The sequence below is a fragment of the Triturus cristatus genome, chromosome 12, assembly GCF_964204655.1.
Source record: "Triturus cristatus chromosome 12, aTriCri1.1, whole genome shotgun sequence".
Lineage (NCBI taxonomy): Eukaryota > Metazoa > Chordata > Amphibia > Caudata > Salamandridae > Triturus > Triturus cristatus.
The window spans coordinates 499,738,605-499,810,693 of record NC_140595.1 but is presented as its reverse complement, the minus strand read 5'-3'; the positions used below and the strand labels follow the sequence as shown (position 1 = coordinate 499,810,693).

Below are 72,089 nucleotides of genomic sequence, written 5' to 3'. Positions count from 1 at the left end.
GTGTGGGAGAGATCACCCAGGGCACTGCAGTCTACTTCATACTGGCACGGTGTGCGCTGCAACAGAGACACTGTGTGTGGGTGGGAGAGATCACCCAGGGCACTGCTGTCTACTTCATACTGGCACGGTGTGCGCTACAACAGAGACACTGTGTGTGGGTGGGAGAGATCACCCAGGGCACTGCTGTCTACTTCATACTGGCACGGTGTGCGCTACAACAGAGACACTGTGTGTGGGTGGGAGAGATCACCCAGGGCACTGCTGTCTACTTCATACTGGCACGGTGTGCGCTGCAACAGAGACACTGACTGTGTGTGGGTGGGAGAGATCACCCAGGGCACTGCTACCTACTTCATACTGGCACGGTGTGCGCTACAACAGAGACACTGTGTGTGGGTGGGAGAGATCACCCAGGGCACTGCTGTCTACTTTATACTGGCACGGTGTGCGCTGCAACAGAGACACTGACTGTGTGTGCGTGGGAGAGATCACCCAGGGCACTGCTGTCTGCCTCAGACTGGCACAATTGGAGCTGCTTCACAGACAATTAGTGCTTGTGTGCAGAGAGATCACTCAGGGCCCTGCTGCCTGCCTCAGACTGGCACAGTGCGAGCTCCTGGATAGGCACTAGGTGTGTGTGCTGCAGAGATCACACAGGCCACATATTCCTCCATCAGAGTTGCACAGAATGAGCTTCTACAGAGGCACTGAGTGTGTGAGTGCCGGAGAGACCGTCCTGGCACTGCTACCATCCTGGAACTGGCACAGTATGTGGGCTGCTTTAGAGATGCCGGGTGTCTGTTCGGAAGACCTCACCTGGTGCCCTGCTGCCGTCCTCTGACTGGCACTGTGTGAGGCTGATTCAGAAAGACACCGCGAGTGTGTGGAAGAGATAGACTGCCAAAGGCATATGAGTGTAAGGGGCGATGCCCCACTTTTCAAGGAAGAGGAGAGGAGAAGTGTGTGCAAATATGACCAGCTCAGAAAGGCTTAAGATCGGTAGTGCTTTTTATTGCATGTAAGCCTGCGCCAGCGTGGTTGCCCAGCAGTGGGGCATGTACCTTTCTGAGACTGGCAGTGCCTGGCTGCATCAGATGGCTCTTGGGTAGTGTCTTGTCCTTGTGTGACTGGGTAAGAAACGCTGGTGGTGAGGGAACATGTCTGCTTTCCTCAGACTGGCAGTGCCAGGATGCATTAGACTGACTCTTGGATTCTGTGTGGCAGGTAAGTGACTGTGTAAGATACACTGTCTGTGACACTGGTAGTGCCCGGCTGCATCAGAGGGGCTCTCGGATTCTGTGTGGCAGGTATGTGACTGTGTAAGATACACTGTGACACTGGCAGTGCCCGGCTGCATCAGAGGGGCTCTCGGATTCTGTGTGGCAGGTATGTGACTGCGTAAGATACACTGCCTGGGACAGTGGCAGTGCCCGGCTGCATTAGACTGACTCTTGGATTCTGTGTGGCAGGTATGTGACTGTGTAAGATACACTGTCTGTGACACTGGCAGTGCCCGGCTGCATAAGAGGGGCTCTCGGATTCTGTGTGGCAGGTATGTGACTGTGTAAGATACACTGTGACACTGGCAGTGCCCGGCTGCATCAGAGGGGCTCTCGGATTCTGTGTGGCAGGTATGTGACTGTGTAAGATACACTGCCTGGGACAGTGGCAGTGCCCGGCTGCATTAGACTGACTCTTGGATTCTGTGTGGCAGGTATGTGACTGTGTAAGATACACTGTCTGTGACACTGGCAGTGCCCGGCTGCATAAGAGGGGCTCTCGGATTCTGTGTGGCAGGTATGTGACTGTGTAAGATACACTGTGACACTGGCAGTGCCCGGCTGCATCAGAGGGGCTCTCGGATTCTGTGTGGCAGGTATGTGACTGTGTAAGATACACTGCCTGGGACAGTGGCAGTGCCCGGCTGCATTAGACTGACTCTTGGATTCTGTGTGGCAGGTATGTGACTGTGTAAGATACACTGCCTGGGACAGTGCCTGGCAGGTTTGTGACTGTGTGAAATACGCTGGCGGGGCACACTTATGCCTTTTTCAGACTGGCAGTGCCCGGCTGCATCAGAGGGGCTCGTGAACAGTGTCTGGCCGGTGTAGGAAGCTCTACCCACGGCACTAATGCCTTTCTCTGACTGACAGTGCGTTCGGCTGCCTGGGGGTGGGGTCGTTGGGCGACAGTATGAGACCTACCCAGGGGCACCGCTGCCTTTCTCAGGTAGGCGCAGTGGCAAGACTGTCTTTGAAAAGCGCCGAGATAAGTGTAGAGGTCGTTTTAGAGTCTGTTAAACGGCTATCACCGTCCTCATCAGGACACCTCTGCTAAAAAGCTGGCACTAAACGTATCCTCTCGTGCGGCGCCCCTTCCCAACCCGATCCAACAGAGAACAGCCGCAGGACGTTTGCACCTAAGCGCGGTGGTGATTTAACAAATAAATAAATAAAAGATGTAGTCTCTGTACTGAAGTAAAGATGCAAAAATAAAAATCCAGGGTGAATGCTCCTAAATCTCAGGGCATGTACTGAAGACTCGAAAAAGAGGCCCAGTACAGAAAGAAGTGCAATGAGACATTAAAAAAAAGATACTGCTTTAAACACGGCAGCCGAATCTAGAGCCGGAAGAACAAGACGAATCACTCCCTGGTAAGAGAACAGGACTCATTTTATGAGTTTGCGCTAAAATTGGAGGTCTCCTGTCTCTGTGCATGCAACACTTCAGGTGTTCATAACTGAGAACCAAACCCCTTCCCCCTTAACACCCCCCCTGAAAGGTGAGTGTCTTCTCTGCAGGGTTTATCACACTGCACTCTGGCGACGTGAGGCACAAATTGGATTTATCGTATTGTGTACAGATGTCAAAAAGATTGCTCATTGGATGTGGATCTCTGGGGGTGTCAGACCGCCCCCTGCCCGCCCCCTCACCTCCACCCCACCGCTCCCCGCAGAGGGAGTCTGCTGGGTGTTTGTTGACTACACTGATCAGGATGCCGCCCTCTGGTGAGGTGTGGGACAGATTGATTGCAGTTTGCACTGTTGACGATTAAAAGGTTTGGGGCCTGGGTGTGGATCTGTAGGTGCTGCCCCCCCCCATCCCCCCCTCCACGCCCCCAGCTCCCCTTCAACCAACAACTGCCTTCTTCCTGCCCTGGTGAGAGTGGTTTTATGCGGGGTGCTTGTTGGTTACTAAACATAGGCTGCACTGCGCCACTGCACTCTGGACAGATGGGGGAAGATTTACAAGCCCCTTGCGCCACGTTTGCGTCACTTCCCTACGTTAAAAGTGACGCAAAAGTGGCGCAAGAGGCTTGTAAATCTGCCCCATGGTGTTTCTTGCGTTTTGCGCAGTTAGAGACGAAAGTGGACTTTTCCTAGATGTTGATTTCGGAGTGCCAGGCCCTCAATGCCCCCTCCTGCCACGAATACAGGGTGTTTATTGTCTACCTGTCCGAGTACTGCACTCCGCAGAAGTGAGGGGCGGGTGACATTTCTTGCGTTGTGCAGGGAAATGAATGTTCACTGAATGTTGGCATCTGTGTGCCAGGCCTCTCCACGGCCCCTTCCCTTCCGCTCCCAGATAAATGTGATTGCAGGATGTTTGTGTTGTCTACATATCGCTGCACTGCACTCTAGAGAAGTTAGGGCGGATGCCATGTTCACAGTGTGCACAGTTAAAGTCACGAGTGAATGTTCACTGAATGTTGGAATCTGATTCCTAGGTTCTCAACGCCTCCCCTCCCCCCCCCCCCCATAAATTAATGTGTTTGCATGTTGTGTGTTGTCTACTTGATTGCAGGCTGTGTGTGTTGCTGCGCTGCACCCTGGAGAAGTTAGAACAAGATCAGATGGCATTTTTCGCCTTGTGCACAGTGAAAGACGGAAATGAATGTTCACTGAATTTTGGTATCTGAGTGCCAGGCCTCCACGGCCCCTTCCCTCCCTCCCCCAGATGAAAATGGTTGCGGTGTTTATTGCCTGTATATCGCTGCACTGCACTCTGGAGAAGTTAGGATAGAGGGCATTTCTCGCATTGTGCACAGTTAAACACATAAGTGAACGTTCACTGAATGGTGGTATCTGAGTCCTAGGCCCTCAGTGCCCCTCCCCCCATGAATGCGATTGCATGGTGTGTGCTGTCCGCTTATTCTGCGCTACAAAAGGGGGTGGCGATGGACGGAGCATCAGAACCAATCAAACACTCACACCCAGTCAACAGATCTGGGTTTGATCCATCACCGTTCTTTAGCCCACTCTGCCACCCCAGTTCAGACATGGCCATATGCAAATCAGTCTGACCCTGTGCCTCATGGGAACAGTCCAGCCCGAACTGCCAAGCCATGCCTTCCCTGGACCGGAAACAAGCTTCCTAGGACCGGTTTCTGGCATTTCAGCCGTCTTCAGCCAGGCTTGCTTGAATCCAGTGGCAAAGTGAGCAAGGGACTCACGTCTGAGCATACCCTGCCAACTTATGGCGAACAAAGCGGTACAAAAGGGGGTGGCGATGGACGGAGCATCAGAACCAATCAAACACTCACACCCAGTCAACAGATCTGGGTTTGATCCATCACCGTTCTTTAGCCCACTCTGCCACCCCAGTTCAGACATGGCCATATGCAAATCAGTCTGACCCTGTGCCTCATGGGAACAGTCCAGCCCGAACTGCCAAGCCATGCCTTCCCTGGACCGGAAACAAGCTTCCTAGGACCGGTTTCTGGCATTTCAGCCGTCTTCAGCCAGGCTTGCTTGAATCCAGTGGCAAAGTGAGCAAGGGACTCACGTCTGAGCATACCCTGCCAACTTATGGCGAACAAAGCGGTACAAAAGGGGGTGGCGATGGACGGAGCATCAGAACCAATCAAACACTCACACCCAGTCAACAGATCTGGGTTTGATCCATCACCGTTCTTTAGCCCACTCTGCCACCCCAGTTCAGACATGGCCATATGCAAATCAGTCTGACCCTGTGCCTCATGGGAACAGTCCAGCCCGAACTGCCAAGCCATGCCTTCCCTGGACCGGAAACAAGCTTCCTAGGACCGGTTTCTGGCATTTCAGCCGTCTTCAGCCAGGCTTGCTTGAATCCAGTGGCAAAGTGAGCAAGGGACTCACGTCTGAGCATACCCTGCCAACTTATGGCGAACAAAGCGGTACAAAAGGGGGTGGCGATGGACGGAGCATCAGAACCAATCAAACACTCACACCCAGTCAACAGATCTGGGTTTGATCCATCACCGTTCTTTAGCCCACTCTGCCACCCCAGTTCAGACATGGCCATATGCAAATCAGTCTGACCCTGTGCCTCATGGGAACAGTCCAGCCCGAACTGCCAAGCCATGCCTTCCCTGGACCGGAAACAAGCTTCCTAGGACCGGTTTCTGGCATTTCAGCCGTCTTCAGCCAGGCTTGCTTGAATCCAGTGGCAAAGTGAGCAAGGGACTCACGTCTGAGCATACCCTGCCAACTTATGGCGAACAAAGCGGTACAAAAGGGGGTGGCGATGGACGGAGCATCAGAACCAATCAAACACTCACACCCAGTCAACAGATCTGGGTTTGATCCATCACCGTTCTTTAGCCCACTCTGCCACCCCAGTTCAGACATGGCCATATGCAAATCAGTCTGACCCTGTGCCTCATGGGAACAGTCCAGCCCGAACTGCCAAGCCATGCCTTCCCTGGACCGGAAACAAGCTTCCTAGGACCGGTTTCTGGCATTTCAGCCGTCTTCAGCCAGGCTTGCTTGAATCCAGTGGCAAAGTGAGCAAGGGACTCACGTCTGAGCATACCCTGCCAACTTATGGCGAACAAAGCAGTACAAAAGGGGGTGGCGATGGACGGAGCATCAGAACCAATCAAACACTCACACCCAGTCAACAGATCTGGGTTTGATCCATCACCGTTCTTTAGCCCACTCTGCCACCCCAGTTCAGACATGGCCATATGCAAATCAGTCTGACCCTGTGCCTCATGGGAACAGTCCAGCCCGAACTGCCAAGCCATGCCTTCCCTGGACCGGAAACAAGCTTCCTAGGACCGGTTTCTGGCATTTCAGCCGTCTTCAGCCAGGCTTGCTTGAATCCAGTGGCAAAGTGAGCAAGGGACTCACGTCTGAGCATACCCTGCCAACTTATGGCGAACAAAGCGGTACAAAAGGGGGTGGCGATGGACGGAGCATTGTTCGCCATAAGTTGGCAGGGTATGCTCAGACGTGAGTCCCTTGCTCACTTTGCCACTGGATTCAAGCAAGCCTGGCTGAAGACGGCTGAAATGCCAGAAACCGGTCCTAGGAAGCTTGTTTCCGGTCCAGGGAAGGCATGGCTTGGCAGTTCGGGCTGGACTGTTCCCATGAGTCAGAGGGTCAGACTGATTTGCATATGGCCATGTCTGATCTGGGGTGGCAGAGTGGGCTAAAGAACGGTGATGGATCAAACTCAGATCTATTGACTGGGTGTGAGTGTTTGATTGGTTCTGATGCTCCGTCCATCACCACCCCCTTTTGTACCGCTTTGTTCGCCATAAGTTGGCAGGGTATGCTCAGACGTGAGTCCCTTGCTCACTTTGCCACTGGATTCAAGCAAGCCTGGCTGAAGACGGCTGAAATGCCAGAAACCGGTCCTAGGAAGCTTGTTTCCGGTCCAGGGAAGGCATGGCTTGGCAGTTCGGGCTGGACTGTTCCCATGAGTCAGAGGGTCAGACTGATTTGCATATGGCCATGTCTGATCTGGGGTGGCAGAGTGGGCTAAAGAACGGTGATGGATCAAACTCAGATCTATTGACTGGGTGTGAGTGTTTGATTGGTTCTGATGCTCCGTCCATCACCACCCCCTTTTGTACCGCTTTGTTCGCCATAAGTTGGCAGGGTATGCTCAGACGTGAGTCCCTTGCTCACTTTGCCACTGGATTCAAGCAAGCCTGGCTGAAGACGGCTGAAATGCCAGAAACCGGTCCTAGGAAGCTTGTTTCCGGTCCAGGGAAGGCATGGCTTGGCAGTTCGGGCTGGACTGTTCCCATGAGTCAGAGGGTCAGACTGATTTGCATATGGCCATGTCTGATCTGGGGTGGCAGAGTGGGCTAAAGAACGGTGATGGATCAAACTCAGATCTATTGACTGGGTGTGAGTGTTTGATTGGTTCTGATGCTCCGTCCATCACCACCCCCTTTTGTACCGCTTTGTTCGCCATAAGTTGGCAGGGTATGCTCAGACGTGAGTCCCTTGCTCACTTTGCCACTGGATTCAAGCAAGCCTGGCTGAAGACGGCTGAAATGCCAGAAACCGGTCCTAGGAAGCTTGTTTCCGGTCCAGGGAAGGCATGGCTTGGCAGTTCGGGCTGGACTGTTCCCATGAGTCAGAGGGTCAGACTGATTTGCATATGGCCATGTCTGATCTGGGGTGGCAGAGTGGGCTAAAGAACGGTGATGGATCAAACTCAGATCTATTGACTGGGTGTGAGTGTTTGATTGGTTCTGATGCTCCGTCCATCACCACCCCCTTTTGTACCGCTTTGTTCGCCATAAGTTGGCAGGGTATGCTCAGACGTGAGTCCCTTGCTCACTTTGCCACTGGATTCAAGCAAGCCTGGCTGAAGACGGCTGAAATGCCAGAAACCGGTCCTAGGAAGCTTGTTTCCGGTCCAGGGAAGGCATGGCTTGGCAGTTCGGGCTGGACTGTTCCCATGAGTCAGAGGGTCAGACTGATTTGCATATGGCCATGTCTGATCTGGGGTGGCAGAGTGGGCTAAAGAACGGTGATGGATCAAACTCAGATCTATTGACTGGGTGTGAGTGTTTGATTGGTTCTGATGCTCCGTCCATCACCACCCCCTTTTGTACCGCTTTGTTCGCCATAAGTTGGCAGGGTATGCTCAGACGTGAGTCCCTTGCTCACTTTGCCACTGGATTCAAGCAAGCCTGGCTGAAGACGGCTGAAATGCCAGAAACCGGTCCTAGGAAGCTTGTTTCCGGTCCAGGGAAGGCATGGCTTGGCAGTTCGGGCTGGACTGTTCCCATGAGTCAGAGGGTCAGACTGATTTGCATATGGCCATGTCTGATCTGGGGTGGCAGAGTGGGCTAAAGAACGGTGATGGATCAAACTCAGATCTATTGACTGGGTGTGAGTGTTTGATTGGTTCTGATGCTCCGTCCATCACCACCCCCTTTTGTACCGCTTATTCTGCGCAGCACTCTGGAGAAGCGAAGGGCAAACACTTTTTTCGCATTACCTACAATCAACGGTAAAGTGACTACTCACTAGATCACGATCTCTGCCTGTCAGACCCCCTGCACCCCGACTCTTTCCCACCTAGAGGGGATGTCTGCAGGGTGTCTGCTGCTCGCTCCTAGGGCTGCACTAACTGCGCTCGCTCGAAGTGAGGGGGAGAATTCATTCCCCGCAGTGTGTACAGATGAAGAAAGAGTGGCTGCTCACTAGGTGGGTATCGCTGGGCGCCAGACTACCCCCCCCCCCCCACCTATGCCCACCGTCCCCACAACAGGCTTGAGCATAATTGTCTGTAGGACGTTTGTTGACTCCCAGGCAATGCAGGCTGCCCATGTGACGGACAGTTTGCTTTATTCGTATAGTAAGTGGACGGTGAAAGTGTTTGGTCGCTGACCGGGCAGCCCTGGGTGCCAGCCTCCCCCTTCCCCCACTGATTCTTAGACATAGCGCTGCACTGCACTCTGTGGAAGTGAGGGACAGATTGTGTTTTCGCATTACAGTGGATAATAAACGTGCCTGGTCCATGGCTGTGCAGTCCTGGGTGCCAGACTCCCCCTTCCTCCACTGATTCTTAGACATAGCGCTGCACTGCACTCTGTGGAAGTGAGGGACAGATTGTGTTTTCGCATTACAGTGGACAATAAACGTGCCTGGTCCATGCCTGGCCAGTCCTGGGTGCCAGCCTCCCCCTTCCCCCACTGATTCCTAGACATAGCGCTGCACTGCACTCTGAGGAAGTGAGGGACAGATTGTGTTTTCGCATTACAGTGGACAATAAACGTGCCTGGTCCATGGCTGGGCAGTCCTGGGTGCCAGACTCCCCCTTCCTCCACTGATTCCTAGACATAGCGCTGCACTGCACTCTGTGGAAGTGAGGGACAGATTGTGTTTTCGCATTACAGTGGACAATAAACGTGCCTGGTCCATGCCTGGCCAGTCCTGGGTGCCAGACTCCCCCTTCCTCCACTGATTCCTAGACATAGCGCTGCACTGCACTCTGAGGAAGTGAGGGACAGATTGTGTTTTCGCATTACAGTGGACAATAAACGTGCCTGGTCCATGGCTGGGCAGTCCTGGGTGCCAGACTCCCCCTTCCTCCACTGAGTCCTAGACATAGCGCTGCACTGCACTCTGTGGAAGTGAGGGACAGATTGTGTTTTCGCATTACAGTGGACAATAAACGTGCCTGGTCCATGCCTGGCCAGTCCTGGGTGCCAGACTCCCCCTTCCTCCACTGATTCCTAGACATAGCGCTGCACTGCACTCTGAGGAAGTGAGGGACAGATTGTGTTTTCGCATTACAGTGGACAATAAACGTGCCTGGTCCATGGCTGGGCAGTCCTGGGTGCCAGACTCCCCCTTCCTCCACTGATTCCTAGACATAGCGCTGCACTGCACTCTGTGGAAGTGAGGGACAGATTGTGTTTTCGCATTACAGTGGACAATAAACGTGCCTGGTCCATGCCTGGCCAGTCCTGGGTGCCAGCCTCCCCCTTCCCCCACTGATTCCTAGACATAGCGCTGCACTGCACTCTGAGGAAGTGAGGGACAGATTGTGTTTTCGCATTACAGTGGACAATAAACGTGCCTGATCCATGCCTGGGCAGCCCTGGGTGCCAGACTCCCCCTTCCCACATTGATTGCTAGACATAGCGCTGCACTGCACTCAGTGGAAGTGAGGGACAGATTGTGTTTTCGCATTACAGTGGACAATAAACGTGCCTGGTCCATGCCTGGCCAGTCCTGGGTGCCAGACTCCCCCTTCCTCCACTGATTCCTAGACATAGCGCTGCACTGCACTCTGTGGAAGTGAGGGACATTTTGTGTTTTCTCATTACATTGGACAATAAACGTGCCTGGTCCATGGCTAGGCAGTCCTGGGTGCCAGACTCCCCCTTCCTCCACAGATTCCTAGACATAGCGCTGCACTGCACTCTGTGGAAGTCAGGGACAGATTGTGTTTTCGCATTACAGTGGACAATAAACGTGCCTGGTCCATGGCTGGGCAGTCCTGGGTGCCAGCCTCCCCCTGCCCCCACTGATTCCTAGACATAGCGCTGCACTGCACTCTGTGGAAGTGAGGGACAGATTGCATTTGCCGTCCCCAGGTGCCCGGGGTGGCAGTAAATCTCCTGATAATCACGCAGCAGCTCCCATCAATAAGCTCTAAACAGCACATCTCTGAGCACAAACATGGGCGCGCGCAGGTCACGCGAGAGGCAGCGCACGGCCGTAGCGCCAATCAAGTTACACCTCGGCCGGTAGTGACATCGGTCATCTTTTCACCGGAACTGCCCTCGGGTGTTTTGAGGAGAAATCCCGTCACTCCGGCCCTGTCCCTGCCTCCCTCCCCCAACTTCGCCTCCAGCATCTTCCCGCCTCGTTTATGATTCAATTACGAGGCCAAAAGCGGTGTTTGTGGCCAGTGATCAATTATCTTCTGTCGGTAATAATAGGGAGGAATTAAATTCGGGCCCTCCTTTCAAAGTATCGATCTTCGGGGGAAATAAATCAAAAAAGGGGCTGATGTCGTGGTCCAGCAGAGGGGCCATTCTCCTCCACGAAATGGGCGGTTTAATGCAGATATCGAATAACTAAATCCAGACCTCTGGCATAGTGGCTCATACTGTAGATGAGGGGAATCTGTAAACAGATATAAATATGTGAGGGTCAGTTTATGTACTTAATTGTTTACATCAAGTCACACACACACTTATAAACGCATAGAGGTTAATTATGAGTGCACATTTGGGAAACAACAACTGTGAAATCACATTCACAAACTTATATACAAGCGTATATACATCTATATATGTATGTACACGTATACTGGTAACTATAGATTACATCAATTATGCACTGGCAAACACACGCAGGCTAATCTTACATATATTAAATATACATTATTTATATGTGCATATACATTCATGCACACCGATTGATGCAATGACATGCCCTCACACGCACATATTTGGTAACCCTATATATGTGCATATACGAAAATATGCATAGCTTGATTGATAAAGATAATATAAATTATGAAATGACAGGCACATATTGATATATTGAAGAAAGAAACGCAGGAAGGAAATAAAGAGAAAGAAAGAAAGAAAGAAAGAAAGAAAGAAAGAAAGAAAGAAAGAAAGAAAGAAAGAAAGAAAGAAAGAAAGAAAGAAAGAAAGAAAGAAAGAAAGAAAGATGGATGGATGGAGCTTGGGAATATGGAATATGAGAGAGTCTATCAGAAACTGAAAAAAATACTTAATTGCATATGACACTTTTTCAACCCAAGCCTCGAGAAACTAATTCATTGCAGTGCTTATTGTAAACATGCCTTATGTAGTGTTGATAAACGCCTCCTTTGCTTGGTTCAATATTTCGTCCACTCGTGCCCCTATAGATATCACATTGCCCGTACCATAGAAGTTGCAAAAACGACGTAACGGTGAAAAGCTCTGTAATTTTTTTTAACCAGTTATTAAATATGTTCTCTAAAACAGTATCTTCTTCGATAAATAACACGCGCAGATACAGTTCTAAGTGGCACATTGCACTCGCACAACATCTGCAGGGGTGGAAGCCTCGAAGCTACCATTAATTGTGTATTTTTCTTCCATCCTTGTCACAAATGTGAAGTGCTCGGGGCTTTGCTTTAACAGCCGCGTGAGTTAATCAGACTAATCATATTTAAAAAATCTCGGCTGTGGGGTGTTCCTGGTGTTTGACAAAAGCACACTTTAAGCCCCTCCAGCCGGCCCTCCCCTGCGCCCGCTGCGCAGCCTTGCCAGGGTGCTAGGACCTGTGTGCACGGGAGCGCGCTTAAAATAAAGCGCTCTATGCAACAGTGGTGTGCGTATGCGCTACACGTCACAAGAATTCGCGGGTTCTACCCCGGCACTTCATGGATGTGGGCAGTGTGGGACAGTCTGCAGCTTTGTGCTACTGTCTAGTTTTGTACTCTGGAGAACAGGAACTGATGGGTAGGTACCTACTGCTGGGAGGACTTGCCCGAGCCTTTCCGCGATTTGTACCTCAGGGAAGGTGTGTACCCCGAGGCAGCGTTGGCCCCGATACACGTGTATGGTCTTGGGCACTTTTAAACTCCCAGACAGTTTTGACACCGGAGACGCGTGACTCGTGGCAGCTTTGCCATTGTCCTTGAAGCCCCAGGACAGCATTGAACCCCCTTTCTCCTCACTCGCATCAGCAGCGTGGGGCCTCCTCTGCTGCTCGTCCTCCTACGCGCCCTTGTACCACTCTCCTGTTGGCACACTGGACGGCTGCCAACTCTAAGCATCTTTAGTCCCGCTGCCCCAGGGCAGCTTTGCCCTTCTTTGCTATTTGGACACCACACAGCTTCACCCACCAAGGCAGCTATGCCCCCTCCCCCCACCCTTGAACCATGGGCCACTTAGAACCCTGTGCAGTTTTAGACCCCACGGAAACTCTGCACCCGCGGGCCGGGCGGCACTGCTGCGCAGACCTTTATGCTTCCAACCCTCTCCTGTGAGTGAGTGCGCCCCCTGGAGGAGACTGACAGGAAAGAGACTCTTGCCCATAACCTCTGACCTACGAATATTCCCAAACCCACCAGGGCGCCTTGGATCCCCCCTCAATCACCCTGCTTCATCCACCTCACGGTGTCTGCACTCAGGTATATATGGCAGTTCGTACTCAAAGCTGAGAAGGTGAAGAAACACACGTGAGAACAATATATCCGGTCACTGTCCGATTACAGAGAGAGGGGGAAGGGCGCCACCTCTCACTCCTATCACTGACAACCTCTGGGTAACTGATCGATGCTTCGTCATCGACAGCACTGACGGACTCTATTCAATGCCGGCAAGCACGCGCCCCCTTCCACCCCCCTCCCAGGCAGTCATCAATTCAGAAACTGCATTTGCGAGACATCCCGGGCAGGAAGGGACACGGCATTCAGCGAGTTCACTCTGAAAATTCTCCACTATCGTATCCACAAAACGTCAACTAAATCGAAGTTAACCTTTAACAAATGCATCGAGGAAGTCGATGCTTGCATAAGCATAGCTGATGATGGGGGTCAGAATATGCAACAAGTGAAGAGAACTGTGCACAATTGTAGAATGAAGCTGTGGATTACACACTCACTGAACGCCTCGTCAGGGGTAGCAAGAGCTATACAAATACAATTACAATATGTGTGTGTTTATATCCTGCACACAAAAGCAAGTGTATAGAAATATGTTTTTAACCTACACAGTAATACAATGTTTTAATGTCCAGGTGTGCACCTATACAATTCTTCTAATAAACTAAGAACATGTCCCTGCATGGTTTAGTAGACACATATTGAGCCCCCCACACACACAAACTGCTAACTAATATTATACACAAAATCGTGATAATTGAGACTGATGTATAAATGTAAGGTAATAATATGGCAAAGCTACAGGCCCTTGCCTGGGCTTTGTAGCTTTATGCCTCAATGTGTGTTTGTGTGTGTGTATATATATATATAATACATATATATGTATGTTTGTATATATATAAATATGCGTGTGTGTATATATGTAAATATATGTGTGTATGTAGATATATATATATAGTTTTGTAACACACACACACATATATATATATGTGTGTGTTACAGAACTCAGTTGTGGGTGCTGGTGATACTCTTGCTCAGTTCTTGTTCCACACACGCCCAAGGCAGCATGGCGCGTCTGCGTGCGGAAAAAGGGTCCCTTCAGGTCTGCAGATCGCGTTTCTTCCTAACTGGTCGCGCCGCACCTTCACGGCGTGTTCCTAACGAGAGAGAAGACCACAATGTTCCCGACCCCTCCCTCAACACTTGAATTGACATCGGCTCTGACTGGTTCGCCCTACACTTCCCGGGTTGTATTCCCACGGAGGGAGGAATGAACGTTTAATGCCCAAAGTACACAAGGAACGGGTCCTAGTCAGATGCAGTGTGCGCCATCTCTGCATCAAATCTACAAAGCAAATATGTCCTAATCCGGCGACAGAATTAGGGCTGTGGGAATTGCAAATATAAAATATGTTGTTCCTTTTTCTTTTTAAATATATTATTTGACATTATGTATATATTTTAGGTGACAGATGATTAGTTACATGTAAGAGTATATTTTTCTAAATGATGGTTTGCATACGCGTGTATAGACGGGATAAAATATGCATAATTCGAGATACAGCAACACCCATTTGATAAGAATTTAGTGCCCTATTTTTAAAATGCCACTTTTCGCTTGTTTTTCGTATTATTTCAAAGACAATTTTGGAGAGGTTCCCCAGTTTTGAAGTCACTATTAAAATAGAGGAACGAGCTAGTAAGCGCCAAAAGTCCTCGCAGAGGATAGAAAAGCACTTTATAAATGCCAATACGACATTTTAAAAAGATACATCCGAGGTGCAACAGAGTTGGCATAGGGAAGAGTGAGAAAGAAACATGGCGGGAGTTTGGCGTCCCCTGTGGCGTGGGGCAAAGTCGCCTTGACGATGGCACCCCTTCCCCTCCCCCCGGAAGCCGGCTGACCCACCTGCTTATCCTTGAGCCCCCGCCCGACTTCTGCGCCACCTGTTCTCAGCATCACCCGCCCCTCCCACGACTCTCCCCGGGAGCTCCCTGTGGCGCCCAAGCCGGACTCCCTGCACCCTAGAAGCAACCTCCCGCACCTAAAGTCGTTCTCGTGCGAAATTCCCACCCCCCACACTCTGGTAATCTGAGGACATTTCAGGGTCCCTCCGTGCTGCTGATTAGCAGCACAGCAAGCCCACCTGCTACCACCAGAGATATGCCCCTGCCCCCGCAAGGCAGCCCGACGGGTGATGACAGGGAAATCACCGCCTCTGCCCCTCAGAGGACAAAAGCCTCGCGCCCCTTCTTGGTAACTTCATTTGCGACGTCCGTTCAGCTTCAGCCTCCTAAGCAGACCCCTCACTCTTCCCAGCCACAAAAAAAACGTGTTCTGCTCCTCACCCTCCCAGAGCCACGATGCTCTCTTCCTGGTACTTCGCAGCACTTTCTGCACTATTTTGCCAAGATCCACGTCGAGGCACGCGTTCCTGCTTCTGACCTGCGCACCTCCCCCGCATTAGCTCTCCCTGACCCTCTCGCACTGTAAACCCCCCAGTCCCCAGTCCCCCAGTTTCTCTTACTCGTTGGCCAATGACTAATGCTGCAAAGAAGCAGCGCCGCGTGGCTGAGCACTAAACGCATTTGGCTTCAGACTCGATATTTCTGTGTTTTCAGTTTCATCGCAGGGGGAACAGATGCAATAGTCATAGAGTTACCCCGCTGGACGCATAATAAATCTGAACATTAACGCATTCCTGCCGCGGGCTTTTCTGCTATTGCAATACTTTAAACAGGCGAGATGGTGTTTCTGATAATCAAAGATATGTTGACGAGAACGTTACATAGAACTTCATATACAATGAGGAAGATGCCTGGTGGTATAAACCCGGGTTAAAGACGCGTACTGGTGTCCCCCTGAGACGTGGGAAGCCCTGAGACAACACCCACGGCTCCTTCAATGATGTGCCCCACCACAGACGAAGAACTACTTCACCTAGGTTATTGTTAACTAACTTGCAACCGCCCCCTCAACAGACTCAGACACACACACACCACTTTTTCCCTCCTCGTGTGTTTTTGCCAGTGCTTGTTGATGTTGGTCAGCGCAGTTTCTACTCTCTCCCCCCAAAGCAATCAATCAATCATTCAAAGATTAATAAAGTGGGGTAAATCACCCGTAAGGGTCTTAAGGCGCTAGGTTCAGGAGGACACATCCGACTTCAGCCCTCTTTCCGGTACTCATCAGACAGGGCATGGGTAGTTGCACGCCTGGTGCTCGACAGGTGGGCTCAGTAAGAGCAGTAGTGCACCGTGCCACTCTCGACACTAAAGCACCACGAAAGTTCCATACCACGGCCAGGACCGCATGGACCTCATATAAAGAGCAATTCTCCCGTCACACAGGTGCTTAAGAATTCAGAAGTTGGGAAACATCTCTCAGCTGAGCAGCCGGTGTGGCTGCACACCTAACTGCCCTTCTTTTCCCCTCGGGGTCCTTCAGCGCACTTCACCACCCACTCCCTCCCTCCCTCCAAGCCCCACTCCAGGTCTCAGGGTCCCTCGCTGCGTCCACGGCCCGCGGGAAGCAGATTCCGATAGTAAACAGCAGCGAGCGTGAGAGCTAGCGGGCCACTGCGTGCAGGGAGACCCCGCCCATCAAGCGCTGATAGGACTGTGCACCTCGGACTGACAGTCGTCGACGGCCAATCGGCGTCTTGATGGATGTGAGCGAGAGCCGGGCGGCGAGGAGCGCTGGCCCTTTGCCAATGGGCTGGGGGCGCCCCCTCCGCCCCCGCCCGCTCTCTATGATTAATCGCAATGCATTATTGATAATCATAATTATCGCAGGACACATGCGCGCGGGGCGGCGAGGAGGAGGGGGCCTCGCCGCTTGCCGTACGCCGGACTTGTGTGGCTCTTCTCTCCTGCCATGGTCCGGGCTCTGCGCCGCCTGTGATTCCCCCGGCTGCAGATGAGAGGAGCGGCAGGCGGCAGCATGTCCCGCAGGAAGCAGGCGAAGCCACAGCACCTTCAGTCCGGAGCCCCGCTGCCCTGCTCGGGACCAGGCGCCCCCGATGAGTGTGCGGGAAGGGGGAGCAGGGGGTCCCTCCGAGGAGCTGCCCCGACAGCGAGGGAAGGGGCTCTGGGACAGTCACAGAGCTGCCAGGGTGAGTTAGAAAGAGACAACTTCGCAGGCAAACTTACCGAGCAGCAGCGGCTCTGCTCCTGCACAGCGCACGGCAGGGGCAGGAGGGAGCCGAGACTCCGTGAAGTGCAGTTTCGAGGCGCACTGAGTGGCGGAGAGGCACCCCAGGCGCTATAGCATGTACACATCACCCGGCTCCCACTGTACACCTCGCCGTGTGCTCGTAGAGGAGCAGCGCCCTGGTGCCATCAGTTCAACGCCTGCCACTCATAGCCACCCCTCAGTCTGACAGACCCCACTCTGCCCCGGATCTGACTAACTTTCATAGCCCTCTGTGTTTGACATTAGTCCCCGACCCACTCCTCTGTACACCAAACTCCAAGGGGTCCGGTGAACCCCGGATCCGAACTTTGCCCAATAACTGGACGTCCGTGGTTTTGAAGTTTGCCATTTGGTATTTATGTCACCACTAAAACACCTAGAGTTGTCCACTGACATGTTGTCTGTCCCACCCCGCCTCAAAGCACTTGGAGACACTCCTGTAAAATAAGTTATTCCAGTATCAAAGAGGAACTGCTTCGGCAGCTGGTGGTAACTTCTTGTTTTATTTTCTCTCGTTACCTGGTTGGGGAGGGGGGGGGGGGGGCGGGTTTCTTTTTGTACCGAGTGTTCAGTGCAGGTAGTTTAAGTTTTTGTGTTCTTTTGTGTCTAATGCCCAAGTCTGCCTTTTCCCCTGTTGGTGTTTTCAGTCAGCTGAGTTTAAGCCGGTTTTTGTATCTTGCTGAGTATGTTCAATCAGGCTATAGTCCCTGTGCATTGCATCGTCAGGGTAGTTCTTAGCTTTTCAAGTTTCCCGTCCTGGAACATGACTTATATGTTTTAAAAACTTTGGCAGATGAGACTGATTTTTCAAAACGTGACCGCACTGCCTCTAGCTTTATTTTATTCAGAATATCTGCCACTGGAGCTTTGTTTCTAGGGACCGCTTGAATGAACTTTTATTTTACGAACTGTCCTAACTTTTCTAATGCTGACCGAAGACAGAGCGATCGCAGGAGAGAGGTCTTTTTTAGGGGGTTGATCTGTCCCTGGAGGTCGTGTTGAGAATAGTAAAAGCCGGTGGAGCATCCCTCGCAGACTCACTCTTTGTAGTTCAGAACTAGGGGGGCTATGAAGTAATATCACTCATCGCACCCGGGACGGCAGTGAGTGCTGCAGTCCTGTGAAACGAGCCGCACCGAGGAGACGGGGTTGCAAAGTGAGAACTAGTTCTAGACCTGGGTAGAGTGCTACCCGTTCCGGTAAAAGCGCTTCCGGGCCTCTCTGGGATATGAGGCGCTATACAAATGCTACTCTCCTACGGGGACGAGGAGCACCCTATCCGTCTCGGTGCTCCTCCGGTGTAGGTCCAGCAGACACTTTCCTTAACACTGCCTTTCAAAATGAGCATCCTTTCGGGTAGGAAAGCGTGGGCTTCTAGGCACTTTAATTCTGGACAGTTCCATCTGTGCGTGCGGTGCTATAACAGAGAGGGAAAGTGAGACAAAAAGAGTCCCCCTTCTTTTATCATTTGACATTTAATAAGAATGCCCTTAGTGTAATTAGGAATACAAAACATGGTGTAATTAGAGCCCATCATATAACAAGCACAGGCCTTATCCGCCGAGTCAGGGTGTGTTATTACTTTAGGATGTGATGTCGAGAAAGGAATCATGCCTAGTAGGCTAAAAGTGAAGGTTTTTTTAATGTGCATAAAGCTCAGTGGTCGCTGCATGGTGCGCATGTGATGCTTCTAAGCACTTTCGGGCTGGCTTGTCGCTCTCTCTGCTCCCCCTCCCCTCTAAGCCTCCGTTGTTCCTCGGGGCTGGTTCCCGGATCCTGGGGGCTGACGCGCCAGCTTCCGATCTGAGTCATGTGGACGAGGAGCCTCCAGCCCTCCCTGTCGTCAGCTGCAGATCCCCCCCAGAACCCAGGCTCCGCAGCTCGGGCGCGGGTTATTCATTAAGCCCGCTCCCGAAGGCAGCGCTCTGGGACCGGGACGAAGGTAGGTCCTGGGGGTGGGTCCTGCGGCCTGGGCTCCGAGAAGCCTCTGTGTCCAGTTTCTATTTGCGTCTCGGCCCCTCCCCGCCCCCTCCCTCAGACACACGCTTCTCCCCTCAGCCACTGTAACTTCCAGGAAGTTTGAGAGAAGTTTGCACCTAGGCACGCTCAGATGATGTAGTCTGCCTGCTCCCCCGAAGAACCGAGAAGCCGCTGCCTCTCACCGCAGAGCCTTGCATGTCTATGTAAGTTTCAAGGGCTTTGATTCTCGCTTTCGTAGTAGTATTTGAGAACATGAGGACAATGGGGGGTGGGGGGAATGGTGGTACAGGAGACATCTGTGCGTCCCTTGTCTGTCCCCTCTGTCAAGGACATTTTGGGAGTTAGGGATTAAAATTTGCAGTTTGACACGCACGTTTTATCATGAATGCTGCGAAGAATTCCAACCAAATTAGGGCTCGCTTGGGACTTGGGTATCGGTAGAAAACCATAGAACCCATCAGACCGTCAGTGGGTGGGAGGGGGGGTCTTCTAGAACTTGCTTTTGCGTTACTTGCTTCGCTAAGAGTTCATCTCTTTACTTTCTAGTGCAAATCGGGAATCGAATCCCCCAAAAGTGGGAGGGGGGGGTTGGGGGTGGGGGCGTAGAGGAAGACCACCGGCTCTCAATATAAAGATATATATTTTGAGACTTCTTTCTGTTCCATCTGGGACGGCGTGGGCATTCTGTCTAGTCAATTCAAAACTTTTGATTGGTGGGAACGGGTCAAATTTACGATATTATGGTGGTGCTGTCCTTGTGAAAAAAACGACTTTTCTCTGCGCTGTTTTATTTAGTGTTGTTGTGTATACTGGGAAAGCAGCAAAAACAAGCGGTGTCGAGTATTTTATGGCCGCGAACAGCAAAGATACAATTTCGACAGATAAAAAAGTTCTCCGCGAACTTTTCATGTGTTGCGTAAAATAAACTGAAAAAAGGTAGTAGCGATCATGGAGAGGGGTGGTTCTTTCTTTTCTATTCTTGCCCCAGTGGTAAATTATGAGACGCCTTTTCCTATAAGTACTGGCTTTAACCTGGGATCATTAAGTACGTTCGAACAATGCGATAATACTAAATAGCCCGTGGCTATATTCTTGTGCAATGCTTCGGATGAAATTTGTAAACCCAAAGCGCACTGGATCAAAGGCGCGGTGTGTTATCTATACCTTGTGGGTATGTTATCACATCATTGCTACTGTCGCGACATGTCACTGTGTCATGCATGTGATGCATTTGCAGGGAACTTGCTGCATGCCCAGGGGAGATTCATTCGTGTCTCGAGAGAACGTGCTTTTTACTACCCATTGACATTTCTTTATTTACATTAAATTAATTTAAATTGATGTAAATGTAGTGGCTTAATTGTTCAGAAATACTATAAAGGTATGGATTGCATATACTTAGTGACCCTTCTTAAATTTGATACAATTATATATCATAATTTAATGTTCTATATGTCTACGGTGTTCTGAAATTCTATTTCGTAAATAAAATGAAAGACGTATGTGCACTAAGGTGCTGTGAGACTAGTGGAGGTCTGCGGTTCCCTCAAGTTTCTTTTTTATAGATCGTTCGAACTCTTTTAGTGTCAGTTTTTGAAACTTTGAGATTCTGGCCGCATTTGAACATCACATTTATAGAGCTCCGATTATTTAAAGTGCATTTCCGTCGTTGTCCCCTCTTCGGTTCAAACCTGCCTTTGCCCCTCACCTCGAGGTAACATTAACGAGTTGAACACTTCTAGTCCGGAACAAATGTTTTCTGACCTGTCACGGTTGAGGTGGGAAATGTTGCCATCACATTATAATGGAGTGTGGACCCTCACGTGAAATACCCGAGCCCTGGATAGTCGAGGCCTGTCACAGCTGCGACCTCTTGACTGCACAGTATGTCACGACCATGGCCGAGTATGTCGCCGACATCCGTTTCTAAATTAGGCCAGCACAGAATGTTTTTCCTTCCTCTAGTCTAAGATATAGACAAATAAGTCACTAGCCACCCGAGAGGTGTGGGCGACGGCCTCTGTGATTTGTCACGTTTGTTTTGCACGTGGGGCCGGCTGCTGGCCACAAACATGTCTATTTAGGCCCAGGATATCAGCAGAAAAATAGCACTGATGGCTCAGATAATTTTATAAGCAACATGTGGCAGGATGGGGACTTACTGCTTGGGTAGCCGTCGGCTGCTTGTCCTTTTACCATATAAACTGTCTGTTGCATTTTGGCTTGTATGTGCGCGAGGAAAGCTTCATGTACTAGGAGTGTCTGGATGTTTTACTAACTCCGATAGATGCACTTTGACCCGAAAGCATATGAACGTTCCTAAAAGCTGAATGCAGGCCTTCACATCCTAGGACCGCTGCGCACTGCTAGCCTTTAATGTGCACAAACATTTGCAAGGCCCAAAGATGTACTTGGGAGCGCGCGCCGGCTCCTCGGAAGGTCGCTGTCACTGAATAGCGAGGCTGCAGTTTCTGATTTTACCCCCTGACTCTCTCGACACTACCTCGACACTTTCGGTCTCATTACCTCACTCTTTCGAAGGTTCTTTTTTATCCCTGCTTCAACCCTTTGTCACTATTTACTTTCTTGCCCGAATCTGCCTTTGTCTCCCTGGCTCTGCGTCAAAGTAAGATGATGGAAAGTTAACCCTGCTCCCCAAAATGAGGGTCGGTGCTCACTATCGTCATAAATGTAACCCTGGCAAAGATGATCCCCCCCCCCCCCCCGCATCCGGGGTCCCGCTGCCCAGGTTACATCGGTAGAATATTCCGAGAATCGAGTTTAGCACAGCGCGGAGAATAAACGGCGATTAGAGGCTTCTTACACACAACGTAAGAGGATGAGCTGTAAATATAATCCACTTTATTAATGTGGCTGGCAAGCCGCGGGCTCTGGGAGCGGCGGCACAACATGGCACGGTCCCGCTCTCCAAACACACCGGGGCCCACCGGTCACGTGGCAGGGAAACCCTAACTGTTCAGCTGTCTTAACCTCCGCCGGGCTCTCTGCTGCCCAAGGTGCCAGAGGTCAATTCACACCAGTCCCGGCGGTGTCATGGCAGTGACCCCTGCCTGCGTGTGGGGCGCTGTGCGTCTCTCAGCACATATTTCCCGCTGTTTGACTGCTTGTCCACACCAGGCCCTGCGGTGTGTGTCATGGCAGTGACCCCTGTCAGTAGTGTGGCGGCCTATCTGTGTGTGTCTGGGGGGGGGGGGGGGGGCTGGTGTGCCTCACACCACTTTCTCAGCACCGTTTGAACGTTTGTCCACACTAGGCCCTGCGGGGTATGTCATGTGTAATGAATGACCCATGCCTGAAGTGTGGCGGCCTATCTGTGTGTGCCTGTGGGGGGGGGGGGCTGGTGTGCCTCATACCACCTTCTCAGCACCGTTTGAACGTTTGTCCACACCAGGCCCTGCAGTGTGTGTCATGGAAGTGACCCCTGCCTGCACTGCGGTGGCCTGTGTGTGGGGCGCTGCGTGTCTCTCGGCACATACTGTCCACTGTTTGACTGCTTGTCCACAACAGGCCCTGCGGCATGTGTCATGGCAGATACACCTGTCTGAAGTGTGGCGGGTGGGCTGGTGTGCCTCACAGCACCTTCTCAGCACCGTTTGAATGCCTGTCCTCACCAGGCCCTGTGGTGTGTGTCATGGCAGTGACCCCTGTCTAAAGTGCGGCGGCCCATGTGTGTGTGGGACGCTGGTGTGCCACTGTTTGACTGCTTGTCCACACATGGCCCTGCTGTGCCATTGGGGTGACCCTTGCCTGAAGTGGCCTATCTGGTGTGCCGCTGTTTGACTGCCTGTCCACACAAAGCCCTGCCTGTGTGTCATAGCATGGAAGGGCTTTAGCCATGGCTTCTCTCCGTGCGTCTCATGGAGGGACGTGTTTGTCTCCGCATGTGTCTCAATGTGTGCCTGCTTGTCACTGCACTCACACTCCTTCCCCTACTTTCGACATGACGTCCCTGCAGATAAACCTGCAGGTTACTTACTACATCCCGACCCTGCCATCCGCCCTGCAGGCTGGGTGTCAGGGCCCAGGGCCTGTACAGGCACCCTGCAGGCCTGTCCACCCTCCCCGTCACCGCCCCTTCACTGCCCCGTGCTCTGCAGCACATGGCAGAGACTTGAATACGTGCTGGAAGGGTAGTTTCACAGCCAGCGCCCTCTGCTGGTTATTGCCCTGCACCCAACAACTCTTTCCACTTCAGCCCCCCCCCCCCCACCATGTTCTTATCACAGCTCGACCCCTGCCTGTCTGGAGACCGGTACGACGGACTCTACCATCTTATACACACTTCTCCCACCCCTGTCCTTCTGTACGTGAGACACTCCTGAAGAAGAGGCTGTTGTGTAGGGTTGTGCAGGGACACAGCTGGGCCCCGGCCGCATCACAAGTGTTTGCGTGTGTGTGGGAGGGGGGTGGTATATCTGTGTGGATGGGCACTTGAAAAGGAGCTTGTCTGAAGCTCGGTGGGCGGGGGTCAAGTAGCCGGGTGTCTTCGCCCCCCCCCCACTGCCGGGTTGCACATAGCACACTAATGTGGAATGAGCTTCTCCACGGTGCAGGCCGTGACTTCTGCGAGTACCTATGGTTGTGTGGGCGTTAATGTGTGTATACAGTAAAACGTGCGCCTTGCGGACCCCTTCACCTCTGAAGTGAAGGCTGACAGGTACTTCCATACTTCGAGCAGGGATCACACAAAGCAGTTTGAATGTGTGGGAAAGAGACATCACTCGCATCTTCTGTCCCTTGAAGAGGGACTGACCGGTACCTCTCATATCTCAACAACTGGCCCCGTCGTCCACACTGCAGTTCTGGGTTTGGTGTAATTTCGGATTCTAGAGTAGCTCTTCACCTTCTGTGAGTTAACTCTCCCTCCTACGTCACACGCCCCCCCCCCCCACACCAGGAGGGACTGACAGACCCCAGTAGCTCAGCCCCTTCCCACCACACGGTGGCCTTTGTGTATTTTAGTTTTTCATGTTTTTAAAATGTAAGGTTTTAAGGAGTTTGTCTATTATATGTTTTTAAGCTAGTTCTGTTCCTTCTCTTCCTTAACTCCCCCCACCACCACTGCTCGGCCTCGTTTTATTTGAGTGTTTTTTAAGGTATCTCCTTTTACTTAAATCTCCCTCCATGGCCGCCACCCCCTCACCCCCTCGAGGGGACTGGCACAGGTACTCCCCACAGCTCGGCCCCTGCCCTTCACGGGGCCCGGATCTGGTTTCTTGTCCGGGTGCCAATGTTTTCCTAGTCAGAGGCTGCGGCCGCCCTAGGAGGCTTGTAGCCTTTCCGTGTCAGTGGACCCGCGGGCACCGGGAAACTGTTGCAGCTGAGCCCGCTCAGCCCCGTCCAGTGTCACCTCTCCCCCCCTCCCGGCCAGGGAAGACATCTTGGGAGCAGAGGCCGCCCGGGGCTACATTAAAGAGGGGAGACGTCACCACTTCTTCTCCCGCCTCCCTACACATGAAAATGCCACAGATTAATTTCAAGTTTTGCAGACCGAGGGCCGCATTTAAACACCGCACGCTGAACACCTCAAGGCTGACTGACCACCGACCGCATATTGTGTGTGAGGTTAGGGCTCCATAGTGACCGTCGCACGCCCTGGGAGCGGCTGTGGCCCTCTCGGTGGCATTAGTAGCCCCCGTGGCAGGCCACGCAAGAGTCAGTGCTTGAATAACGGGACAGGGAGGGCTGGAGCGCGAGCCTCGTCAGCTGTCGCGAGCTTTGAAGGGTTCGGAACGAACCTGAGCAAATGGAATATCCCATGGCTCCCTACCAAGGAATATTAACACACCAGTGAGCTTCGCACGTCACTAACTGCAAGGGTGGGAGACACCAGCTCAAAAATAAAAAAGCGCGTAGATAAAATCTAATGCGACTGCTGGTATTAGTTTCTCGATGTTGACCCCTGTTAGCAGGAGGTCTGCTTGAAATGTCCCCGTTTGCTTCGTGACCCTAAACTCTGTTTTCTTTCTATCTCACTAGGTGGGCTGCATTATTTGCAATTAAAGATCAGCAGAGAATTAAGTCAGATGATGTTCGAGCAGGAAGAGATGACCTCCAAACTCAGAAACGAAAGTATGAAATTTTTTGTTTCCCCAACACCAAATGTATTTATTTTTTCCTTTAACGCTTTGCATGCAACATCTAAAGTGTGACACGTTATTTTTTTTTGGGGGGGGGGGGAGGGGGGTCGATCCAACTTTCAGGCCATTCATCAAGGTGTCAAGCGCTCTGAATTAACTGGAAAAAAAAGATTCGTAGCGCTATTAAACAACTTCACGATAAATAAATAAACTGTTGCAGTGACAATCACCCCCACCCCGCACGTGATCGTGAAAGGTTTTCCCGGTAACTCAAAAAAGACTTTTATATTTTGGGGTTAACATCTCCTCCTCGCTCATAAATATTTGCATGAACAGCAGCGCCGGCCGGTTGGCGCTTCCCATTGATCAGGGCGCTGTGTGATTTCCCCAGCCGGTTATTTAGTTCTGAATCTGCCATTATTTGTCTAAGCACAGCTGACCAAGCAGAGCCGGGTTTTAAAGTGGCTTTATGTTTTGATAAATGTGATCGGCTTGAAAAGTATTTTTTGCACCCAACGCAGAGCTCAATGGAACATGCTGACAGAACCGTTTTAATGCATTTTGTTGGAAATGTGTGAACCAACCGAATAGCTTTTGTTCCTTCATAATTGGCTGTAAAAGTAGATGGAAACATCGCCATTACATATGGAAATGCGCGACGAGAAAGGGACATTCCATTTGGGCTGCATACATTACGATTTGCATCTCCCTGGCTGTAATGCAGGCATTTGGGTTGGGTGCAATGATAAAAAATAAAAAGAAGTGTTAAATTGGAGCTATCTGACACAATATTTCAGTTCTTTGTCGGCAAAAGCATCAGCTAAAAAAACCTATACAACTCTTATTAAATATACGAAACTATTTGCGCTCTGGTTGCCTCCTTCACCCCCGACCTTCCCACCCAATGTAAATCACAGCAGTTCCCCATCTGTGGAAGAATCGTATTGTAATGTACTCGTCTCAAATTAGATTTATTAGCCAACCGACCTAAACCGAAATCATATTTATTTTATCCCAACTGCACTTTTTTATCTTGCAATTTACATTTATATTTTGCGATAAAGCTGTGGTGTGTACTTACTAGATTATGCCAAGATAGATGCTAACATCGCAGTTATAAGAATAGACACATACTTTGATGTGTTTTTGAGGCTCTGTGTCTCAAAGTAAATTCATAAAGATTAAACTACCGTCCTATGCAGGGAACATTTTGCCATTACGCTTGCTCGCCTAATTTGGCTATTTATTTCCAATTTACGATTTATAACAATAAAATGCACACCGATGGAGCCCTTTGGTGCTAAACGAGACCCCGTGTAATTGTCTCTGAGCCTCTTAATATTTGCCCGCGCATTCATTGGAGGTTTCACTGGGATTCTATTGGGACGTCATGGAAACTCCTATTATCTGATTTGCTCCTGCCGGGGAGTAATCCCTGAATGAAGCGGTTTTCTCCCCACTGCCTCCGAAGTTGACCACACACCATCCGTACAACAGGAGTCGGTGTCCGCACGCTGTGCAAACAAAGGGGAGCCCCCCCGCCCCTGAATGGGATCAGCTAGTTGGGAGTCAGATATTTGGATGTTTAATTTGCAAATGGATGCGGGCGATAAGAAATGCGAGCTGCCCGTGAAAACAAAGAATAAAAGGATTTTCGGGGTGGGTGGGGGGGGGGGGGGTGTTCGGGTTAAGGGGGGGCTGGCTGCAATCAGTTAAACCGCTGACAACAGCTAACAGAAAACACTTTGGGGTCGGGTTCCGGGAAAGGGCGCCCTGGAGAAGTGTCGCATTTTAAAACCAACGCCTTTGCCCCTTTGCAAGTGACAACACTAAGGTTTCCAGTGTTCGCGGACACGCTGCGGTTCTTCGCTCCTTCTTTGTGTCCATGAAAAGTTTTTCATTTCTGTATGCAAAAAAAACTTTTACTTGCTAAAGATTGCTGTTTTTTTCCATTTGCCTCTAAAGTTGTTTCCTTGCTTAAAAATATTTTAAAACAAAAAAAGCAAACAATATGTATGTACACATGAAAATCTTGTCATGCATATATTCATTTAGCCAGTAACCTTGTTTTCGTGTACATCTAGTGTGTACCAGATGTGTTGATAGATCTGCATGGCTTTGATGATGTCGAGCATTCTCACTCCTGTTGAGACATATATTGTTTCCACTATTAATGGCAAGCTGTGCTCTCGACACTAGCGTTTTGCAGTCAGAGTTAACTTGGATGCTGGGCAGCTGTCGAGGCAGTGAATAATTTGTGGCGGTGGTTGCAGCTGGAGGGCACCGGCACTAATTTTGGGGGCCAGGAGGTGTTTTTCATTGTCAGACTTCATCCCAGAGCAGGTCAGAAAAAAGGAGGAATGAAAAGTTAGGAAAACAGAGATAAAGGGAGACAGTGGGATGAAAAGAAGATAGGAAATGTAAGGTGGTAGAAGAAAGAGGCATGAAGTGGAATCTAGAGTAACCTGATACCAGAAGTAAAGTATAGTGACATAAAACAGGGACATCTAGGGGAAGCGGCCTGGTATTTGACAACCCTGGCACCCTAACAAAAACTTTAGACCCATGTTTGTTTGTTTTTTATTTTTATTTTTATTAATATAGCCCAGGATTGAATCGATTTTTCAAGTTGTCTGTTGGCAGTCTGGTGCTCTTCACATTTTTTTTTTTTTACATGTCAACACCTGATTGGGGCCTGAAAGCCTACAAATGAGTTTAGTGACAGGGCAGGCTGTCAGAGGTATTCTTGAAGCCACTGGAGATGAAGAGGGTTGACAGAAACGTGAAAGTCTAATGAGAGTCTCAAATGGTTGATTTGCACTCGGTGGACAACGACACAATAAAGGCTATGAAATATTGGAAATCAATACTTAACTATGGAATTTCATTACACCCCCGGTGTCTTCCGTTCTTAGTATTTTCTGTTGTGATGGATTATCAGTGGGAAATGATTATCTAAGACATAAAAATTGATACTGGTCCCTCCGACAATTTTAGAAATCAGTCTCAAGCAATATATGTGATATACAGGCATTGATCTCTGCTCATGTAAAATGATGGCCTTTTAGTCTGATAGACAACTAAGGAATTGTACAAAAATAGCCAACTAGAACGCATTACGGCTCAGTGTCTCACAGCTTTTCTTTTGATATTTCAGGAAACACAGAGAAGTGGCCACCACATCGCACCAGTAAGACCAAGGATGCCCACACGTGTGGCAGATGCTGCGCCGAGTTCATCGAGTTGACCGATCTGTTGCAACACAAGAAGACCTGCACAAAAACCCAACTGGTTGTTATTATGAGTGAAAAAAAGGCTGCTTCTCCAAGTCAACCATCCTCACCCACTTCACCGTCTGATAATCCTGATCCACAGACCACTGAAGCAGGTACCGATACAGATCACGTGGACTGCAGTGACCTGCCAGAGCCTAAAAATCCCGACAAGGAGGACGCTATGGATGTAGAAGTTGCCAGCATGAACCAGAGCAGCAACATCCCCAACGACACCGCCAGTAGCATTGCATGCAGCAATGGCTCCACAAAGGGTACCTCGGCTATCACAACCTCACTACCTCAACCAGGTGATCTCACAGCACTGGGCAACTTTTCAGTGATAAACAGCAATGTCATTATTGAAAACCTTCAGAGTACGAAGGTGGCAGTGGCACAGTTCTCACAGGAGGGCAGATGCAAAGGTGCACCGACCAATAGACTTGCAGTACCAGCCCTGATGGAGCAACTGTTGGCGTTGCAGCAACAGCAGATCCACCAGTTGCAGCTCATTGAACAAATCCGCCACCAAATACTGCTGCTGGCTTCCCAAAATAAAGAGCTGCCAACACCTTCGCCCAGTGTGGCTCAAGGTTCTTTACGGACATCAGCCAACCCCTTGACCACATTGAGCTCCCATTTATCCCAGCAGCTGGCTGCTGCTGCCGGGTTAGCACAAAGCCTCGCTAGTCAATCTGCCAGCATTGGTAGTGTGAAGCAACTGCCCCCTGTAAAGCTACCTCTCACCAACCCTGGCAGCACTATCATTCCACCCAGTAACGCCTCTTCGTCTACTATTAACATGTTGGCTGTAGCCATTACTACTCCACCATCAGATAAAGTCACTTCAAGTTCTGCTGGGCCACAGCTTAGCACCCCACCAGTATCAGCAACATCTTCGCCAGCTTTTGCAATAAGCAGTTTAATAAGCCCTGCACCTAATCCGATTCTACCTCAGCCACCAGTTTGTAACTCAATGTTCTCAAGTCCTTTACCTAGTATCGGAGCAGCCACCGATGATTTAAACTCTTTGTCTGCATTGGTACAGCAGAGAAAAGGAAAACCACCAAACGTGACTGCTTTTGAGGCAAAGAGTGCTTCGGATGAGTCCTTTTTCAAACACAAATGCAGGTTCTGTGCGAAAGTTTTTGGGAGTGACAGTGCCTTGCAAATACATTTACGTTCTCACACTGGCGAGAGGCCATTCAAGTGCAACATATGTGGCAACCGATTCTCCACAAAAGGAAATTTGAAAGTACATTTTCAACGTCACAAGGAAAAATACCCACATATTCAGATGAATCCCTACCCAGTGCCAGAACATTTAGACAATATTCCAACAAGCACTGGTATTCCATATGGAATGTCTATCCCACCTGAGAAACCTGCAACCAGCTGGCTAGACAGTAAGCCTGTCTTGTCTACATTGACAACCACTGTGGGACTGCCGCTTCCTCCAACAATTCCACACTTGACACCATTTATCAAAACAGAGGAAACTTCCCCAGTATCTGAAAGCCATTCCTCAGGTAGCCCGCTTGGCTCTGTCAAAAGTGATCTTGAGGCCCCTGATGCTACCAACTTCAAAAACAACTTAACTGGACAGTCCGATGACGCAGAGGCCGAAGCAGTACCTTCCACAGATGGTAAATCCGAGGAAAACACTCAGCTCTGCAATGCATCTACAAATTATACCAGCTGCCCTTCGACTCCCCCTGCAACAGACACAAGCGTTAACAGTATTGTTACATTCAGTAACCCCCTGATTCCTCTAATGTCTGAACAATTTATAACAAAGTTTCCATTTGGTGGACTTTTAGATTCTGCACCGGCTTCTGAAACATCAAAATTGCAGCAGCTTGTTGAAAATATTGACAAAAAGGCAAGTGATCCAAATGAGTGTGTTATATGCCATCGAGTTCTTAGTTGCCAGAGTGCGTTGAAAATGCACTATCGAACACACACTGGAGAGCGGCCATTCAAGTGTAAAGTTTGTGGTCGTGCTTTCACAACTAAAGGAAATCTAAAGACCCACTACAGTGTCCACCGTGCCATGCCTCCACTAAGGGTTCAGCATTCTTGCCCGATATGCCAGAAGAAGTTCACCAATGCTGTTGTGTTGCAGCAACACATCAGAATGCATATGGGTGGACAGATTCCCAACACACCTGTCACGGAAAACTATCCTGAGTCAATGGAGTCTGATACTGGATCTTTTGATGAAAAGACTCTTGATGACTTAGATTACTTTTCGGATGAAAACATGGAAGACTGCCCCGACAGCAGCGTGCCAGATACACCTAAATCTGCTGATGCATCTCATGACAGCCTGTCCTCTTCCCCATTGCCTTTAGAAATGTCAAGTATCGCTGCTCTAGAAAATCAAATGAAAACGATAAATGCAGGACTCGCTGAGCAGCTCCAGGCAAGCTTGAAATCTGAGGCCAACGGGTCGGTGGAAGGGGATGCTATGACCAATGATTCCTCATCAGTTGGTGGAGACATGGAAAGCCAAAGTGCTGGGAGCCCTGCTATGTCAGAGTCCACCTACTCCATGCAAGCATTGTCACCGTCCAACAGCACAAATGACTACCAAAAGTCACCCATCTGTGAAGAGAAACAGCAAAGAACAGGGTTCCATGAGTTCGCTAATGGCTTGTCTCCAGCTCCTGCCAACGGCGGCCCCTTGGACCTGACATCAACCCACGCAGATAAAATGGTAAAGGAAGAATCTTTTAATATGTTATTTCCTTTCAGAGAGCGGGCTAAATTTAGAAACACCGCATGTGATATTTGTGGCAAAACATTTGCTTGTCAGAGTGCCTTGGACATTCATTATAGAAGCCATACCAAAGAAAGACCATTTATTTGCACAGTGTGCAATCGTGGCTTTTCCACAAAGGGTAATTTGAAGCAGCATATGTTGACCCATCAAATGCGAGATCTTCCATCACAACTTTTTGAGCCCAATTCTCATATTGGCACTAATCAGAACTCTTCACTTATACCTGTTAATGCTTTGTCAGCCTTCATAAAAACTGAAGTTAATGGTTTTATGCATGGCTCTCCTCAGGACATCAAAGAACCTCCTCCCAGCATCGCTCCGTCAGGACACCTGCCATCTTCGGCCACATCACCAGTTTTATTATCAGCTCTTCCAAGAAGAACTCCTAAGCAACACTATTGCAATGCATGCGGGAAAACCTTTTCATCCTCTAGTGCGTTGCAGATCCACGAACGGACGCACACAGGGGAAAAACCTTTTGCGTGCACTATCTGCGGAAGAGCTTTTACGACAAAAGGCAACCTAAAGGTATGGCTACTCTTTTGCTTGTTTATATTTCACAAGATTGTTGTTACATATAGTGAGTGCAAAAAAGTGCTTTTAGAACGTGGCAGATGCAATAATATTTTTTCTTTATGAAATTTGAGTGGTTCTAAGGGTCCCTGAAATTAGTACATTTGTGTGTAGAGGCATAGAAGCTAAAGTTTTAGTGGAGGCCCATAGAGTAATTATTCATTGTGATCGCCTCCTATGCTCCTTGCATTGGCTTGTCCATTTTCACTCCTACATGGATTGTGTTACTACAGTTAGCTCCATGTTTACACCTATTCTCCGCACACCTCTTATCAATGAGTGTCAAAAGACACTCTCAGGTATTCAGCGAAGCGTTCAAAATAAAAATTAAAAAAGAATACTAGTAAAGCAAAACTAAGGCACAATGACAACCAGTAGTCCAACTTACAAGCGGATAGGTCGAGCATTGGGTGGAGTTGTGCTTCATTGTTGGTGGTGCAAGAGTACAAAGGTTCTTAAAGAAAATGAGATCCATGATCTGATCCACAGATCTGTTGGGCACCCGCAACTCGGGGATACCAACACCAGAACTGAATATTTCTGCTGTAGGTCAGCCACAGTAGGAAGTAGAGGATCTGTGTCTACAGGAGCCATAAAGCACAGACTGCTTACCCTCTGGATGGTAAGAGCTGAGCTTAGAAAATCTAGGAGGGGCAAGGTGGGAACAAAGGTGGTAATGAGGGCTGCCCCTCATAAAGAAGGCTAAAAAGTATTTTTTTTGCCATATGCACAATATGAATGAGTAGAATTTGGCCCGAGGACTGCACCCCAAATCATTTTGGTCAGATTTAATCTGAGCAGAGCAGAGGATCCCCTTTGCAAAGTTCATGATCAGAGTTCAAATCCAGTCTAAACGCTCCTGCTCTTCTCCTTTCTTCTCCTGATCTGCACCATCCCTAGTGTGCCCGGGTCTTCGGCAGGCGTCCAGCCAGGGAAACATTTCAGATGAAGACACTCTGTTGGTGCAGAATACTTTTTCCATCTTAGCTTCCAATACCTGAGTAACACGTTGGTGAGATGCCAAACACCACAGTTCTTCATATTTGAAGCTGATTCCACTCATGTTTGCAGATGTATAATATCATATTTGGCAGTAGATCTTTCGATAATTGGCCTCTCTCTTTGGAATGTTCTCCCAAAAGGGCATAAGTACGAAGAGAATTGATTCCATATTTTGGAGAGTATTAAAGAAACGTGATTTTCATAATGATTTCCAAACACTGAGGACTGGTAGGTGAATGGTGGAGTTTTGCCTGTTTTTTTTGTCAAGTAAGCCATTTACAAATCATTTCAATCAGTATATTGTTCGGGGTGAGAATTTTCTCAAATTACACATGACTCTCACCACTTTTTAAACTTCATTTGTAGCTACCCATACACACTGTACACTGGTTAAGTTGCTATCTCAATGTCAGGGATGTTTCAATGAGGAAAAACCCAATATATGTTCCAAAACCGTGATCTGCAAGCTCGGGTTCATGTATTCACAAATATCTTTTGACAATCTTCATCATTCTCTTGTTGAATTCATCAGACGAGCCCTGTAGTTGAATTACTGTATTGGTATTGATGTGTATAATTCAAAAGAATCAGTTAAATTGCTTGATATTCTAGAACAAAAAGGATCATGTGGAGTTTAAGATGCCTTTAATTTGCCCAACTAACATTATTAAGCAATGTTTAGGTAAATTAAATTCAGAATCAAATAGATTCCTTCGGAATATCCACTATGTCTGAGGGACTCCAATTTGGAATGGACTGTTGCACCTTTGTGTGATCAGTATTCATCTAGGCAAGAAATCAAAAAGCCAACAGAATACCGATCCTCAGTTGAGTGATATGTGGAGCTGGGCCTGCCTCATTGTGCGCCTGTGTGCTCAGTCCCCCCCCGCCCCCCCCCCACTCAAGCAGTTTTCAGTTCAAAGTTTGCGTGAGTGTGCAACAGTGTCAGTCCAATCCACAGCTCCCAGCCACACCGCTGTCGAAGCATTGTGTTTCATGAGGCCAATTACAGGCTCCACTTGCCCCAGCTGAATGTTTTGAGAATTCTGATCTTTCACAAGTTCTATGGTAGAAGGATAGCTTGATAAAAGTGTTTGAGCTCTGCAAAAGAAAGCAATGAAGGTTTGTCAGTCACCAAATCATGGCACAGACAATTCATGAATACCTCACTTTGGCACACTGGGTGAAGCTTTGGCAAAACATGAACCATCTCTTCTGTTTCTAAGACCTGAATTAAGTAGACACACAGACACAGCCACAGTTACAGTTGTGCCCATACACCCACATTCATGCAACCATGCACAAATGTGTTCATATGTAAACACATAATCCTGACACACATGGATGCGTACACACATGGACGCATACACACACATATATATGTTCAAGGACAGAAACATTTTTCAAACAAAGTCTAATGGAAATAGCGATACAAACGTACGTTTATGAAACGTTTTCTTGAATCAAATCCTGAATTAACAATTTATTTTCTTGTGAGATAATCACATTTCAGTATCATGAAAAGGAAGTGGCCTCTCTAAACTGTTGTTTTTCCGTTGGCTCCCCCTGTTCAGGAACATCTGCTTGATAATCACTCCCAGCCATGTGCTGTATGTAACTCGGATGCACATTTGCTTTTTATTTTAATGCTTAAAAGTTTCAATGAGCTAGAAACGAGCCTTGCCGTTTACAAAATCAAGCCCTGACAGGCTTCTTTCACTGATATAATTTTTTCATTTTCTTAAACCAAAGTGAATAGATGTGTCTGTAATGTCTACCTAAGAGTAACACATGATTTCATGGTGGGTTCATCTAAAAGAAACTCGATTCAGTGAAAGGGGCCAATGCATTAGGCCAATAAAAACAATACTCACATTTTGGAAATATATGTCGCCTTTTGAGTTCATAAAAGCCGTTCTTCAGGGTACAGACTAACAGAAGAAGTATCTGAAGCCCATCAAGCCAAATTGTTGTATACATATTCATAAGATCGGCATATTATTGATAGTGCCCCAATTGTGGGACGATCAACTCCACATTATTATCAGACACTCATCACCCCATTCTTGAAAGGCTCTCCAATCCAATGAATTATAAACAAACATGGTGTTACATGCATAGGCCATTTCACTCCATGTTTATTCCTTATACCAAATTTGTGTCTATTTACAAACCTCTTCAAATTATTTGATTATGTCACAACAGAATTCTGTTTGATTTAAGCCAGACTATTTGAAAAATCACTTGTGATCTATAAAAAGGCAACAATTAATTAGCAAGGTGAAATAGTAATTTGTTGGGGGTGGGTTAAAGAGTTTTTTGGGCAAGAAGCCTTTTACAATGCGAAGCCCTTCCTCCGGCAATTCATTCTGCTCAAACCTTGAGACGTTGAACTATGCCATTAAATTGGGTAACTCTAACACCTCTTATCCAAAACACTTAAAAACAATCGTATGAAACACTATATATAAAATATTATGATATTATTATAGGTTCATTTCAAAAAGTATAGCTGACATAAAACTCACGGGGCTCGATTAAAAAAGTTTCACTTAAGTGTCTATTAAAATGTGACTTTATACCTGTAAATTGATTTTCTGACACGTAGTATTGTTACGCAAGTAGAGTTGAATATTACGTAGAAGTACATTTCCTCCCAAAGGCAGGGAGTGGGCATTGCAGGGAGGTAATATCTTACGTAATAAGTAAACATTGACAAGCTAACTAGTCCCTACTAATGTTTGGATCGTTTATGAACACCCTGGATATGATCAGAGATTTAGGGCCCCATGCATCAAACTAAAAACCGGTCGCAAATGGGTAGATTCTCAGAATCTGCCCCTTTGCAACCGGTATTTTTGCATTTGGGATGCATCTTCCCAAATGCAAAAATCGCAAATTGCGATTGCATTTAATGCAATGCTCGAAGCAATTTAAAATAGCGATTTCGCTATCAGGGGTCACAAATTACCCGAAAAAAACACAGGTTGGTAATTTGCAAAAACTTAGAAAAATGCACTAAAGTGCATTTTTCAAAGTTACATGTTACACACACACACATGCCCTTGGGCATCTGTTCGTAAAACATGGGTGCATATTACAATTTCAGGGGTACAACAGGGTGTCCGTTTGGCACCCATGCACCCTTGAAATTGCATGCGCAATTTGCGAGTACCTATTTGGTCCTTGCATATTGCGCATGCAATACCCATTCATTCCTTTGGGCCTATAGGCCCAGAGGAATGAATGGGAAGCCATTCCTTAATTGCGACTCACAAATTGCGAGTCTCAATTAAGGAATGTTTAGGAATTGCTATTTTTTTAGTGATTCCTACATGCATAAGCTTTTGCGATTCCTTAATAATCGCAATTAAGGAATCCCAAAAGCCTACCTTGATGCATGTGCCCCTTAGTCTAGAGAATGTAAGGACTAAACCTGGAACCAGCATGGAGATGGACGTGGACACCCCCTAAACTGACAGTGGTTTAGGTCAAAAGAGTTTCTCCCTGGGGAAAAGTAGAAAAAACCTAACATGTTCAAAAGCCGTTTGGCTACCTTTTTATACATTTGTAAATGGATATCATGTACATTTGTGCATTTGTAAATGTTTACACATGTAAGTTCTTCTGGAAAATGTTACAGTTACCCAGGAGTACTCCTGAAATGTTTTGTGAACACACACACATTTCTAAACTCACTCCAAAAAGATACGTGTAAACTTAAGAACTGTAAATGTGAACATTTTTTAAAACCCCGAATGCTAAAACGGATTTGCTTCGAGGTTTGCCTTAAACCAGACTAACAAAAATCAGGTCAAATTTTGCACAAATATAAAAAGCACTACATAAATGAAATTGCTGACTGCCCAGTATCAAGATGGTCCAAATCCACAGTGATTAATTAGCCAGTATTAGAGAATAGGCCTCTTTCATGTCATTAATTGCGAGACGGGAGGGTGAGTGGCTGTCACATCATACTTCGCTAAAAAGCACGGGGCAGTCACACACGCGGAGAGTTCAATTGGTTCCAGTGGTTGCAGGCCTTGCTAGGTGAGGGCTGCAGGGAGCATGATGAAAGAGGTGCAGACATTGGGTGATTGTTGCGACTGCCGCGGATTGTGTGCAGTCCAGGGAGCATGTCAGCGCTGTCAGCGGCGGGACATTGTTCCTCTAAGTGATTGAAAGCGGCAGCGGCCTAGAGCGCTGCAGACCTCTCCGGCTAAAGTCTCGTGTCAGCTGGAGACCTTTGTTAATGGGGTTTCCCTGTGAGCTGCAGTGCAATAGCCATCTCGTTCCATATGCCCGAGTACAGCTGTTGCACACCCACTACATTGTCGCTGGTAGCCGAGAGACAGATCCATCAACCTATTACTGGAGCATTTTGGGTAGCATGGTGATACCGAGATAAAATAACGCACCTGATTGCATCCTGGCTTGTCATTAGTGTTAGACAAACTCAACTACCAAATGTGGCATCAGTATAAGTCTTCTTTATAACCTATTTCCCTTAAAGTAGGCGGAGGGTGATCAGCTTACTGTGTACGTTTAAATTAGTTGGGCAAAAGAGCTAAATTGCCCTAAATTCTCCCGTCTCCTCGAGCGGTTAGTAATTGGCATTCAAAATGGCCGCGCCCAGGGCTGACCTCTCGGCCTCTTGTGGAGCTGCTCTTTTGTCAGCTTACAAATTGCAGTAGGTCCGCACTCCCGGGGAAACTCAACGAGGACAATGTGCAAACCCCAGGCCTTCCTTCGAGAGGACATCAACGGTGGTGAATTGAGCCCTCGCCTATTTTGATCTTTTGACACATTTACGCAGTAGGTATAATTGTAATTATTCACTTGGAAAAGTTTGTGCGCATGCACTGAACTATTCCCATTAAACTCTAGGCTTCCGTACATCTGTAGTGCTGTCTGGCTAACTAGATGCTAGCGAACATATCAACCTTAAAGAGACAATTTATTTTTGGAAATTATCGTTTTATCCCCCTTATTCATGGGTGCCATTCAACTGTGCGTGTTTATGGAAAATGAGGCATAGAATATGAAACAAAAATCAATTACACACAAATAACAAAGAAGCAAAGAAAGCTGATGGGGTGCCTCTGCCAATCAATGAAACCTATTCAAGGCTACCAAAATAAAATGTGTTCTATTTTTTAGTTCTGAAGTAAATAGTTACACAAAAGGTGCTATTGCACACATCACAAACCTCATTAAGCCACTGAACACCCGGTATGTTGTATGTTAACTAGTGGTTCTAAAACTGTGCTGACTAGGACAACGCACCCCTAAAGGATTGCCACAGAGAGCATGGTTCTGCAACATTTAGGGTCAGATTTCCTAACCTTTTATGCAACGCAGCGCAGCAACCAAAGTTTCTGTGCTGCATTGCATGAAAGGGAGAGAGCGGAACAGGGCCATACCCTCTTAGATACGGTGCTGTTTTCCTCTGCACCTATCATGCACAACCGCACGCACCCTTGCATGATAGAGTAAGGGTGCGTCAAATATAGGCTTTGCACTGAAGGGCTGTCCTTCCAGTGCAAAATACAAAGCTCAGACTTGGTTTAACACTTTTCTCACATTATTTGTCTGATGTAAAGTACTGCACACATGCCAAATTGAAAATGTCTGTAGAAATAAAATAATTCCTCCAAGTTAACACTGCCTCAGAGAGGTGTTATTTTTTGCCTCCTGGTCCTGTCTATAAATGTTAGTAGATAGGACTTTGCGTCAAGACTCATGGGTAGAAGATTGGGAATGCCCATGTACCACCCATGGTACGTCCCCTTATTGAAAAATAACGTAAAGCAGGACCACTTTTCAGTTACTTTAAGGCTACTTTCTAGCAGAAACAAAGTTTTTCAGTGGAAATGAAATTCCAAATCCACACTTTGCACTGGTTTGGGTCACTTTTCTGAGGCAAATAGGTTGTATGTCTGCCCTTTACTGCTTTGTCGACTGCGGTGGCCATCTCCTATGGTCCATGATCTAGCTCCTATACATTTGAAGTTGCCTATGTTGATTCTTGGTGCCACCACTTTGGCCAATAACCTTCCACTGAGTGCAACCTGGTCCTTTAGGGGCAGTTCAATCGGTAAAGTATGCCTTGGTTAGCTCTCACTGATAATATTCTGTGTAAAACTTCAGTGTATTACATTTCGTCTACATGTGACATCCCTCCTTTCCTTTTGCCCCTTCTGCACCAACCTTGTCTCCATCCACAGTTGTAGAGTTTAGGTGCGTTGTAGGGAAGGCGGGGTGGTTAAGGTAGTTATACACAACAAGCGCAAATCAAGTACACCTAAGCAGCATGATCACTAAGAGTAGAGTTGATTGGCTGACAGGCCAGACTATACTGTCTCAGCCTGAGGTTCCTCGCCCACTGCACAGTCCAGCTGGAGAATGCCAAGCTCGGGAATCTCGTACCGAAGAATGCACTCCACTTTGAGGTTTAAAACACTATCCAGATAAAAATACAGATAAACAGAAATGAATACCACTCTGTGCAAATACTAAAGTTAATAAAATATCTACGTGCACCGTGGTATCTAAAGCAAGCCTAACTGCTATTCCAAATCACGGGCCCCGTCCATTAAAATGACAAGAAAGCGTATTGTATTATTTAAAAAAAAATGTCATGTGAATTTTATTGAGCAATTTAAAAAAAAACAAAGAACAGAGAGAAAAGAGCCATCAGAGAATACAAGGGCCCAGTTTAAGATATACAATTCATGTGCGTAACATCTTGGAGGGTTGATCGTGATCTGAGGATCTAAGTTGCAAAGCAAAATCCAGGAAACGGATGAAAAATGGGTGTACACAAATATGAATATTCAAGAAACCCAAAGATGTGTGAGATGGCGTAAAGCAAAAAGAGTAAATGAAAGGAGAAAGGGGGAGGGGCACTAGTAAGTATAGAGACAGAGCACTTGTAACAGTTTGTAAAATACATAAAGGACGTAGCATATACGAGTGCCGGTGCGTTCCAGGTCATGTAGATAAGTATAAGTTCCCTTTCTCCATTCACCCCTCTCTTTCCAGCCACCATCACCCCATAACCGAAAATAAAGGGCTGTATTTCAGTATTGTAAACAGGGCAGCTGCCAAAGCACATCATTTACGGTAGCTAGGCTTTCATTTTGTTCTCTGGATTGAAAATAAGTTCTCGTACAAAGTGTTTTTTCTGGGTTCCATGGGCACCATGGCGAGAGTCACGGGGAGAGTTGTGTTATTATCATCAAACGCATACTATGTTCCTCGTAATGTGCACAAAGTAAAACAAGAGACAGCCTATTATGGAGACAGGCACCTTTTGGAATTAGACCCATAATTCTACGCGCAACGTGAAGAACTCGGAACAGTTGGTTGTCACTCGAGTAATTTGACGGGCTTGATCCCTGGCACATTTTAATGAAAAACCCCACCTGCCATCTTGAATCAGTTTTTGATATTTAAGGAATATTTCACAGAATACTTATGCACGTGTAACGTAAAAAAGACTTCCTTCCACCTTGCTTGTAGTTGAAGAGTCCTCATTTTCATCCTGTGTTAAACGCTTGCTTTATGAAATTTTTGTCTCTGAAAAATAGAAAAATGGGGGTATTAGAAGTACATTGCTGACAAGGAGAAATACGCTATAGGCAGGGCCACTGGAATTATGCAATTGTGCGGCCGCAGCATCTTTTACACGATTTTAGATTTGCTCTACGTGCCATATAATCCATCATCTACTGCATAATCATCAGATTTTCACAACATTTTGTTTCTAGCTAAAACAGTGCAAAAGTTACTCAAAAGCACAGCAAAACCTGATGCTGCGCAGTTTAACGTCATTTTCAAAGGTTGATAGCTATCTTCCTTTTGCTTATTGCTATATTTGGGTGTTAAACTGGTATGAATTATGTGCAACCGACAGTGTTAAAAAATGTAAAAATGAAAAAATAATTAAGTAATACTTTCGTAAAATGTGGCGCATTATGCCACACAAGTTGACTTTTTGCCACATAATTTACTCAACCCTGCTGCATAATTTGGGCCTCCCTTGCCACGTGTTTCCAGTAGCCCTAGCTGTAGGTAGAAAAAAGTATGAATTATAGGTTCAACCCTTTCTCTACTATAATCCGTAGGAAAAACTATTCTGACTTGGAGTCTTTGAAGTATAATTAGGGCTCCCGGTTTTATGGTATTTTTTTTTTTTGACATTTCCATCTATATCCATATTTATTTTTTGTCAACTTTATCTTTATTTGTCCATATTTATTATGGGTTTTGTGAAAAAATAAAGCTGAAAGTGGTATATTTCCACATTTATTTAACCAATAAATATGCAGTCATGCTTGAATGCGTGCCAGGTTTCAGTGATATGAACACCTGCAGGAGATAAATCAATGCACTTATATGAAAATATGCACATTTCATTATCAGCCTTGGGCATATCTACTGTTGTTTAAGCCTATTTACTAAAATTACTTTTTTTTAACACCCTTACCCATCAATCCACACAGTTACTGGCCTGGCAGTCATGGCAAAGTGTATTTAGGATCGCTCAAAATGTACCCAATTTCCGTTTTTATCCACGTTTAAAAATAAATACAGCCAAGAAAATAAATGGTTTTCTGTCTGTATCTATCTGTAAAAACAGAAAACAGAGAGCCTTAAGTATAATATACAAACATGCCCATTTGCTTACTTAATGTATTTAAAGATACTTTGCTGTACTGTATGTAATGGAACACCTGCTTCTTCCATCTCATTTCTACCCTTACCTATGGTATCCTCCTTGCCCTGGCTACTATAGAGGTTGAAGGCAGCCACTTAGCAGCACTGAGTGGACAGTCAGCTTGCAGTACCTCACTTTTCACCCTTCTTCCCTCACTTCTGCCCTGTTTGCTTTTCTGCGTTTTTCTTTCAATACACATTCTCTCTTGTTTCTCCTAAAGAAATCATGCACCCACCTCTGTAGCATGTGTCATTAATTTCTCAATAGCCACAATAATGTAAAGGGTCAACCCATTGGCGGGTTCTTGTTATCAAAACAACTTTTGTCTGAATCCTCAAATTGAGCATCTCTACCCTGCATATGCTACCTCTTCAAATCCTACACCCCCTTGTGTACTCTGTTTGTACGGGTTTCAACCACTAGAGAACCAAAGGCCAACCTTCTGACAACATGGCACTCTTCACATAAATTGTACATTTTGTGACACTCCTACCCTCCCTTCCTTCTACACACATGCACACCACAGATCAACCTTGCCTGAGCCTGCCCAGCAGGGCAGGCTCTAGAACAGTGTGATTGGTGCCATCGCACCAGGCGTTAACTTTCAGGGGGGCACTGTGTTGTCATATATTTAGTGGATTTAAAAGCAACTGCTGCCTCGTTCCTTTCTTCCAGCAATTTTCAGGCAACAATAAAAATGTCAAGAAAACCCTAGTGATTAATGGACCTGCTGGGGATCGATTGAGTTTTGTCTAGTGGAGTTTTGGACTAATATAGTAGCGCAGAGGGTTAATATGCCTATTGCAAAGCACGTGCACCATGCACATCACAAGAGTGTTTATAATGTAAATAGTTAAGTGGGTTACTGCTTTTGTCAGTGAGATCCTTTTAGTACATGCAATTTATAAATTAAAATCCTAATATAGAACAGTGAGCTATTAACTGTAATCAAAGAGTTGTGTGGAAATTGCAAGGTATAGGTTAAGCATTGATTTCTCCCTCAGTCTTTCTTTATCTTAAATGTTGCAAAAAGAATTCATTTGGGTAGAAATCAATTCTTATTAGTAAAGACAACCTCCAACCATGGTGGTACATTTTAAATTCTGAGTTTGTGCTTCTCCAGATCAAGCACTCAAAGAATACCCGGTATGAATGACATGTGACTCTTATACCTTCTGGTCCTCTTTTTTATGTAGCATTTCCTATACACTGATTTTCACATGTGTGATTTATTGTCTCTGTGCGATGTAAAGTGCTATGACACCTTACACTGGTATGAGTAGCTCTATAAAACAAAAGAAAAGCTCATGGGAGAGTGGCTGTGGAGACTTAAGGGTCAATGGATAGTAAGTGAGTGAATTTATGGAGAAGGAGGTCATTGGGGGGCGCCAACAGACATACTTTCGCTGGGTACCACTAGCGCTAAAGCCGGTCCTGCTGCTCCGTATGGTGCCGTACATGCACCATAACATTTGAAGCACCACCCCAACAACCACTACAACAGTGTTATACTACACAAGTAACTACCTTCAGCAAGGAACCAGAACCTCAACAGAAGATCAAATACACCGAGTGGACAAGACACTGCGACAGCATACCAAATACACATTACACATGACCACTACGGGGGAGACAAATCATACATACAATTCATAAAACACAACTATCACAGACTTTCACACAACCCACACCAATGCTCCCTTTCAGACTCTACCTGTGCATGTGGCAGTACACATTATCGAGGAGTCCACGGTACTTAGGGTCAATTCCTGTTGCTGATGTCAAAATAATCTAACATAGCTATCTCCTCTCATCTTTCCAACTACATGACTATTTCATATACGAACCAAAGATAGCCAATATATCATTTGTGCTGAAACACAACAGATTTCACTTCTCAGTTTAATGGAGACACTTTGTAACACTAGTAGATTAGATTCATTTTAGGTATACACAGACCTTTGGAATATTAAACACATACTAACTAAATATTTATTCCTAACAGCACCTTCACCCGTGCAAACAAAAATATTCATCACTAGGCGCTGTCCAGTGATACCTTTACTTCTCAACAGAAGATATAAAGTCTCATCGCTGAATGCAAGATCTAGTGTGAAGCATTAAAGTACTGGCTCTATTATATTTTTTTACTTATTAGTTCTCAACTGTTGTGTTCAGTTTATGTCTGGTCTTTGGGAGCATCCTTGCTAACTAGATATGTTATTTTTTCCAAAAAACATCTACCATCAGACTATGCTGGAATATAGTCATATATCAAAATCACAAGAATAAGGGTACCTGACATTAACCCCTTCAGTGCCCGCCCCTTTCCCCGCCCAGTGCCGGCCGTTGCATTAGCGGGCGGGGTCTATGACGAGCTGGACTCGTCATGGGCACAGCGCCACCGCGGCCCATGACGAGTCCAGCTCGTCATGGGCACTGAAGGGGTTAAGTCTCTCCTAATAGCCTTTAACACAGTTTGCAAAAGCATTTCATCAAAAGAATATGAAGCAATAACACCGGAATTAGGGTAGGCTGCAGTAATACACCATTACAAATGTCTATTGGATTAATTGAGATGAGTTTTCAATGAATGTAATAATGTCAACGTGACTTTTGGTCCAAGGTCCTATATTGTTAACATTGCTTGCACTAGACAACAAATGACAGTAGGAGGAGTGTGGGGGGGTGGGGTTTTATGGAAGCTGGTAAATCATTTGTCTTCAAACTGGGGGCTGGTCACCCCTGGAGGGATGTGATCCAGTTTGTACTAGGATATGAGTTTCTGGCATAGCTATGGAATGAGGCTTCTTCTGTCACTTTACCAATGTATGTTGCAAAACATGTTTTTAAAAAAAAAGTATAAAACATAATTGAAATGGATGAAATGCTCTTTTGAGAAATTAATAGGTAAATGATGAACATCAACATTTATCAAATTTCCTAAGAACATATCCCTTTCTTCTTCTCGTCCTGCCGATGTATGGGTGGCTAGCTTACATTTTTTATCTAACTGTGATAAAATAAATGCATGATAGCTACTGGTGCATTTGCATGCATGACCATTTGAAGTGGCCATATTTTAAGTATTTTTTATGATACATTCACACAAAAAACCCATAACATGGCCTTCCTTGTGTCCACACTCATGCACACATGCACTGCTATTTTAATTAGGCCCATACAGTGTGCCAAAGCAACCGTATACTGGCAAAGCCTGTAGCTGGGTGCACGCATATTAAAGGCAAGACCTTCTGGTTTTGCAAACGCTTGTTTATTCAAGGATTGGCCCAGCATGAAAAGGTTTGAAGAACACTGTGATACAGGAAAGGCAAGAGTTCCTGGCATGGTACAGTTTCTAAAAAATAAAGTAAAGTTACAGAACATAATCTGTTACTTCTCAATAGTACATTCAATGGGAGTACCCTGTTTATATCACACAAAAATGTAATTAATTGGGAGCTGGCATAAAACGTATGACCGCCACCTCTCTAGGACATTTGTTTTTAATTTGGGGGAGTTTCCTGACAGGAAATATATACTTGTTGCTGGTGAATAGAGGTCATTATCATCCACCACTGGAATAATGCGATTCTGCCTCGTTTTCCTCATAGTTATATAATTTTCCTCAATTGTCACAGTTTCAACGCCCATTGCACAGTTTAGAGATTTCAACAAAAATTAGTTTCTAGCTCAACCAAACCAAGAGTTACTCAAATAAGCATTATCAAAGCTAATAAGTCTCAACTTTGAGACGTATTGGCTTTACTAGTTCTTTCTGGTGAGGCTGTATATCATCGGTAAAAGCAACAAAAAAGAGAGAGAGAGCACTGAAAAAATGCCTGGTGCCTGAGTCATTCAGTAGGCCACATGCCAGTTTCCTGGTTGTGAGGGGTTCAAAATATGCCATTATGTAGTCAGAAGGTGAGAATTATTCGTTGTCTGAAAGTTCTCTTGCTCTGTTATCCATATCTATTCATGTATTTGCCTAAGTTGCTCCCTCAGAGGATCAGTTAATTGTATTCAGTTTGTGATGAACCAATCCCATTAGGTGGTGATCCCAAATTAACTACTCTTTCTAGAAATGTACTAGATGTAGTCTAGATATTTTGGGGGGAATTTAGCTCAGGTCTGGCAAGCCGCTGTCCGCCTGAACATGTAGCCAAATAATTATAACATTTGCCTCAGTGCAGGCTCAATTCACTTTCTTCGAACTTCTTAAAAGTGTTGCTTATTTATTTGCTCACAGTCTTGCTGCTCCGTTGAGACACATATGAATGTTGTTAATGACATTGAGCAACTCAGATAGATACACCAGAATCTCTTGGATATATAAGCCAAAACGAAACCACCAAGATCTTCTAATTTCCACATGTACGGAGGCAGTTGTAATATAACCCAACTCGGTGCTGTTGCAGCAGGTTTGCCATAAATTCATATTGTGCTTTTGAGAACCACTTGGTTTCATAAAGATCTGGCATGGTGTTGTCAATCACGGGGAAAGGTCCGTCGGGCTAGTTGGGAGTCCTGCTGTCAAATCAGGTTTCTTCTTGGCTTAGTCTTCTTGGCTAGCCTGCTGGGCGTTTTCTGTGATGTCAATCAGAGACATCCACTGGCTGAAGTCTTTCACATTGTCTATGAAGTCTGTATCTTCCAACTTCTCAAGCTCGATTGTTACCTGCTTCCTGATGTGAATCGGGAAGTGACAGTTTCTCCAGGCCATTGGTTATTTATAGGTGTCATTGTGCCAACCGAGATATTTGTTCTTAAGATACCCCATTACAGAGTAGATTTGTCTGAAATCTTCCAATAATTCATCCACAGCACAGTGCAGGAGGTGTGAATTAAAATATCCCAAACTTTTGGACAGTTTGGCTGCTCAGTAATATGCCTGTCCTGACCTGTGTTAAAATTCCTTTTATGAGGAATGTGAATATACCCACTGTAATTGAGTTTCAAGAACTCCATAGGCGTTTTAGTTGATTTATCTTTTCTGTAGCTGTAGTCCATGGGCTTAACTGCTGGAATTGCATTCACTGTGGTTGCTTTGTCAGTGGGACTACCCCCACAAGAGCTTATGTGATCAAATACCACTTGTTATTGATGCTCCTTCATCCTTGTGGTCCACCATTGACATGGCAGAGTCTTTAGCTTCTTCCTAACTTGGTCTGATTGCTTCTCTTTTTTTGATTGCATTGTGGGCACCTTGCGTTACTACCAGATTGACAGTGCTTTTGTGAAGTAGTATGGCTTTCTGATTCTGAATGTTTCTTTCCCATCATCTGACAGACTCCAGAATAGGCAATTGGATGCCCACGGCATCTGACACTGAAATGGTAGGAGCACCTAAGCTGACATACGTGGCAGAGACTAGATTCTGGCCTTTTTTACATCATTCAAAGTGGCGTCTACCTGGAAGGAAATGCATGTTTAATGTGTACGTCTTACTGTCTGTAAACACTTCTCTGTACAGCAAATGGGTGTCAGTTTGCCATAACCCTAGATGTTACATTCAGGCAAACCTGTAGTCTGGACTTCCTTGTATGGTAAAGATAACATATGTGCACGCACTGCAACATCATTGAATACTACTGGACTGAGCCTGCTGCATAGTTCCAGGAAACATCCGCTTATTTTGGTTCACGTCTACCCATGGTTGGAGCCTTGATTTCAAGGGTTTTGCTCCTGGCTGGTAGCTTGAGCCTAGTGCTCATCACTTCTACACCCCTAACTTGTACTTATGCCCTAAGTCAGCAATAACGAGTAGCCTCTCAGATCTTTGCCTCCATAGTGGAATTATATTTTGAGAAATGTTTTTAATCTATATTTTGGTGCTGTGATAATTTAATACCCAAAAGAAGTTAAGGGATACAACTGTTGTATTTTAGGAGCAAATATATATTTTGACTTTACAGACAGATCGAACATAAAAAAAGTTCAGCATTCTTAGTACTGAATTTTTAACATTGTAGAGCTAAACGTTATTTTAAAACCATAATCAGTCATATATTTTTTTTTTAAATGTCAATGAAATATGTTTTGTCACTATAGGTTCATCCTTGTTGAACTTCAACCCAAGTAACAACTTCCTGTATGGTTACAGGGGGGAATAAAAAAAAAAGCCAAATTAATTTATTCTTAAAAATCATATACCTGCTATTTGTGAGCGTAATGGTGGGAAAGGTTGTAGAATTGCAGTTTAAGTAACAGCAGCTCCAGAAAAAATAATATTCCAAACAATATCGAGATTCAGAGTTCTTTGACTACATACTCTAAGTAGACAATTAGATGATCAGTCATCCATCAGCATGTCAAGCGGTGCAGGGGCACAGTGTTTCTCCTGGTGCCCCCAGATGTTACACTCATTTCAGTGCGGTAGTGCAAGGACATTGAATCATTTCAACATTTTATCGTTGTTTCATGTTTTGGTCTTTACAGAGTCAATCAAGAGAGCTTGCGTAGCTTTGTGTCATTCCCTGTTTGTCTCCGTTTGGTAATTTCCTCATATTTTAATGTAGGTTTAGCATGCTTTGGTAGGGTTGATGCCCCAAGACCATTTTTCATTACTAACCATGTTGTGTTGTCACATGTGCATTACAAACCACTAAAGAGGATGATAACAAAATAATGACAATACTACTGCTTTCGATGACGATAAAGTGATAGTAATAATATTGCTGTTACTAACAATACTAATAAAAACCACTGAAGATGATGATAACAATGACGGCGACAACAATAATAATAACAGTAGTGAAAACCTGAATTGTGCTAATAATAATTACTTGTAAGCACAGTGGTGTGACCTTGTGTTGCCAAAATTAACTTCCCCCTCCACCAATGAAAAAGGGTCTTATTTTTAATTTTCTTATTTTTTAATAACTGCAGGCAAAATATCAAGTGTAATGTCAAGAGAGATCTATAAATAATCTTCAATATACCTAACGGCTAGGGTTCTCATTTAGAGTTTGGCGGACAGGTACTCTGCCGCAAACATGGTGGAGTACGATGCGTGCCACACTGAGGGCCCAACTGCTCTCTTTGAAGTCAGGTATAGCGCCATGTTTCCACCTCCGCTGGCAGAAATCTTACACTGATGGCCTGACGGACTCTTGGCTATCGGTATATATGCCTCTGCCCTATTTAGAGAAGATGTTCTAATGTACATTTTGTCTGTTCAGGACTGCCAGGAAAAGTGTTACTGTCAAAAACAGATATAAAATGTATCCAACTCCCTTAAAGAAACTCCCAGCGTGTCAGGGTCATTAGTTTTTTGTTTTTCCAAAACAAACTCCCAGTTAAAACAAAAAATGTTGCTGAACGGCCACATGGCACATGACGGCTGCTCAGCAAACGTCAAGTGCGTTCAAAGAAGCCACTCTGACTCTACTCTAGGCATGCAGATCGCTGTCAGGGAGGCAGCGACCTCTGGATATGGTGGGCTGTAGTCTACTATGGCAGCAGAGTACATCCCTCTTAAGGCCTGGTGAAATGAAGTATTGCCTACAAGGGCCTAAATGACTCCCTGAATTCCTTTAAACCAGTTAATTGTTTGTAGATGGTCCCTTGGTTTCTTAGCCAAGGGTACGGGGATGATTCAGAGCCACCTATTTAATTATTTAGATATAATTAAAGAAGGGCCATGTTATGGTGAGTAAAAAAGAGCAACAAAACCAAACACTCAGGAACGCAGTGGAAAATAATTATTCATTGGCCATTTCTCTGTAGAGCTCTTTACAACCTCTTTGCAGCCCATAACTGGTAGGTACTTATATGTTCTTTTCCACACCAGATCATTAACATTTCAGCTTTTAAAACGCACTGCAAAATCAGATGCTCTATAGAAGTATCAGTAATAAATACAGAGTGCCCTATTCACAATTTTCAACAAGCGAAATAAAAATGTACACCAGTAGATTTACACCTACACTTAACGTAGATTGCCTAATTTTATTGGATTAAAAAGAATTCTAGGATTACTTATGGCAGCTTAAATGTTGGGCAGTCCTCCAATTTGCAAAATGTACTCATGCAGACTTCCCATTAGGCAAAAAATATACGTTAAAATTTTCAACAGGATGTACAATCGACATGAGTAAACCATTCCAAATTGTGCACTGGCGCAGTTAATCTTTTGTTAAGAAGACTTCTTTTATGCATGAATGTGCTCACCTTTTCCCCCACCTTGTACTGGCACTTACTTACTCTAGACTGACTCAAAGTAAATCTCCCTGACTTTGCAGAGTAGACGTCCTCGAGAAATAGATCTGTGAAAAACTGAGCGTGTCCTTTACATCTCAGTGAGTGGCCTGACAGCCTTCCAGGTCAGAAGAGGATATGTGTATGCCCCTGCTGTAGGACCAACCACCATTTTGTTAGATTTCTGCCTGCCTAAAATAGCACTGACTTCAAGCAACTACAGCAGTTTCTCTGAAGGCAGAGAAGTGTTCAAGTTGTTTTGGACCTACTCAGCAATTCTTTGTTTATAAGCAGTAAGCCAAGAAGAAGGGGTTGTTTGTTTATGAAAGTAAAAACATCGCCCTGACTAACTGGGAGATTTCTCCCAGTATTGGGGGCGGGGGGGGGGGGGTGTATTATCATTGTTAAAAGTTAGGGACCGTCAGGTCTTTCCTAGTGCTTTCCAGTTGGATAAATGTCATCGGAAGGCCCAACTTAAGTAAGGGAGGTGTTCCAACACCCATTGCCCTGTGGCTGTGTGGTGGGCTGTCGCTGAAAAGCCAACTGAGTCTCTGCCACATGAATCCTGGCGCTTCGCCTACCACTAAATGAGGTCGGTAAGCCGTGAGTTTGGTGGTGTGGCAGCACCACTGATTTTCAGCCGGGCTCCTGCTCTGCCAAACTCTAAATAAGGCCCATAGTCCCAAAAGCACAACCTAATGTTAGATTGGAAACCACTCATCCGGGCTTCTTCGCTATAAATGACTAAGTGCAAATGTAAATGGAAATATAGGAACATTTTTACGGTGCAGCTATTCATTCCAGGCCATATCTGTGGCACTGAATGATTGACTTGTGTGTTCTTGCAGGATTTGTTGGCAGGGCAGCCTTCTACTTCTTTTGCCTATTAACAGCTGGGTTCACATTTGGCATCAGTGTGGGATGAATGAGGGACTTTTCTCTTTCCTTTTTACCCTCCTACTTTCTCTTTTTTGAGGGTTAGACTTTGTTTTATTTAGGTAAAACAGTCGATCTCGGAAAGTGCCTGTCACTGGGCATATTTTGTATTTATTATAATTGGATTCTTTGTAAGGCAAGAATTAGACGCCTTTGGCAATCACTGATGGGTATGCTTTTATTCCCTTTGCATCCTTTGGCTTTTTACACCAGTTTCCTAAACCCATCGATAAAAAAACATTTTGTCTCCATGAGGGGCCAAGAAAAAGATGTTTATTGCACATTGATACTTTTATGTATCTGAAAATAAATATTATATAGTGCGTTAACTGTGAGAGCCTTGCTGCTTGCTGTTTAAACAATGAGTCTTGAATAGTCCCTTTTAAACGAGCACAGCTATTTGCATGTATTTGAATACCACAATCTATGTACAGTAGGGACGTTTAGTTTTTCGATTGAGTGGTGAATTAGACTATTAGAGGGTGGATTCAGCCCAGTGGGTTTAGTTGATTTATTTGCATTTCTTCAATAACTTATTGAAGCACCGTTATGTATTGGAAAATACATGGCTCTTATACAGAAGGAACTATTCATAAAATACTTGGACGTTTATTGTAACATATGTCATTTATTATCATTATTATTATTGGATGCATAGAAATAGTTGTGTAAGAGCTGAAAGTTCCATAAAAGTTGCGTTTTTAGTTGTGAGTTGGTAATGTTAACAGATCATGGTGAAAGCAGCATGGGTGAATTTTTAAGTCGAGCCTACCACACAGCACAAGCTGTCTGGGTGCAAAATATTAATTGTGGGCTTACCAAGAACTTACGGGTGATCTTACAGCCCGCTCATTGCTTACCATTGGTTGGCTTTATTTGCACGCCTATTTGGTTCCATTTTGTGTTACTCCCTCCCCTGGAATATAGCCTCTTTTCTATTTTTCTGACTGGCTGTTTTATTTTCTTCCACTACTCACTTTTCGGGAACTACTTTTTTTTTCATTTCGGTTAAGCGCTCCCTTGCCTCTGACAATACCTAATTCCACTGTGCTCTTTGTTGTTTTCTCCCTCGTGCTGCGAGCTATCACTCTTGTGCTCTTCTCTCACCTGCCAATCTCCCTGCCTCCTCCACAATCTGGGGTGCTTGCTCACTTGTGTGACCCCATGTTGCTCTCCCTCGTGTGCTGCTTCAATCAACCCTTCCCACTCCCCTTTGACTCCACCGGCTTCTGCATTGTCCCCTTCAACCCCCCCTCTTTTTTTTTTATATTTAATTTTTGGGTGGGGATCAGATATCCAATTGCTGCCTCTGCTTTAAGAAAAAGTACTTCTGCACTACTTCTTTTAATTTTTTTCCCATCTCAGATCAATAAATTAAGAAAAAGGTCACTCATACTGCTTTCACTGCATCATTTTGTAGGTGCACAAGCGTAATGACTCATGGGCACTCTTATGACATCAAGCATGCACACACCTACAAAATGAATATGAAAATGGAAGGGTGCACATATGCATTGAGTAAAGGACTTTAAGAGCGTAAGATGTCAGTTGATAGCTAATATATTATATGTAGAGTAAAGCTTGGAAAGAGATAAAATCACACTGTGTTGTAATGGACAGTGTGTCCTTTTGTACAGAAAAAGAACACAAACGTTCATTTTGTTTTGATGACCCTCAGTAAGAGACAAATAAAATACTGTGATCTGCCTTGCCCCATCTCTAGCGACTCTATCATTTTCCTAGTGTTTCCTGAAAGAGGAGACTTAGTCACAGAGTTAATTCTAATTTAGGAATGGGGAAAAAAGACACCTTGCCAACAGCCGTCCCAGCTATCCCTTACCCTATGTAACTGTGCTCGCTTTTCAGAAGACTTATGAAAACATATTTTCCATGTCATTCTCTAATCCCAATTTATCCCCTGTACCTCGCCTCTCCGTTACAAATACTGCTCGAGTTCTGTCCAGTAAAACAGATGGATTTGTGTGCACCTATTTATAGGTTCACCCAGAATTTGGTATCAACCTCTAGGAGTCTGTCGTGGGAGGTGATACATGAAATAACCACCCTGCAAATAATTCAGTACCTTGAAATGCTGTATGTTGTACGGTTCTTTTTATGTTATTTTATTCGTCTGGTAACTACCAATATCATAGTCTATGAGGGAGAGATTACACTGCCCTTATGTATCACAACACACGCCCATCTCTTCCAGAAACCATAGAAAATAAATTGGTGATACACTGCACACACAACAAGTGCGTTTATGTTTGGCCAGTGCATTATTTCTGCCGGATTTGTGTTTTGTGGCTTTGACCATATTTACATAAGTAGATTTATGAAGCCTGGTGCTGAGCCAAATGAACTTAATCTTTTGACCAAAGGCTGTGTGTCATGTTGACCCACTTTAAGGTTTGTGCATCTTATTCCAGATGTTTGAAGTTATGACCCCAGGTTGAACTGCCACCAGAAAAAATTACAACAAGCAGACTTTTCAAACATGAAGCAGTTTTCTTTTTCTGAAATCATAGCATGACACTGATTTTTCCAGCACAAGCACTTGGCAGTAGTCAATGGAATGTTACTTTGTACTTGAGCTAGTGGCAAGAGTATTTACCATAGAGAAAAACTGCTATTTTAGTAGGTAGTTGGAGTAGGGGGATCTGGGCACTTTAATACTTGCAAATTACTTGATGGTAATTTTTTATATGACTCCATTTTACATTTTATAATGAACTGTTGATTATGTATCTGATTGAAAAAAACCTAATTCTGTCACTTTCATGTCATTGTAATGGCAAACGAGAGACATGCCATGTGTTCACTGGGTTAAAGGAGAAAGACATTGTCCAACACCTCTCCTAATGTGAGACAATTTCAATCTTCCTCCATTGGGGCCTATATACAACTGGCATTCAAGACCATTTACAAATGTTCACCATAGCTAGCTCCTACAAACATTATTCAGTAGGTACCAGTTGGGATAGGGCCTAATCGATTGAATCACCAATACTTTCAGTGAGCCAGTTAAATCTCTTGTTTTTCAGAGGAAAGAAGCTTCCCCAGTATGGCACTTTGCTTAGGAAAATTATGCTTTTTGAACCCAGAATAAGAAAACATGTTGCCTTTTATAGCAAAGAATGAGGTGAATTTCAAAATGAGCTTGGTGGTGCTAATTTCTACCAAGGGGTTATCAGTGTCACATTCGATTGTGTATTGTTGTCCAGTTTTGCAGTATTGTTTTGCAGCAGCAATAAATCATTGTTTATATTTTATCTATAAAGACAATTTCTAAGCAAAGATTCTTTGCTGTTGCATAACAGTATTGAATGATACAAACAGAACTATTGCGCAGTGGAGTGCTAATTATCACACTAGTACAAATTAACAATTTTTTCCTCCTAGGATGTGCAAATCGCCTAATTTTTCAATGTGTAATATGTTATTTCCCAGAAATTGTGTGTATTACAACAATTAGGCAAGGTAATGATCTGCATGCAAATTGTACATGAGGTATGCTTTTGCATAAAAAAGTCAAACAATATTTGTTCTATGTATTTTCTGTGCATTTTCTAAAGTGACATGGTTAAGTTGCTAGTTATAGCTACCATCCGTTTGAATGTCTCGCCTCAAGTGAAAATTATGCTTAATGTGTAAACTGGTTAGAAACAAAACGTACACAAAATATGCATACTCCATTAATCAGGACTTTTACACACCTGTGTAAAAGAAATCACGCAGTCTGATTTGTGTATGCCATTAGCGACTGATCAGGTGTTCATATTACTCACTATTTAGTATGAATCAAAGCACTGCTTGCTTGCTTAAAGGTTTCTGTGCTTAGGAAATACCCATAGAACATACCATGGAAACCTCCAGATCCGTCCACATGTTCACCATCATACAAGCAATATGCTATGAGACATTATTTTATCATGTTGCGAAGTCAATAAATATCTATTTGTAATGTACAATAAATCTCTTTGTGCCATACCTACAAAGAAGCTTAGTTTGTTTTGGCTATCCAGGATTCTATAGCAAGCTTTGCCCCTATAGATCACTTTTACAGCATAGGAAACACTTTAGTTTTCCAACACCATTTGGTCACTTTCTACAGGCGAATCATTTCCCCAGGGATTGCTATCCTTAATGCAAGATGAATAATTACTTTCAGGCCATTCTGTCTATAGTCCTGGCCGTCAGATGAGCTACCAGGAAAGGACACTTTATTCCTGTCTGCAAAGGATAGGTTTAGGGTGAAAGGTGTCAAATACAATACTCGCCAATGCAATGGAAGTGGACATACCAATTCTCCCTCTGCAAATGGCTATCCGATCTGTAAAAGTGAAAAGAAGAACTTTATGCTGACCTCCTACAGCCAATAAAAGGTCGCATTGCTCTTGTTCTTGTAAATAACATGATCTTTTTTATAAATACGAGAAGCAGCATACCCGGTTTAACAACATGAATTACAGTAAAGCCAACAAACATGCACTTTCAACAGCAAAAAACAATAATGACTGATTGGGATGGTCCAAAAAATGTATAAATACTTTTTTTTTAATACCCTTGATTCCTTATTCAGTGTTGTGACATATGGCCATCACTTATTTGACTCCATTTATTTTCGTGCAGGTTCACATGGGGACGCATATGTGGAACAGCACTCCTGCACGGCGAGGACGACGACTTTCTGTAGATGGACCTATGACTTTTCTGGGAGGCAATGCAGTCAAGTTTCCAGACATCTTTCAGAAAGACCTGATCTCCAGGTCAGGGAATGGAGACCCGTCGAGTTTCTGGAACCAGTACGCAGCAGCTCTCTCCAACGGACTGGCCATGAAGACCAATGAGATCTCTGTCATACAGAATGGAGGCATTTCCTCACTTTCTGGCAGCTTGGGCAATGGTGGCAATTCACCCATTAGTGGCTTAACAGGAAGCCTGGAGAAGCTCCAGAATTCTGAACCCAATGCCTCTCTAGCTGGTCTGGAGAGGATGGCAGGCAATGACAATGGAACAACCTTCCGATTCACCCGTTTTGTGGAGGACAACAAAGAAATGATAACAAATTAGAACACACTTTATGAATGCTGTTCCTGCAAATACTGCAACCCACGGTTGCTTTTTCCAGTATATGAAGTGCAACATTAAAAACTTGTTTTGTACCAGGTGTGACTCGTAGAGTTACTAGAGACCTTATTTATTAGTTACATTTCCTTGGCTTTGCAGACATTAACTTCAGCCCCCTTGTAATTTGAAATATGTACTAATCAACTAGAGTTGCTGTAAACATGCTGTAACATTTATGGCAGTTTCAAGTTTGTTCCGCTAGGTGATCGCATTCTGGCATTAACTTATTTTATAATACCCAAGTTAATATGAACTCCAGGGTTGATTCAGTGTCTCGAGAATGCATTTGCATCTCTGATCCAAGTCTGCATTTAAATGTTTACTCTGATCTGCTGAACATGTCAATCAATGGGGGAAACCCTTGTCCAATCTTCCAGCAATTGATTTTCAGATACTAACGACTTGATTTGGAGAGCATGGACTGAGCCGTGTGAACCTGTACATGATGCTCATTGTTTTTTTTCTTTTTTATTATTTTCACACTAAAACGTTTTTTCTCTTTTTTGAAGATCGAAATATGTTTATTTCCGTTTTGGGCAGTTCTTTGTACTGTGCTCCTTTTTCTTGAGTCCTCTTAAATGTCAATATTCCTGTACAGAAACGCGCACGCAGATTATTAGAGACAAATACAAAAGTGTTGTTTTGGTAGTTGAAACTGAGACGTAATAATTTGCCTTGTAGGTATATCCATTATAGAAAATGTGCTGGAATTTCACAATGCTGCTAAGTATGGCATCTTGAACAACCTTCTGGGGGGACAAACATGTAGATGCTCCTGTATATAAAATGAGAAATATTCACTTGCATTAAAATGTACATATGTTCCTTTCAAGACCAAGCCCTACTTCTTGACTAGGGAAACAGTTTTCTTGTTTTGTATTAGATATTGCAAACTATGGACTGTTACATGCACTTTCTTAGAAAGTTAAAAGGAAAAAGGGTCCAGTTTCTTTTCAACATTTAATACGTACTAACCGCAGAGATACTGTAATTTTACTTGAGTAATCAAATACAGCAGTTTTACAACAGAGAAAAACAACTAGTGTCTGTGTTTTTAACATGTTCACGTATAATTAATGACCTTGAGTTTGACTTTCAAACTTAGCTGTTCAATGATGTAAGCGTTTGGCAATGAACATGTTAATGGCTGTGCGAATGGATATACACAGAACTGGAGTCACTTGCAAGTCATTTGTAGCAATTAAGCCATTACAACTTACCTAGTTGCTTTTCCAACTATGTCACTCAATACATTTTTTTGCATTTTATTTTGAGATTTTTCAGTGCAGTGGAGATGAGTCGAGTAATGAAGATCGCATCTTATGAGGTCTACTCTAATGGGACTGTGTAAATGTATTTTGAGATTTACAGTGGTTACTTTTTAATGTATTGGCGTTATGTGTTGAAGTCACCAACTGGTCAGTGATGGCAAACTCCAGGCAGTCCTTGTAAGATCTTTGTTGTTGGCGACTTCTGGTGATGTAGGACTGGGTAGAGAGAAGTCTATTTTTTTTTATTCATGTTTACTAGATGCGCTCACAGACCATTTCCAACGATTTGACTACTATTCAATAAATTACCCACTGGTATATAACCTCCACAATTAGTGTAAATTCAAGAGCATTTCCTCTGCTAACTAAGAAATGTTTAATAGGGTGGGCTTTGAGGCGAGAATTCCCCCCATGAAAATGAATGCCAGACAACATTGTTTCCTGGTGCATGCTCTATTGATGAAAGTTTATACAACAATACTAATAAAAAAGTAGTAGTTAGAAATAAGCGTATCATTATCGTTAACCCAAAATAAGATACATTATGGTAATAGCGTGGGGATAATCAGGATCTACCTCCATTTCCTACAAGGTACAATGTACTGAGTTGTCATGCCAAAAAGTAATGTCATGTGCCCAGGACCAGCAGGGCATGGATGAAAGACAGGCCCTGTAGTTAGTGTGAGCACTAATAGTGTCAGGGGCTATTTTTAAAGGTCAAGTCTATTGAGTACTGTGTGCATGGATAGTGGGCACAGGGCATCATAAAGGGCCATCGCCTATGCCCAAGACTCTTCCTTGCAGAGACTGTCCTTACTGATATGTGGTACAGGCTATAGATGAAGACTGTATAGCCAGAGGCAGCGGAGTGTGGCGACGATCATGCCTTTCAGGCTCTGTGGACATGGACATCTTATACAGAGCGTGGCCCAAGAGCATATAATGAATTCAGGTCCCACAGGGCATTGTAGCAGTCCATACACTGCAGATACTGCAAACAAACATCTGACACAGGCAAAGCCAAAGGCCATGTCCTTTATTCAGTGTACACAAAGTATTATGACGCTTTGTGGTGTTGATAATCGAGGAACTGTACAAGTCATATAACCACAGAATCCAAGAAATGAACTGAAAAGATTTTAACAGAGGCCTGTTATAGTTCTCTACAAATATTACGTACTTACCTGGATTATGAAACCCCTTACAAATTTACTCGAGAAAAAACGGTTGAAGGGGCATTATGACTATGATTAATAACCTAACCAGTAAAACATTTGACAACCGAGAACCATAGCTCTCAGCACTTCTCCTAATCTCAAATGTGACACCACAGATGACACACACATGGCATCATGACATGACCAATTACAGCATTGGTGCTTTCTGCAAGCCATAGCCACAGGGTGAGCTTTTGCCCTCACATGTATGTAAAACGCACAGGGTGAGCTATAGCCCTCGTGTGTATGTAAAACACACAGGGTGACCTATAGCCCTCACTTGTATGCAGCATACAGAGGGTGAACTATAGCCCTTACTGATATGTGGCACATAACGGGTGAGCTATAGCCCTCTCTTGTATGTAACATACTTAGGGTGAGCTATAGCCCTCACTTGTATGCAGCATACACAGGTTGAACTATAGCCCTTGCTTGTATGTAGCCCATACTGGGTGCGCTATAGCCCTCACTTGTATGTAACATATAGAGGGTGAGCTATAGCCCTCACTTGTATGTAGTATACACAGGGTGAACTATAGCCCTTACTTGTATGTAGCACATACAGGGTGTACTATAGTCCTCACTTGTATGTAACATACAGAGGGTGAGCTATAGCCCTCACTTGTATGTAGGATACACAGGGTGAACTAGAGCCCTTACTTGTATGTAGCACATACAGGGTGAGATATAGCCCTCACTTGTATGTAGCACATACAGGGTGAACTATAGCCCTCACTTGTATGTACAGCCCTCACGTGTATGTAACATACACAGAGTGAGCTATAGCCCTCCCTTGTATGTAACATACACAGGTTGAGCCATAGCCCTCCTTTGTATGTAATATACACAGAGTGAACTATAGCCCTCATGTGTATGTAGCATGCACAGGGGGAGGCTTTTGGTTGTGTTTTCTATCTGTACAAGAAACACAGGGCTTGCAGGATATGTACTGGGTCGGTACCTGTAAAATGGAAGCAAGCTATGGTTATGCCGGTACTGAAGAAGGCTTCATTAGACCCAGCAAAGCCAGAACACTACCGGCCCATCTCTTTGCTTCCATGGGTCTCTAAGATTACTGAGGCTCATGTTAATAACATCTTATCCGGCCATCTTTTAAATACAGGTATCCTTCATTCTTCCCAGAACGGATTTAGAGCAGGCCATAGTACTGAGACAGCCCTGGTGGCTATGGTTGAGCATCTTCGCAGTCTGTTAGACTCTGGTCAGACGGCGGCACTGATCCTTTTGGATCTCAGTGCCGCCTTTGACACTGTTTCCCACCCGATTTTGCTCCAGAGACTGAGAGAAGTCGGAGTTGACTGCACTGCTTTGGATTGGTTTCGCTCATTTCTGGCTGAGCGTACCTTTAAAGTATGTATTCCCCCCTTTGAGTCTTCTCCCCGCCCTATTTCCCAAGGAGTTCCGCAGGGTTCGGCACTCAGCCCGACCCTGTTCAACTTGTATGTGAGACCGCTGGCGGAAGTTGCCAATAAATGGGGTCTCACTATGGTATCTTACGCGGATGATACCCAATTAGCTGTTGCACTCAATGGGTATACTACGTTGAATTCCTCTAAATTTCAACAAGCTCTTAGAGAGGTGGCAAGCTGGATGACCGACAATCGTCTCCAACTTAATGCCACAAAAACTGAAGTGCTGGGCAAAGAAATCCATCTCTGGGGAGATAACAGGTGGCCTTTAGAGCTTGGCCCAACTCCTATACCAGTCACTCAGGTGAAGAATCTTGGGATTCTGCTGGACGCCAATTTATCATTTACTCCCCACACAAAGAAAGTAGCGGGCACCTGTTTTGGCGTTCTTCAGAGTCTCAGGCCTATTCTTAAATTTTTTGATGCCTCTACTAGGCAACTTATAGTGCAGGCCATGATTCTTTCCAGACTGGATTATGCCAGTGCACTTTTATTGGGTACCAATCAGGCAGAGCTTACACGGCTCCAGCGCGTGCAAAACGCGGCCGCTCGTATGCTGATTGGTTTGCCTAAATTTTGCTCAGTTAAGAGCGCCATCTCTGATCTTCACTGGTTGCCCGTTAGACAGAGGATAAAATTTAAAGTACTGTGCCTGGTTTTTAAAATTCTGAAGTTTGCTTCCCCTCCTATCTTGGCTCAGTCTATTTCTTACTACACTCCTGCTAGAACACTTCGTTCAACGGGTCAATTTTTGGCCATAGTTCCCCGCTTTAAAAAGGCCAGAATGGGCGGACGCTCTTTTGGTGTTCTGGCGGCCAGCCTTTGGAATACATTGCCGTTCAGTATTCGATCCATCCCGGACTTGCTTCCTTTCAGGAAAGCGGTGAAAACATTCTTGTTTCCTTTAGCCTAGCGGTTGTGGCTGGTATGTTTCATCCTTCTGTTATGTTACTCGTCCTCTGTTGCGCCGGGACGCCGCTTGCTGTGGCATCTGTGCGCCTTATAAATGTAAAATAACATAACATAACATAACTTATTGCCAAGTGCTATTCAAAGCGCTCATAGTGCATAGCCTAATTCAATGCCTGTGCTACTTCATTTCAAAACACAAAAGGCATAAGACATAAAGAGCTTCGTCAGGTTTACAGTATTTAGGCTGCACAGGACATGACCATCAGCCATACTATTTATAGAACATTCAATATAGAGCTATAGGCCATTCCCTGTGTGTCTTATTTCTTAAATGAAGAATAGATAATAACGGGTTACAATATATTATTGTGCAATATTGTCTTGCAGCTGAAGTCACAGAACTATTGAGATAATTTCATTGCTGCAGGTTCATAATGCTCATTATGTTATATTAAAAATGTATTTCTTGATGCAGACTACATGAAAAGGATGTTGTTTTCAAAATGATTTTTGAATACAATTGGTTACTTAGTTGGGTAGTTTTGGCTGGCTGCAGTTAAAAGAAAATATTTAATTGTGTTGTTCATAAAGTGAGATTCATTGAAGGCATATTTTGCTGTGCATATTCTGTCTGTGGGAGTGGGTGATTTTAAGTTCCTGCCTAGACAGTGTCTGTTCTGTATCCTCAAAACCTTTTGCTTTCTATTAGTAGGCTTAAAGACTGCCCACTACTTACCATTGGTTGCCTACATTGTCACTCTCATTTGCTTGCTTTTTATTGGTCAGTTGCTGCAGTCTTCCTTCCTCTTTGTATGTTTTCCACTTCCCAGGAGCATGGATGCATTACTTGTGTCCTTCCCACTGCTCACTTTTATAGGTACTACTTTTTTTCTACGTGATTGAGCACTCTCCCAGAATGTCTCTTTTTCAGGTGCCTCCCTCGTGTACCTCTCTCTCCCTAGGATGTGCATCTACTTGCCCCCACCCTCCCTCCCTGCGTATGTTGTTGCTGGTCCTCAACCGCCCTTCCTCCCTCCATTGTTCCTTGCTCCACCTGCCCTCCCTCATTCGGTTGTTGCATGTCCACTACCATCACAAAATAGTGTTATGATGCAAACACCGCTAATGTGGCATAGCATTTGTTTTTGTCTGCACACCCTCCTTACATTATTATTTGACCCCAAACCCCCTTACATTGTTGCTTGCCCCCAGCCCTCCCTCCTTCTGTGTTATTGCTTGCCAAACCTTCCAACCCACCCTCTCTCCTTCTGTTGTTGCTAGCCCCCCCACCCGCCACAACAAATAAAAGCACTATGACCCATATACTGCTAGCTTTTTGAAGCAGTTGCCTTAATGGTTCTGTTAACCATGAGCCCTCATTGCAATTAGAATGTTCATGTTTATTATACCTTCCATGAATAGATGCTGTTTAAATAATGTCATGGTTGTTAAGGTCTATGGTGAAGGTTAGGAGAGTGTTTTGGAATTGCCATTATCTAAATGCACTGCCCTTCTAAGAGGTTTTTGAACTGGAGGGAAAGGAAGACGACTGAAGCTAGGTCTACCTTTGGATGAAATCCATAATGCAAGGACTGATGATGAATAATTTGTAGGTAAGAGATTAGCCCTGTTTTGAATCCTCTACTTTTTAAGTAATAAGAGCAGCTAACCATGTAATACAGAAACATGCAAGCAGTAATGTGTATGTGTTTGTCATACACTGTAAGTTAAAAATGTTCATTGTGAGGAGTGGTCTTGACTCAAGAGAGGTGAAGGATCGAGTGGATCATGCTGCCCTTCTCTTTCCTCAATAATGGCAGTGCACATGTAACTTTCATAGGGTCTGCATGTATTGTTTATATATGTGCAGTTTTTTCATGCATAGTGTTTATGAAAACTTTTTTACCCAGATCATGTGTTTACATATGTGTATTGAGATTAGATCTTATGAAAGAGGCCTTGTGAAAATAGACCTAGTTGTTTTCCTCTACGAAGTGACAGAGATGTGTTATCGGAAAGGCAGGAAAAAATGCTTTTGTAAGGTAGTGACGCTGTACTATAGTGATAACACAGAGCCTGACCTCTGCTATGCAGTAATACATTTTGTGCACGTTTTTATTAGTGCTCCTGCTTCATATAACATGTTTTATTGAACGTCATTTGTTTTCACTCCTAAGTTCTACATGTGTATATATAAATTGAATCCAATACATACACCACATTTGTGAGTTTACTATGTACATTTTCTCACAGATCAGCATATGATACTTTTAACATGCATGTAATCCCAGTTAAGATGTTTCTACCTCTTCATAAGTAGCTGCTAGCATGTTTATTTGCTAAATTCCTCTGTAGAGAGCTGATATTGAATTGCATTTGCGTTGTAGCATCAGCTGCATATTCCTTTGTTTGTTTCTAATGGAATGACAAATAACCGAATTTCAAAGGATAAACTGTGGATACATGAAATGCATCTCCAACCTGACAGTGTTGGCGAGAATTCCAAAGTGCACGTGACACTAAGCAACTGAGAGGCCTGCAGTCCACATCGCTTGGTTTTCTACATGCTCAATTTTTGGCACGTTGCTGTCTCCCAACTAACTCCTCCCCTTCACGGAAAGAAATACCTAAAAAAGGAAAGATTTTTTCTCTCTGTAGAGGCAAGATGTCAGGGAGTATTCCAAAACATGCCACACCCCTCAGCTTTCTGCGGTTTGGTCAGGAAAATCAATAATGATATTACAGGTCAAGCTCTGGCCAGCCTGGTGCTGGAGCAAGACTCAAATCAAGATCTCACGAAAAGGGTCTCACTTGGTAGAAGACGTTTGTTTCTGAATAAGAGGGTTATCTTTGGTAATGTGATCAGATACACCCCTTGATGCACTCAGTAATGTTTGCAATATCTCTTCACTCGTGAAGATCAATGAATTGCAGCCTCTCTTTTAAGAGACTTTCTATGCAGTGATAGGTAATCACTTATAGTGGTTTTTACACTCCTGTGCAAGTGCTTCAATAACGTGAAAGCAAATTTACCATTCTTTCATTTTTAGAGATCTATCTCTTTATAAAGTGACCACAAAATATGTACAAATATATGTAAAAAGAAAGTAGCTTAGGAAGTCCCAAAAAATGTAATCTACTTTTAAATTAACTCAATATAAAGTCAGTCCAAATGCCTATTCCAATTATGCAACTTCTTCTTTCAGGTCCAGCCAATGCACAAAAATTGCTTGGGAAGCCAAGTAAGAATTATTCAAATTTGGCTTGATGTAGTGATCATTCAAACACAGTGTCTTCTCATAGATTTCAATGTAATGGTACATTGGAGCCAAGGCATGATATTTCAAAGAAAACGTATTCTTTACAAAATCCAAAAGCAGCCCAGAAAACGCATTTTGTCCCTAGCAGTGACTTCATTTGGGATTAGAAAAATTATTATTCTTTTCTTTTTTAGTGACGCTTTTCTGGATAGAGATATCCCACAAAAATGCAGGCGTAGAGTGAATGTTTCCCCAGTGGGATCTGCTACGTTAAGTAGAATGGTGCCAAATCCCATCTACACGAATTCTTTTAGTCAACGATAAGGATTCGTGTAGATGGGATTTGGCATCATTAAAGAGAGAAGAACAATAATTTTTCTAATCCCTGATGAAGCCCCCGTTAGGACTTAATGCTTTGGATCGGCTGCTATTGGATTATGTACAGAAAAAAGAATGTTTGCTTTGAAATATCATAGCTTGGCTCTTGCACTACATTGAAATCTGTGAGAAGAATCTTGGTGTTTGAATGATCACTACATCAAGCCAAATTTTGGAATAATACCTTCTTGGCTTCCCAAGCAATTTTAGTGCATTGGCTGGACCTGAAAGAAGTAGTTTCATGATTGGACTAAGGATTTGGACTGACATTGTACTGAGTTAATTTAAATTTAGTTTATTATTTGTTTGGGCGGACTTCCTAAGCACTCCCTTTTGATGTATATTTGTTCATTTGAATTTATGGTTTCTGAGCAGTAGGACCATTAGAAGGTTGATTGTGATTGTATTTATACTATGGAAATAACACCTGTGCAACCAGGTAGAGCCAATACTGCTCTTGTCAGATGTATACGATAACAAATTTATTTGGCTTTCCAATAACACTCAATCGTGCCTGTTCTAGTACCGTGGAGGAGAGATTCAGGCAAAAGCCTAATAACTCACCAGAAACAAACGCTAACTTATTGTTTTAATTGTTACTTTTTTAAACTGGGATCTTTTTGAGATGATAAGAGGAAACTGTGGCTCTCGTTTTGGAGTCTTCAGTTGCACTGCAAAGTCCCCCACGTGCTGGCGTTGCTTATTCTGTCTGTGTTGCGTGATAGCAGTACTTGTGTGCATTACAGAACGCCCATTTTATATTAACTAATTATGGGTAATTTCTTATTGCACTGACGGGGATCTCTATTCTTGTTTTTGTTGTATGTGGTATAATACTTTTAAAAGTAACAATATTACCAATAACAATAATAATGCTAATAATAACAACAATAATAATAGTGATAATTATACTTATCATTATCAACACTATTAATATTATTGCTATCATTATTGTTATTATTGATCAAAATGACGTTGATAATGCGAATAATAATAATAAATATGACAATATTTGGTTTTTGTTATTATCATGTTGTTGTTGCTGCCTTGTTTATTATCATTCTATGCCATAGCGTTGCTTGCGTGTACATTGAAAAATAACTTGTCTCTTTTATTTTTACATTTGAAATGAGATCTTGTGTTAAATGATTCTACCCCCCCCCCCCCTCCTTTCTCACTTGCTATGATGTTGCTCAGGGTGCGTCTTTAATTAATCTGAAGGACTTGTGAGGAGGGTCGTGAAGTCACGATAGGCCTGGCTTGCCTTCTGCTCTGCACAGTAATATCAGCCAGAGGGTTCTTGGCCCTACTTTTAAGGCACTCGACCTAGCCTAGCCGCATGTAGGCAACAGTATGACGGGGGCATTTAAAAATATGGAGCAGGAACAGCGCCCCTCCACCCTGTTGTTCACCACAACTTAATTCCACACTGTGGGCAAAGGGCATTCTTTTGACGTCACAGTGGCTTTACAGAATCATGGCGGGACCTCTGTCTGCTTTTAATACGCTTGAGGTTACAATGGCAAAAGGACTTCAAGGTGGAGTGATCACTTCCGGTCCCCGTGAGCTACCTATCATTAAAACTTCGAAGACAATACCATTGATTACTTTATGTGCAAATGCAAACATGAAAACATGCAGCTGTCTCCAGGGCACTCCCGGAATGTCCTTCAAAGGTCTATTTTATGGGAACGCAGCCCTCACCCCCTTTCTTTACAACAGCTGTCTTTAATTTTACACATGGTCGCACTTCCTGCAATACAGGATCTGTTAATTTGAGCTCAGTAGCCCTTCCTTAGGAGTTTTATAGCAGGCTAAACTCGCCAATATTTACACGTTCGAGGCACTAAACGCACCCCCGCCTCAGCTCTGTCATTTGGATGGTCCCTTTGTCTGGGGCGGTCACATCTGGCCCTCTCATTCAAGGCTTTTGTGTGCAGAGGGGGCATCAGCTTCCGGACACTTGTCACAAGACAAAATACCTGTGGAGCTGGGCCTTTCATGTTGATTCTTTTACAAATGACTTTAAAACTGCCCTTCTCACCAGATGAATCGAGGTAGGGATGAAAGGGGCGCGGAAATTAGCACGACATCCACTGTGTGGCACATTTTTAACAAAGGTTAACCAACTGCGTAAAGCAGCACAGCTTCAAACATTGTTTCAGAAATGGCGTCGCCCTGATCTTTGAAACACCTGCACTCATTTCGGCGCGGGGGCTGCATTCACTTGTATTCATTTACACCCGGGTTACATTTTAAGTGATATCTGTAAAGTCGAACTGCCGTGGCCATCTTGTGTTATATTTTATTTACATGCCTCGCTTGCTTATGAAATGTATGCGTGCGTGTCACAGACCACACATGGCGTTCTAGTTTCGACCCCGGGTTTATTCACGATTTTTTAAAATTGTTCAAACAACAACATCGGATAGTTTGCATTTTCGAAAATCGATGCATCGAATGAAAATAACCAGGGTTGTCAAATACTCGTAAATAATGATTTCTTCGAAATTCATCTTCTAGCAGGGGGCGGGGGAGGGTCGCGAACGGCAAAGTAACCAGTTCCCCATTTGTTGTTTACCAACTGTGAGTGCATAAACCACACTATGCAAAAGCTATATTGTTATACACATTTTATTAAAAACATCCTTCTGCCCACCAATTCCTATTTTATTAGAAAGAAGACGGTTCTGTTTCTTTATCTTATTTGTTTCACGAAGGTTGTTTATTAATGAAGGATGTTATATGGCAAGTTAGTATTTCGCAGCTTTCCTTTCTTGCCCCTTGCCCAGTGCAGCTCGTGTTTCACTGCCACACATTCATTAATTATAGGGCTTGCAGACAGGAGGAAGTCATACGTTATTAAACAGTAGGGTGCACAGATGTCTTAAAGTACCGGAATATGGACTTTGCTTCAAAAGTCAATGCATTAATGGCACTTTTAAATTGCAAATAGAAATGAAGGTATTGACATGGTTCGGTTGGGCTGCTTGCATAGGAATACCTTCGATCACCGAGATGAAGACAACTTTCCGATTTATTTTCAGTTTATTTGCTTCTGTTGTAAAAGAATATAGCAAACGCATCCAAGGAGAAAACAATTACTTAAGAAAAGCGTGTCCTCTTACCAGTGTTCGTGAAAGCAAAGTAGGCGTTTGCCGAAGTCAAACAGGACCGTGTTTTGAGTCACTTGTGGAATTTCAGTTAAATGTACTAAGGCAAGAATTTAATTTGTTCAGGAATAACGCTTAACTGGTCGACAAAGCGCCCAATCCCCTAGAGTTTTGAGAGGCCTTCTTAGATATTTTTAAAGGCTCATTTAACTTCATATATTTTATTCTCTAGGTATCGTTACAAATTAACTTTTAAAAAAAATATATTTTAAAATTTATCAATGTTTTTATGCTGTGTATGAGAGTCTTGCTGTTAACCAAAAATGTGAATAAATAACATTTAAGGGGTAGTGTGGCCTCATGAGGAGGGTGGCTCAATAGCTACATTTGAGAAGCCACTTTTGTAAGAATTTCCAACAACTCCACCTCAAAGGGCATTGGCTTTAAATTCAAGAAGCAGTTTGTTAAGGTCTGTGTTTCCCAATGTAATAATAACTTAAATGCATATTGAAGATAGAGTGGACTTGGATAGGAAAAACCGTAACTGAGGTCTCTGCTTCTAATATGAAAAATGCCAGAGTAGGTAGAATCATATATAGCACTTCAGACCTTTTTATAGGTGTTAAGCACTTTAAATAGGCAAAGTACCTATTATCCAAATGAAATGGGAACTCCGTTTATTGACCAGAGGAGATAAAAAGTTAAATGAACATCGACCAGGGATCAAACTCTACTTTCAGACTGAGGGCCAACTCTTGAAATGACTTTGCTTCAACTTCTTGCTTGATATCCTGAATGGCTCATATTTACACAAAGTTCAATACTTGTTACTGCATCGCCTATATTAAGTCTCAAAGTTCTTGTATAGGATTTCCGAAGAATAATTACGTAAGCGTCCCAAATGCTAAATTGGAGTAGGCGATTCATAACATATGCTCTGGAGCGACATAGAGAGACACATCCCAATCTTCAGCTGGCTTTGCAGGGCTGCTGCTGTGAACTAATCCGTGCTCTCCATGCCACTGGAGTCAAGCTATCCTGGCTGATGAGGGCTGAAAGGCCGAAACCGGTCCTCGGAGGCTTGATTCCAGTCCAGGGAGGACCTGGCCTGGCAGTTCGAGCTGAACTGAGCCCATTGGGTTCAGGTTCAAGACTGATTTGCATATGGCTGGGTCCAAACTGGAATGGCATGGTGAGCAAAAAACGATGTATTTAGGCCCAGGTCTCTGTACTGGGGTGAATGTATGACATTGTTCTGCATTCTGTCCATCAATTGTTCTTTTTGCAAGTGAACTAATCCAAGGCACTTTCCAACCCAATTATTTCAGTCTTCCATTCCTTGGTGTCCTGTATTTTGATAAAAAAGAACTGGGAGGCAGACAATCATGTGGGCAAAATTGGTTGAGAATATGACATCTTTAAGGTTCCAGAAGGTGTATGTTTTCATCTAAGGGACCAGCGTGGTAAATTTGCATGTGCTTTTGCTTATGAGAGATTTTCCATACAACAAGGGGCTTGCAGGCTGTCCATTTCTTACCATTAATTTGCTGATTGTCACTTTTAATTTTCTGCCTTCTAATTTGCCAGTACGTTGCAGATTCACTTCCTTTTCTTTCAGTTGGTGCATTGACCAAGTACGGATTGCTTCATCTTGATTGCTGTCCCCACTGATCACTCTGTGGTTGAGGTGCTATTTTTATTTTTTCTTCTTCCATTGTTGTCTTTTTCCGTGTTGCTTTTCCCTTCCCTCCCCCATTTTCCACATGCTTTTTCCCTTACCCGTGTCTGTATTGCTTCTTCCCCTCCTACCCACCTTGTACATGTTGCTTCTTCCCCTCCCTTCTCACCCTCCCACTGCCCGTGCTACCCATTCCCCAACCGTCATAAGAAAAAAAAAAAGCTCCATGAATCAGCCTCCGCTGGCTTCATAATAGTGCTTTTTAGGTCTTGCACCTAGCGTTGCAGTGCGCAGCCCTGCTCGCGCAGCGAGACTTCATGTAGGGGCTTTCACAAACCGCTTCAGATGCTCGCACACGCTGAGTGTGTGCTTTTACTTTTGCCCCAGGCTATTGGCCTTTGCGTGCGTCTTTTTAACAAAGACAGCACACAATTGGCCAAAGGCGGGCCCATGGCCTATTGGTGTCAGTTACCAGGACGGCCGCCATGTGGTTTCAATTATCGTGCCCAGACACGGCGAGATAATTGAAACCAGATGTCTTGCTGTGGCGCGCGCGCACGCGCGCACCACTCGCGGACTTGTTCTTTTTTGGATCCATTTCACAGGGAAGCAACTAAATGAAAGAAGGAAAGAGAGGTTGTTGACCATTTCTTCAAGTCACGGTTTTCAGTAATTCATTTCGTAGGCACTCTTTGTTCCCCTCAGCACTTGTGCAGGTAGTGGGAACAGTTCTTTATTGATTATTTGTTGAGATGTAAGCCAGTGGATGCTTGAATCGCAGTACACCTGTGTACGTAGCCCCTCTCAAGTACTGTGAGTACGAGTGACACGATGACTCAGACACGATGAGTACCGTGAGGGACTTGTCCCTGACTCATTGAGCACTGGTAATAGAAAGTACAGTGAGTACCAGTCAACCAGTAGCTTCCTGCTCTGAATGTAGTGAGAACCAGCAGTGCCCTGGCCCCGAACTCTGACCTCCATGCTGCAGCATCAGGGTGATTTCATGCAGCAAACTACCCCAAAACTGCGAGGTACTGCCCCTCTCATGCACAGTGAGTTCCAACAACAAACTGGTGCCGACACAGTGAGTATCAGCAGTACACTGACTGCAGACTGCACTGTACAGTCATTACATGCAGGGAATTGTTCCAAAAGAGGGACTGCTGCCCTTCTCGTGGACAGTGAGTTCCAGCAGTGCCTGCCCCTGACCACCGACTCTGAGCACCACACAGCACATGCACAGTCATTACATGCAAAGAACTGCCCCCAGACAGCGAGTGCTGCCCTTCGCATGCTCCCTGTGTGCAGGCAGCACACTGCCCCTGCCACAGTGAAGGGCAGGCAGGCGGTGTCATTTTCTACGTGTATGAGTACCTGGCACAGCCTTAGTGCTCACTGTATTTCGCAAGTTCAATAAAAATACTGCTGCGTACACAGTGATTACCAGCAGTACACTGACTTCAGGCTCTGAGTACTATGCTACAGTCATTTTGTGCACAGAACTGTGTCAAAACACAAGTACTGCTGTTCGCACACGATACTTCTCCATACACAGTGAGTACCAGCAATACACTGACACCAGACTCTGAGTACCACGCGGCACAGTCATCACTGCCCTTCTTGTGCACAGTGAGTTCCAGCGCCATACTGCCCCAGACACGGTGAGTACCAGCAGCAACCTCTCCCAGACTTCGCATATCACCCAGCACAGGCACGGTGCTCTCTTGCAGCAAATCCTCAAGCATAGCGAGTACAAGACAGCCATGCCGCGGCGTAGTGAGTAAAAGCAACTGCTCCAGATAGCTTGTGTGCGCAGCACTGTGCGCCAGCAACACGCGGCGCCAAACGCAGTGAGCAGCACCAGAACCCACACAGACTCGGAGTTTGGCTGTGAGCTGACACGGTGACTACCGGCACTGTCCCAGACACAGCGGCGGTACCAACAGTGCAGGCGCAATGAGGATTAAACCACCCTGCTGCCGAAGTCGCCTAGATTTGCAGCATTAAGACTCCTGCCTGCCAGTGCTTACCTGCAGCAATCTCCCCACAGGGAACACCAATTGAACACCATCAATATAGTGAATACTGCAGTGACGGGCCTCACTCCGACCTAGACCCGCCAAGAAGCAGCCGCCCCTGGCCCTGAGGCACTGTAGTAGGGTAGGGTGATGTTATACTCGCAGGACGGAAGGAGTGCAGGCTATCGAGCTAAGATAAAGTTTTGTGATATAGGATAAGTGCACACAAAGTGCCGCGTATGAGGGTCGCTGCACGTGTGTTGAAGGGTTGATGTGGTCCGACTGTGTAAGGTGTATCTTTAACAACGTGCTTTTTTGAAGTGGGTGTATTTTTCAAATTGTATTTTCTTCGTCTGCAAGTTATTGTTTATCTGTGTTTACTGCTGTTTATTGTGTTTCTATATTTTGTGTGTATGTTTGTATATGGTTACTGTTTGTTGTGCTAAATGTGCCCATGCCCCTGAGCATCAAGTTACCTACTTAGAAATGTTTGTTAACTTCACTAAGTAGTGGATCTGTAATCTTAGCTTGAACAGATGTGGGAGCCGAACCCCATTATTTTACTGCACCCCAAATTTACCTTTGGCGACTTGGCTCCGGCACCCTTGATCTCGTGATAATTCACCACCTGTTTTGACACCAGGCCCAACAAATTAGCATATTGACTGGGTCCACTTATTAACTGAGTTGTAGGCCAATAAAAACTGTGTTTTATTACAAAATTTCAAATAAGTGATACAGAAATAAGAGTGCAATGCCATAAAGGCTTAGTTACATAGTCTGCTATGAAAATTACTTAACTTCTAATAAGCAGTAAAAATCATAAAGTCCGGACTGTCAGGTTTGCAAAGAATATTGACAGCATCTCTAGATAAAACAAGCATTTGCAATGCAATAGGTTTCACATTTACGCAAGTTTAAGCTATTGGCATTGTAAATGACAATGCCTTTTATTTATGTTTTAAAAACGAAAACATAAATAAAAGGCATTTGCAATGTCAATAGCTCAAACTTGCGTAAATGCGAGACCTATCGCATTGCAAATGCTTGTTTTGTCTTGCT

General features: G+C 45.0%; 1 protein-coding gene across 5 annotated transcripts; it reads left to right on the top strand.

Moving 5' to 3' along the window:
• Positions 1–16,613: 16,613 nt before the first annotated feature.
• Positions 16,614–56,248, top strand: SALL1 (spalt like transcription factor 1). Of its 5 annotated transcripts, XM_085637304.1 has the most exons (5): positions 16,743–16,967; positions 25,028–25,120; positions 28,286–31,119; positions 31,474–31,713; positions 55,250–56,248. In XM_085637304.1, exons 1-5 carry the CDS (start codon positions 16,772–16,774, stop codon positions 55,688–55,690), a joined length of 3,804 nt encoding a protein of 1,267 aa, XP_085493430.1. In that variant the 5' UTR covers positions 16,743–16,771; the 3' UTR covers positions 55,691–56,248. The 5 variants fall into 5 exon arrangements, with proteins under 5 accessions (XP_085493429.1, XP_085493430.1, XP_085493428.1 ...); XM_085637303.1 differs by having other exon boundaries at positions 16,614–16,967; positions 28,286–31,713; XM_085637306.1 differs by lacking the exon at positions 16,743–16,967 and adding an exon at positions 18,902–18,989 and having other exon boundaries at positions 28,286–31,713.
• Positions 56,249–72,089: the final 15,841 nt, after the last annotated feature.

What these genes read in the sequence shown, in the direction of transcription:
- SALL1 (XM_085637303.1), top strand. Translation starts at nt 16,772, where the DNA reads ATGAGAGGAGCGGCAGGCGGCAGCATGTCCCGCAGGAAGCAGGCGAAG. An exon ending in CTCCAAACTCAGAAACGAAA is followed by an intron (nt 25,121 to 28,285) that starts GTATGAAATTTT and finishes TTGATATTTCAG; the next exon opens with GAAACACAGAGAAGTGGCCA. An exon ending in CGACAAAAGGCAACCTAAAG is followed by an intron (nt 31,714 to 55,249) that starts GTATGGCTACTC and finishes ATTTTCGTGCAG; the next exon opens with GTTCACATGGGGACGCATAT.